This window comes from Phyllobates terribilis, unplaced genomic scaffold (genome assembly GCF_046119375.1).
Source record: "Phyllobates terribilis strain yellow unplaced genomic scaffold, ASM4611937v1 Scaffold_99__1_contigs__length_5935540, whole genome shotgun sequence".
Taxonomy (NCBI): domain Eukaryota; kingdom Metazoa; phylum Chordata; class Amphibia; order Anura; family Dendrobatidae; genus Phyllobates; species Phyllobates terribilis.
The window spans coordinates 4,420,952-4,485,287 of NW_027362859.1; the positions used below are offsets into that span (position 1 = coordinate 4,420,952).

Here is a 64,336-nt window from a genome sequence, read left to right on the forward strand (position 1 = left end):
GAGGCCAGCACTGTGTCTTCGCCCCTGCACCCGATGTCTGATGTAACATACCTGGTGGCGGGCTTGCATGGTGCACCATCTCTCACTATGCAAGATCGCAAACTTGATCTTCAGTCCAGTCTGCTAGCCTGGCTTCTATTCATGCTGTTTGTTTGTTTCTGTTCTGACTGCTTAAGGCGGCGGCCCGGTTACTTCCTGTTTCTTGTAGCTGTTGTGGTCACACCCCTAATGCGTCTCCAGCCTATTGCTGTCTGTCACTGGATATTTAAACCAGCTCCACCTGGAAGCTGGTGCCCGAGCAATGCTAACATTCAGTGTGTGCTTTTCTCTGTATGTGCCAGGTCCTGTTCTGCTTTTCCTGCCTGTCCGCCTTCCTGGAGGCTGTATTCCCAGGCCTGTCTGAACACGCTTCTAGCCTGTTTGTTTCTGCCTCTGGGGGCCGTATACCTAGGCACATTCCTGTATTTTGTTGCAGTAACAGTTCCTGTCTGAACTGTCTACTAACCTGTTACTTGTTTTGTCTCTATGTCCGTTTCCTCCCTTTTGCTGCAGTGTCTGAACCAGCACTTGGCTATACCTAGGTTCGTTCCTGTATTTCGTTGCAGTACAGTTCCTGTCTGAACTGTCTCCTAACCTGTTACCTGTTTTGTCTCTATGTCCGTTTCCTCTCTTTTTTTGCAGAGTCTGAACCTGCACCTAACTCCTACTCGTTGTCGCTGTACTTCCGTTTGTGAGTTTGGAGTCCACTCGCTACTTCTTTGCAAGTACCTTGTGCGTATCTGGTTCTGCCTTTCCCTTCCAGTCTGTTCATTGTGAACAGAGCCCTGTCCCCTCTGCTCTGTCTTTGCTCACCGCTTTGGCGGTTTATCTCTGCTCTGCCTTTCTTACCACTCCGGCGGTTCCTGCCCGCTCTGCCTTGTCCACCGCATCTGCGGTTTCGCTCTGCCTTGTCCACCGCATCTGCGGTTTTGCTCTGCTCTGCCTTGTCCACCGCATCTGCGGTTTCGCTCTGCTCTGCCTTGTCCACCGCATCTGCGGTTTCGCTCTGCTCTGCCTTGTCCACCGCATCTGTGGTTTCGCTCTGCTCTGGCTTGTCCACCGCATCTGCGGTTTCGCTTTGCTCAGCCTTGTCCACCACACCTGCGGTCTCGCTCTGCTCAGCCTTGTCCACCACACCTGCGGTTTCACTTTACTCTGCTTGATTACCGCATCTGCATCTTTGAACCCGTCTCCCAGTCTGTACTGGACCCTACCCAGCCTGTGCTCTAACCTGCCTGTTCCTGTATTCCCCGGTGTGGGTCAACAGCCGTGTCCGGGGTCTGACCTGGAGTGGCACCTGGTCCCTCTGCTCGGTTCCTCCCTGGTGCACGGCGTCGTTGCCGGCGTGCGACCTGGGTCGGATCGGGTTAATACTTAGTTACGCCCCTCCAGGCACTCTCCGGTTCATGGCACAGTGGGATCACTAATCACGCACACGCCAGTCAGTCCGGGCGTGTGCATAACATCTGACATTGTCTGCAGTACTGACATCACGTCAACCATGCTGCATCTGATCAGTGATCTCAGTGGCTCTGATTGGCTTATGCCGTCTACGCAAGCAGAAAAGCTGAGCTCACTGATTGGCTGCAGCGTTGATGTCAATATAAAGGTATGTGCATTCAAAGTTTTTTCCAAGCGTTTTTCCGCCTGAAAAAGCGCTGCAAGAAATATTGTAAAAACGACAATGCTGTGCACATATGCAGTCTTTTGTCGCTTCCTTTCACTTCTTCTGGATTAGGAAACTGTGAGGAGGCTAAATGAAGTAGTGTGTTAATACCTCAGAAGAAAAAAAGACGCCAGCGGCACAACTGTCACAAATTAAAATAATGGTGAATCCACTTCAGAAAAAAGATTGACGGCTTTTTCCTTAAGTGGCTATGCCTAGGAAAACCTCAGCCAGTGCAGTGGCCCCTTAAAGCACCACTCCAGACAAACACAAATTGAGGAATATTCTACATTTTCCCAATTCTTTATTTTAAATTTAGAATCAAAGAAGAAATACTATGTAACTCAGCGACACATATTGGTTCCACTAGCAGAGAAAACATAATCACTGAGTCACACAGTTATGATACAGTAAATACAGAATTTAACAATTGTCTCTTAACAAACAGAGAGATAATGCAAAACGAAACAAGTCAAAACATTCCCAATTACAGGAGAGTATCAGTAATGTATTAGCGTATTCTTGAAATTAAACCATTTCTTGAGGTGTACCTATTTTGAGTATACATAAGAGAGATCCGAAATACCCGCCCCCCACCAAGCTAACACTCTATAGGGTAGTGTGCCCCCGGGTCACCTTACAAGATTTGGCAATATATATGAGAAGTTAGTATTGCCACCCACAACACCCAGTGGTGGTTGGCCACTCAGTCGACCACCGTGGCGTCCCCCACACACCCAGGGACCAGGAGGCGATGTCACCCCGTATATTGTGTCCACGGGGCCCAGATCTTCCTAAACTTATTATGGGTCAGAGAGTCCCAACTCGTCAGTTCTTCTAACCTGAATAGATCTCTCATTTTACATTTCCATTCTTCTAGCGTCGGTGGGGTTTGCTGTTTCCACTTAAGGGCTATCAGATGTTTTGCCGCCCCTAGCATCAGTGGGGCCAATTCATGCTTTTTTGGGTGAAAGTTATCTGTGGGGAGGGATAAGAGCACCTCCGCAGCCATCAGATCTGTCTCAAATAGTTTGAGAGATCGCATAACCCCCATAACCCCATACCAAAATTGTCGGAGGGCTGGGCAATACCAGAAGATATGGGACAAAGTGCCTCGCGCTCCCTCACACCTCCAGCATTGAGGGGAGTTAATTAGCCCCAAATGGTGAAGTTTATCTGGCGTGCAGTACCATCGCGAGAGCAATTTGTACGCCAATTCCTGTGATAACACACATCGTGAAAAACCATGTGAATTGAGGCATATCTTTTGTTTATCCTGTGGAGAGAGATGAATATTCAGTTCAGTCTCCCAGGAGTGTAAAAATAACGGTAAGGCATTGTCTGCCATATTTGTGAGATTAGAGTAAAGTTTAGATACAATTTTGGGGACAGGATGATTAACTTTTGTTAGAATCTCCAGCCAGAGCCATTTGGTGCGGGTTTGAGGTAGTTTTGAGGTCAAATTCATATAATGGGCAACATGTAGATGTTGTAGATGATTGAGGGGGCGTTTCCCAGCCGCCAATGGCCAACCGTTAACACATGGAATTTTCCCTTGTAGCAAATGTGAAATGGGTTTTTGTGGTAGGGAAGGACCACAGTCCGTAGGGATCTATGAAGTCGGGCGAGAAGAGGTAGGGAATAAGTCCTATTGGTATTTTATCTATAAAATTACAAGTTGGTGCTCGGATTGAAATCAGTGCACGTCTGGTTTGTAGAGTGGCTAGAAGAATGTCTCCCAATCCCTCTCTTGGAAGGGGGCAGTCTGTCCATAAATAATTCAAAGCATGTTTTCCCAGAAGTTGCATTTCAACGTGCGAGTCATGACCCTTCTCCGCCCATCTTATTAATTTTAGCCAATTTGCCAGAAGGATGGCTTGGTGATAGAAGGTTAGGTTAGGTAGACCCGCTCCTCCCCCGCATTTTAAGCGCATCAGAAGTTTCAAAGGTAGTCTGGCTTTTTTGTATTTCCAAACAAATTTGGCTATTAAGTGGTTGAGAGAGCGTATGAAGGAAACGGGGAGTTGGATTGGGATCATGCTCATCACATAGAAAATTTTGGGGAAAACATAGGACTTAAACACATTTACCCTGCCGAGCCAGGACAGGAGAGGGGTATCATAGGAGCGCAGGAGAGTTTCAGTTTGACTTACCAGTGGGGAGAAGTTGTGTTGGAAAAGCGTACTAGGGTCGTCCGTTATATATATCCCCAGGTATTTAAGTTTGTGTTGTTGCCATTTAAAGGGGGCAAGGCTCTTTAGAATTTGTACGTCCACTCTAGGCACCGATATATTCAAGCCCTCCGATTTGTCCAGATTAATCTTGAAATTGGAAAGTTCTCCAAATAAGGAGAAGAGTTCCAAAATCTTTGGGACTGCCATTTTGGGATTGGATAAGAGAAGCAAGAGATCATCCGCAAAGGCAGCCGCTCTCAACTCCAAATGATTAATCCTCAACCCCTCAATCTCAGGCTGTTGCCTGATTGCTTGGATAAATGATTCCATCACTAGGACGAATAAAGAAGGGGAGAGAGGGCAACCCTGCCTTGTGTCATTAGTGATATTAAAGGGCGCTGACAGAGTCCCATTCACCTTAACCCGGGCCGTAGGAAAGGTATACAGTGACATGATTGCGTCTATGAAAGGAGGGGGGAAGGCGAACCTATGTAGAACACACGCCATATAGCGCCAACTGATGCGATTGAATGCCTTTTCTGCATCCGTGGAAAGTAATATAAGCGGCTGACGATTGTGCCTAGCACAAGAAATCGCCTGTAAAACTTTAGTAGTATTATCCCTTCCCTCTCTTCCACGAACGAAACCAGCCTGATCAGGATGAACTAGGTCGGCCAACGCTAGATGTATTCTATTAGCTAAAATTTTAGGAATATTCTACATTTTGTAGATTTATTTCATCGTCTTGTGCTTGAGAAGTCTAAGCAGGACAATAGTGTAGAAGTAGTGTCAAATGGTGATACTGATTCTGACTGTAATGTGGAAATTGAGCAAGAAGACACATGTCTGTAACTGAAGGTGACCTTGGGTCTGACGAAGAGATGGACATACAAATACCTGACATGGGAGGAGACATGATTGACATACGAGAAATTGACATATTAGGTGATTTGGGAGGAGACATGAGTGACGTAGGAGGAGCAGACATAAAAGGGCCACTAAAAATAGCAGAAAACTTAGGAGCGACCGAGGCCCAGCTCCAAATTAAACTGAAAAATTTGCTAAAATTATACAAAATCATGCCAAAATATGATGTTAAAATCCATGCCTGTAGAAATTCAGAGATTTGAGAGCTTTTCTGATAAGTTTGATATATCCAATGAGGAGAGGAATCAATTTTTTAAAATGTGGATTCCTGTGACATTTTCCCGACGTTTAAATTTAATGCCTTGTGAAAATGACTCTCCTAATGAATGGAAAAATTATTTGGACAGATTAAAATATTTGATTTATTGTGCCACAAAGTATTTCCTCAACGTAGATGATCTACAAAAATTAAGGATTGGTAGGAAAGAATGTACATATACATTCATGTCCATATTTGAACGGTTGTACAAAGCTCTCATCAAAAATGGAAAATTACAACAAATGATAACAACTTTTGTACAAAAATTCAAATTCTTAAATCCAGTATCTCGAGGTTTTGTGTCACAAAAGGTTTCTTCATTTGAATGTGCGCAGTTGCTTGATTTTGTTAGAAAGCACGAAAATCGTGAAAAGAAAATAAATCAAGCTAAATTTATAAAACCAGAAAAGGTAAAATCTTCTCAAAAGCCAATATCAAACTCTCCTAGACTGAGTCATCCCCATAATGAAATCTATGAAATACGCAGAAGATTTCATATATGTTATAAGCCATATCAGATGATGCAAAAGTCAATTTCTTCACAGTTTCAAAGCTCTGGCCGTCTTCCCCTAAAAATAAAAATGGCTGAAATTGACAGACAGGGACAGGTGGGACCGGCTCAGAATGACATAATAGAATATAAGCTAAAGACTCTCTTTAAGGGTGAAAAAATGTCTTTTCTAAACAGAGCTTTTCTAGACATTTTTGACAGAGAAAGAAGATTTGGTTTAGGGAATGGTTAAGGAAAAAACTAATTATATGTTGTATCAAAGTATATATATATATCATTAGTTATTTATTATTTTATACAGTAAAATTGTATCGTTACATAGTATCTGATAGTTCATATATATATATATATATATATATATACATACACACACACTTGTATACAGTAGACATTGTGTATAATTGTATTTATAGATATATTTATAGTAATAATCAAAAATTAATAAATTAGAACCTCATATATAAATTAAAGTAGCAATATTTTGAATTACATTAGAACCAACCAATATATGTATAAGATATTTAAATAATTCTGTTTCTTTATGAATTTGATATTTAATTTTATTTCTTATGTTTCCTTAGAGTTTTCATTCCAAAGCAGGATTTGATCAAACTCTAAATGGATTTTTCTTTATTCACACAGGAAGTTGGAAAAAATTGCATGATTTTATGTGTATAACATTTTAAAATAACAATATAACTAGTTGAACTATATTATGTGTACCACTTATTAATTAATATTTTCTGTGCATGAAGTGTTTGCTTTACAGCATGACGTGTAACAGCTGTGGCCTTTGAACTTTGAGCAAATAGTATAGAATCCCATTCATTCTATTTTCAGCTGATGTAACTTAAAACCTGGTAGCCAGTAAAAAAGGAATCTAAGACATTTCTATTTTTGCAAGTCAAGAGTATTTTTTTTCCAAGTGTCTTAAATTTCAGTGAATTACTCTCATATTATATTATATGTACTGTAGCATCGGCGTCTCTGCCCCGTTCTAGGCAGAGACGCCGTCCCTCTCACCTCCCCGCTCCTGGCACGACGTCCTCCAGCGCCGCTCTCCCCGCTGCTTCCGGCGCGCGCTCCTTCCCCGGCAGTGTGCTTAGGGAGCGCGCGCGCGCTCCCCCTCTCTTAAAGGGACCGCGCGCGCCGTCCTAAGGAGTCCCCGGCCAATTGCCGGAGGACCTCCCATATAAAAGGCACCTCCTCCAAAATGGAGGTGCCCGAGCAATGTTGTTTGCACTGTGTCTCACCTGTGCTTCAGCCCTCAGGTCCCGTTGCCAGTTACCTGCCAGATTCCTGCCAGCTTGCTGTCTTTGTCCTGCCTGATATCCAGTCACCTGCCTGCCAGCCTGAGGTCCGACGGTCTGCCTTCCAACTCCAGTCAGTCTGTCTAAGGACCAGCTTGCCCGCTCACCCGGGAGCGCACGTCTGCTACCTGCCTGCTAGCCTGAGGTCCGACGGTCTGCCTTCCAACTCCTGTCAGTCTGTCTATGGACCAGCTTGCCCGCTCACCTGGGAGCGCACATCAGTTACCTGCCTGCTTGCCTACCTGGAGGCTCCGCCGTCACGTGCTGTGACCATCTGCCTTTCCAGAGACTCCTGCCCGCTCACCTGGGAGCGCCCACCTGTTACCTGCCTGCTAGCCTACCTGGAGGCTTCGCCGTCACGTGTTGTGACCACCTACCATTCCAGAGACTCTCGCTTGCTCACCTGGGAGCACACATCTACCACCTGCCTGCTAGCCTACCCGGAGGCTCTGCCATCACAGGTCGTACCTACCCTTTACCCAGAGACTGCCCCGGTCGCTTGCCGTAACTCCCTGCCCGTTCTTCCAGAGACTGCCCCGATCACTTGCCGTGACCCCCTGCCCGTTCATCTAGAGACTGCCCGGTCACTTGCCGTGACCTCCAGCCCGTTCTCTCAGAGACTGTCCCGGTCACCTGCTGTGACTGCCTGCCCGTCATCCCTGGTTGCCACCCGCTCCCTTACAAGGTCCGCCCCCTTGTATAGTAGCTCAGAGGTTCCTCCTCCCAGACCCGTTACATGTACTTGGGAATATTCAAAGAAATATTAAGACATTAAATTTAATAGTTTACTATGCGCATTGATAAATTATACAAAAATTTGGGGTATAAATATATCTATAACGTCATATGTGGAATATTTGACAGATGAGTAAATGAGCAGCTGCTAAGTATGATTTTTGTGACAGGCCTCACCTCGTGTGCAAGGAAAAAAAAACGTTTCTTTATGTGAAGGTACAAATATATATTTAATTCTGAAAAATTATAATACATAATTAATTATTATCTACATAATATATTTCTATATTTCTTTAGAAATTATTATTTCTTGATTTAGTTAATAGTGGATAAGGGTAACCACACATCAATATGGTTTACAAAGCAAATTTACATTTAGAATAATTTTCCACATGATAATTTTATAATATTCAAGGTTGTTTTTTTAATGGTTACCTAAATAGGTACACACCACTTCAGACAAATCTATGCTACACATTGATATGAAATTTATGCAAAATATTTATAGAAGAATAATTATTTTTAATTTGGTTCTGATACATAAATTATTTTATAAAATAATAATTTTTGGTATTAAGGGGAAAATGTGTTTTTTGATCCTGATTACATAATCACTTTTGGTCAATACTTTTTTTTTCCACACATTTTAATGAAGAAGAAATATTAATAAGGTACAATGGTAAAATTAAGAAGGGTATTACATGCAAAGTTGCATAATTGAATCATTTTTGGTAATACAAGGTTATGACAAATATGAAATCATCCAGATAATGGAAATAAGGGTATTTTTCATGGAGAATATAATTACTCTGCATTTGTCATTAACATATAAAGGCCTTATTTTTATTATTATTATTAATTTTATTTTTCATTTTTAAACTTTATTCTTACTTATTTTTTTTTTTTTCCATTTTTCATTTTTAATTCTCATTTTTTTGATTTTATTATTTCAGTTCAATATCTCAATTGAGAAAACACATTAATATTTAATAAAGTAATGTCTAGTACAAGAATATTGCCTCATTAAATTTAATGAGGGGGTTCGAATATAAGAAGAAAAAATGTTTACATTTTCTGAGTAAACACAACAAGTCATTCATTCATATATTTATTCATTTTGGTTCAGGAGTATACATTCTTTGGTATTATTGGTTTAATAAAGATAAAAACATTTGTTTCAAAACACACTGACATCTATGGGTTGGAAAAGGTAATTACACCCATGACACAAAAATATTCCATCACATGAAGAACTTGATTAATAATGAATTATTATCTATTATTGGTTATTATTCCAAACATAATTTATTTGATATTTTGATAATAATTAGATGGATATTATTGATTGCTATGGTACGCTGTGATATTATAGGTTAGGAAAATTGCCAGATTTGGTATCAGATTAGGGAATAAAGACTTCAATGAAGACATCGCAATTATGAATTCTATCTTAATAAAGACTTTTAATATTTATAAATCAAAGAGACTCTCAAAAGTTATAAGAAGAAACAACCGATATCCGGAAGTCTCAGAAGGTAACAGGTGTGAATGCTGAGTGTTATAATAGACTGTGTCAGATACAATTCACACCACTGATCACCAGGACGGCAGAGGACGATGATCCTATATGTACTGGGTTGTGTTCAAGTTTCATCACGTTCCAGTGGTTTCCTATCACCTGCAACGCTTCAATGAAAGCTGGTGAACAGGTAATTGTCAGAAAGCTGCCAGCCTGACATATATCCTGTACATTAAGGACTGAGTACTGGTTATGGTGCTATATAAAGCAGGGAAGTGTCAAGTTAACCCTTGCTTTGCTGACCAAAGACGTCACATCTGTTCCAAAAGTGACACGAGACCAGTGTGGATGACACGGAGGATTCCAGAATTATCCAAAGACGATCCAACGTAAGTCCAGGTGACACTACACGAATATCAATTGACACACATGATCTTTCTAATAAAGAGAACAGTTTATGGATTGAACAATAATGAATACAATTATGAACTGTACAATAGCTACACGCTATATTTTATTTCAAAGGAGTTTTCATCTAAAGACTGTGTTTGAAAAGAACCAAGAAGAAGACGAGACGACGACCCGATGACATCAGATGATCACAGTGATTGCTTCAATTTAGATATAGGGAAGTATAATTATACATGTTAAATGAATATTAGTCACGGCTTACCATAACATGAATTCACATCATTATCTAACAATAATCCGATAGTGATATTATTATTATTATGGACATTAAATGATATTGCCAAGGAAGAAGAAGAAAAAAATGATCCTGTTATCCTAATGATGAACCTATCTTTTTTGAGGATTTCAAGTGTCTTTCATCCTCAAAAGGGGGAATTGTTAAATATTAATTACAGATATTCATTTTATTCTTAACTATTGTTAAATATTAATTATGGATATTCATTTTATTCTTAATTCTGAGTTCTATACAAGATTGCATCAGCCTCATGCTAAGGGTGTCTAGATGACATGCGCTATTTGTGTGTGTATTTTTAGTTCACTACCATATACAAAATAACAGGTGCTATAAAAGCCCATGCTAGAGAAAGGGAGGTGGCTTGCCATTCCACAGGACACAAGACAAGGATCCGTGTGTAAACCAGCAACTAATGTAGGCCCAGGAAACACGTTCTTTACCCGGACACATGTGCAGGATCCAAGGGAAAGATGGGTGAATCTCAACAATTAAGCTAATTATGGACAATCACTCTGTAACTATCTAATTATTGGATGTACCTGCTGCAATCTGATTATTTTTAATGGACAATCCAAGAATAAATCAATACTTTTTTTATAAGAAAATCTTGATATTGATACTTTGCGAAGTCCTCGATAGAGAAAAATAATACAGAAAGAAGTATTATTTAACACCGCCACATCCACATCCTCGTTCCTTAACGTCACCCTTTCCCATATTGAATGCTTTATGAAAAAAAAATCCCTGGCTTTATTTTTCACAAGTACCCTCACAGATGTGTTATGTATAAAGTCCCTGTATGTAACAATGTGTGGGTAATTTTTTTTAGCTTTATTAGACACGGCAACAGCAGACTCAGGAAAATAGCGATGTTTGCGCATCTCAGCAGGCTTTGCGCTAGTTGCACAACTACTAGATAAATATACGCTATTTATTTAACCAATAGCACAGTAATTTTTTTGTTATTTTTTTTTATGATACACGCAAACAGCAGACTCAGGAAAATTACTGGTAAATTGTTTCGTTTGCATAGCTCAGCAGGCTTTGCGCCAGTCGAAAAACTGCTAGATAAATATACGCTATTTCAGCAATAGGCCAGGAATATTAATAAGCTGAAAAAATTGTTTAGTACATGCTGGTATATTATGGTACTGGATATGAAACCCTGCCTCTCTCCCTACTCCCATAATCTGTTCCTACATTATACACAATGCACAACCTACAAAAAAGAGTGGAGTGACAGAGCCCAAAAAAGAGTCAGGTCAACATCATAATGATTCCAGATAAAAAAATCAGTTTTATTGTGTATCAAAGATATAAAAAGGAGGTCCCACAGACACTCCTAAATAGAGCACAACCAATAAAATAGTAGGTCATAAGTGAAAACTACACAAAGGACAGAGAGACAACCATGTGAGTCCACAAATATGGGTACATGAAAAGAAGTGACAATATTATCAATCCAAGTATCAATAAATCAAGTTACCAAGTAATTGGACAACGTAACTTACAAGCACAGTATACAATCATGCTTATGTGTTATCCTGGCATCATAACAGTAAAGGTGCCCATAAGACATGTGTAACCTTCTATGATGTCCAGAAATATACTAACCTTGCCTGGGAAGAGAAATTGACACTGACATAAAGATGAGTCATAACATACCCATAGTGCTGTATGGACCGGTGTCTCGTTGGGGTCCCGACGCGCGTTTCGCGTGAGGCTCTTCGGGGGGCGTTGTCCACAACGTTGTGCCAGGATAACACATATGCATGATTGTATACCGTGCTTGTAAGTTACGTTAAACAACCAAAATATCCAGATCAATATATACTAAACGTCTGGACAAAGAAGAGATATCAGCTGCATATAAAAGGTAGGTGGTGACAGATAAGGTAATTATTTATCTACCCATACCTTATCCACAACTCAACTAACACTCTTAGAGAAGGGCCCTACCTATTCTCCTTCTCATCACCTAGACCAGTTCACGACGGTGAAAGATACAAATCTAATTGCAAGGAAACTCATTTACAAAAAATTACTTTACAAAACAGCGTTACATGACCTATTTCCTACCAGAGAAGAAAGGGAAGCATTGGAAACCCTGGAATCTCTGGAGGCAGAAAGTAATTCAGAGGTTAGTGACTTTCTCCGTAATCTATGTAAGAAATCTAAGAAATTTCCAGCCCTCAGCCTATGTCATGCCATTGAGGTATTCACTAAGTTGGACACTTTGGACATTGAGAATCTTTCCCAATGTATGCCTTGGAAATCTAACATAAGTAAAATGGAAAAAATGGCGCTAAAATATTTACAAAAATTGAAAGATGTTATTTTTAAAACTGCGGACAAGGGGGGAAACCTCGTCTGGCCAGTCAGCCTTTACAAAAAGCAGGCATATAAACTTCTGAATACCCCCCATTGTTATAAAAAACTTTCTCATAATCCCCTATCCTCTTTCCAGGATGAATTGGTGTCTATCCTCGAAGGGGCATTCAAACAGAGTGTGATACCAAAAGAGCTGTTGGATATGGTGCGCAAACTACAGCCCCGTTTGGCCACCTTTTACTTAATTCCAAAACATCACAAAAATCTGATTGATCCGCCAGGTAGGCCAATTGTTGCCGGTATCGGCAGTTTGTGTGAAATTATATCTAGTGTAATTGATCACTACTTGAAGCCCTTGGTCTCTGGCCTGCCCTCCTGCAAGATAACACGGCCACCCTACAAAGATTGGATCACCTGTGCTCGGTGACCATATAGTCATGGTCACTGCAGACGTAGAGACACTTTATACGTCCATCAAACATGAAGATGGTATTAGAGTGGTATCTGAGGTCAAGTGGTCTCAAGCTGTCCCTGGCCGAGCTGCTCGTGGTCCTCCTGGAATTTGTCCTTCGACATGTGTTTATTTTCAAAAAGAACATCTACTTACAACAACAGGGCTCCGATATGGGGGCCTTCTGTGCCCCCTCCTATGCCAACCTTTTTTGGGGGGCGTGGGAGCGGGATATATTCCAGGGGGATACCACTGTTGAGATGGACTTGGTCCAGGGAAGGATGAGATACATTGATGATATATGGTTTGTCTAGGAGGCTACGGCCAGAGATTTGGAGAGGCTTATGACCAAGCTGAATGATAACAATTTGAATACTTATAAATATATAAATTCGGAAGAAGTCTGGACTTCTTGGATTTAAAAATCGTGGGTATCTGAGAATGGTATTATAACTACTGACATATTTAGGAAACCAACTGCGACAAACTCATTGTTACAGGCAGAATTGGCACACCCACCCTCCACCATAAGAGGAATTCCAATAAGTCAGTTCCTTAGGGCCAAGAGGATATGCTCTAATGAGAAAACATTTGAGGAACAAGCGATAGAACTGGCTAATCGGTTTGAAGAGGGGATATAGCCGCAGGTTAATCAGACGGGGTTACAGGATAGCAGCATGAACCCCAAGAGATCAATTAATTTATGGCAATAAAAAAAACATCAACATATCGGAGGAGGTACGATTTATTTTCGTATATAACAATCAGTGGCCTGAAGTGAGATCAATTTTACAGAAGCACTGGCAAGTTCTATTAACAGATCCTATTCTCTGTCAAATCCTCCCCCCAGCACCCTCAATGGTGGCAAAGCGAAGTCCAAACTTAAAAGATCTGTTGGTTCACAGTCACTATGATCTGGAGAGATGTAGAGATAAACAGGATAACAGGAAAGAGATTAATGCGGGCTTCGTAAGGCGTGTGGTTATTTGAAGAAGGCAAAGAAGTTTGATAATTTTGGTGGCTCGAAAACATTTAAAATAAGGGCACATTTAAATTGTACCTCGAAGGGCGTAATTTATTATGCCCAATGTTCTTGTAAAAAGATATATGTCGGACTTACTACTAAAGAATTAAAAATTTGAGTAAGAGAGCATGTTAGGGACATTATCAAAGTCAAAATGGTGGAAGACCCTAACACTCTCAAAACTTTACCACGCCATTTTTTACATCACCATCAATGCAGCCCAAGAGAATTCCGCATCATAGATATTGATCAAGTCATCATGGGAGCAAGAGGAGGGGACCTGGGGAGGATTTTATCACAATTGGAGAGTAAGTGGATCTATCGACGGGGTACCCTAGCACCGGCAGGACTTAATGAAAGCTTTGGGTTCAGTTCCTTCCTATAATAGAGGCTAATGAGTAGATGGGGGTTTCTTTTAATATCTTATGGTTTTATTGTATATGTATTGGTGCTTGTTTTTAATTGTTTTTATTCATCCTTAGGAAAGCTTTTGCCTGGGTTGATGGGTCGTGCGGGATGTCCGTTTCCAGTTGCTGGGGGACCAGCTCAACTGTACGAGCAAGGCAGTTGCGCGTCTATCCTCGCGGATGACCCTATACCTGTGAGATAGAAGACTACAGTGACAATATAGTCGTCTATGTGAATTATTGTATCACTATGTTAGATGTGGGTTTTAAATGTATAGGGGTTATTTTATACTAATATATACACTGGGTACGGAAAGTATTCAGACCCCTTTAAATTTTTCACTCTGTTTCATTGCAGCCATTTAGTAAATTCTAAAAAATTCATTTTTTTCTCATTAAAGTACACTCTGCCCCCCATCTTGACTGGAAAAAAACAGAAATATAGACATTTTTGCAAATTTATTAAAAAAGAAAAACTGAAATATCACAGTCTGCAGTTTACCTGTATTCATTGGCCTGTTTTACATCATGACATACCTATCTATTACCTGTATGACCATCATAGTCACTGAAGCACTGCCACCTTAAACTTTGGCATTTTAGGCTGTATTTTTTCATTAGGATAGTCTCTTCAGTATTGATTTAAATAAATCTATGTTACCATCATGTGTATGATTCATGTCACTTAGTAATAAGTACATTGTATGTATACGTATATGGCTTTATATTAATTAATTTGTTGTTTACTAGTGAAGTTCACATTTTTGGCCTTTTTTGGGGGGTTAATTTTTCCTCCCAGCTCATGTATGTGTCACTCCCTTATAGAGGTTGTTGCCCTTTCTTGTTAATTGGTTTTATCAATTTGATTAAATAAAATCTATACCTTTTATATGCAGCTGGTATCTCTTCATTGTCCAGACGTTTAGTATATATTGATCTGGATATTTTGGTTGTTTATTCATGTTGAAGTGTCCAGGAATGGATTAACATAGGACATTTAATGTAATTAATTGTAAGTTACGTTGTCCATTTACTTGGTAACTGGAATAATTGATACTTGGATTGATAATATTGTCACTTCTTTTCGTGTACCTATATTTGTGGACTCACATGGTTGTCTCTGTCCTTTTTGTAGTTTTCACCCATGACATACTATTCTATTGGTTGTGCTCTATTTAGGAGTGTCCGTGGGCCCTTCTTTTATATGTTTGATACACAATCAAACTGATTTTTTATCTGGACTCATTATGATGGTGACCTGACTCTTTTTGGGGCTCTGTCACTCCACTCTTTTTGTAGGTTGTACTTTATTGGGAGTGCCCACATATGAACTATGGTTTATCTATACCGCCATGTTCTTTGGTTTATATGCTTCTGACTATACACAATGCAACCTAGCAGAGATCTGCAGCATGTACTTGCAATGCTAACACCCTGCCTCCGTTTTCCTCTCCTCGTATTAAATCTCACCCTGAGCTATCTCAACCTAACAGAGAACTAATCTTCACTCTAAATAGCTCTTAAAGGAGCTTTTTGGACTCAGAAACACTCCCTATACGCTGCTTCCACTCTCCCTATGCTCACACTACGTTGATTCCGCATGTGACATGCGCAAGATTGCGCCGGCAGGGCTTAAATATCCCCCTACGATACTGTAAGGCCAGCCAATCACAGTAATGCCACAACAAAGATGGCAACGGCATTACTGTGATTGGCAAGCAAGCCCAGCATGTTCATTGGCTACACATAAAGCGCCAAACATACTGGGCGGGTCACTCGAATATACCGAGGTGAATAGCTAATTACTCGCCGAATAGCCTGAATTGTGTACTATTCGTGCGAGTAACAAATAGTGCCGAATGTATTCGCTCATCACTAGTAAAAAGGCATAAATCCATGTGACACATTCATTCCTGCTCCAAGTGTGTCAAAGGTTGTCATAACTATTTGTCTCTGAGATTTGAAGTTACCTTTCAATACAAGTAATTTCATGTCCATGATGCTGTGATCAGGGATACAAAAATGTTTGGTCACAAGTAGATCTAATCTTTTTTTCTTTTATTGTGTGGCGATGAGAATTCATCCTTGTTCTAAGTTTTTGCCTTGTCTCCCCTACATACAGACCCCCAGTTGGACATTTGGTACATATAATTAAGTACACTACATTAGATGTGATGCAGCTGAAAGTACCTGGGATCTTGTGGTCCTGATGTGAGTTTGGAATCTTTATCTTGTCTGTGGTCATTATAAATGGACGGGTTTTACATATACAGTTGGTGAGGATGATTTTTGTAAGTTTCACCACAAAGGTGAAACTATCCTCCCGGTCAGTTTGCTTTCCCTCCCAGTACCTTTTCATTCTAACAATGTTAGGTTTCTGGGAGATTATACTTGTTCCTTTTATTTTTGGTTCTCCTTAGCTTGCCTACTTTGCCCTATATGAATGTATTTTAGTTTCTCACTCAGGGTTTTCATATTTTATTTCATACTTTCCTTTCCCCTGGTTGACAGTGTGCTGTGGCCTCCCCTCTGATTCCTCCGGAGGTACGAGAAACTCCTCAATGGCCTAATAGAGAGTTAGGTCCGTGGCGTTTTTAGTTGTGCAGCTAGGGCCTTTCTAGTCTGTACAGAGACTAGTTGGGTTTAGCTGCGGCATTCTCCTCTGTGTGGGTTCTCCAGTGGCTATCAAGATGCGCTTTCTGGTTAAAACATTTCCCACATTTTGAACATGAAAAATGCTTCTCCCCTGGGTGAGTTCTCTGATGTTTGATAAGATTTGATTTCTTTGCAAAATATTTCCCACATTCTGAACATGAAAATGGCTTCTCCCCTGTGTGAATTCTCTGATGTTTGATAAGATTCGACTTCTTTGCAAAATATTTCCCACATTCTGAACAAGAAAATGGCTTCTCCCCTGTGTGAGTTCTCTGATGTTCGATAAGAGTTGATTGCAATGTAAAAAAGTTCCCACATTCTGAACATGAAAAAGGCTTCTCCCCTGTGTGAATTCTCTGATGTCTAATAAGATTTGATTCCTGTACAAAACATTTCCCACATTCTGAACACGAAAATGGCTTCTCCCCTGTGTGAATTCTCTGATGTTTAATAAGATTTGATTTCTTTATAAAACATTTCCCACATTCTGAACATGAAAATGGCTTCAGCCCTGTGTGAATTCTCTGATGTGTAATAAGCTTTGATTTCTCTTTAAAGCAGTTCCCACATTCGGAACATGAAAATGGCTTCTCCCCTAAGTGAGTTCTCTGATGGCTGATAAGATTTGATCGATTTGCAAAACATTTCCCGCATTCTGAACATGAAAATGGCTTCTCCCCTGTGTGAATTTTCTGATGTGCAATAAGATTTGATTTCTTTATAAAACATTTCCCACATTCTGAACATGAAAATGGCTTCTCCCCTGTGTGGGTTCTCTGATGTGCAATAAGACTTGATTTCACTGTAAAGCAGTTTCCACATTCTGAACATGAAAATGGCTTCTCCCCTGTGTGGGTTCTCTGATGTGCAATAAGACTTGATTTCACTGTAAAGCAGTTTCCACATTCTGAACATGAAAATGGCTTCTCCCCTGTGTGAGTTCTCTGATGTTTGATAAGATTTGATTTCTTTGTAAAACATTTCCCACATTCTGAACAGGAAAATGGCTTCTCCCCTGTGTGAGTTCTCTGGTGCCTAACAAAATCTGATTTCTGATTAAAACATCTCCCACACTTGGAGCAAGAAAATCTATTCTCTGCTGTGTGAATTTTTTCATGTTTAAGAAAAGACTTTTTGAGGAGAAAACTATTTCCATATTCTGAACGTGAAAATGGCTTCTTTGCTTTAGGAGCAATTTGTTTTTTAATGCTTATTTTGTGACTTTGATTTTCCTTAGTAGTTGGTAATAAATCAGAAGACAGGACCTGTTTCAAATGATCAGATGACAGATCTTTGCTGTGAAGGGATGATGGGATATCTGGAGAAATGGCATTCACTTCAATTGTATCCTGTGGGATCTCAAGATCAACTGATTTAAAAATTGAAGATGTCAGCTGTCCCTCTGATCTCCTGGTACAGACATCTGCCAATAATAAAACCAATTATTATTTTTTAATAAAAAATCCTTGTAATTATGTATTTTTGAACATTTCTACTTAAACTGTCCGTAAAAATGGCAAGTTATGCAAAAAAATTGAATTATTCACCAAGACAATGACAGTTCACAGTCTAATAGAAAACCTCATAGCATGAAGCAGTAGACCGTGGTGTTCAATTGTTTGTTCATTCTGCCTCCCAAATATGGAATAAAAAGCCACCAAACAATGTTATGTAGGCAAAAATAATACCAAGAAAAACTTCTATTAATCTCACAAAAAAACAAAGTCCCCACTCAGGCCCATCATCTGAAAAACAGAGGTTTCCATATTATTAGTGGCTCAAAGGCTTTTGAAAAGCAACATGGCTTCCATAAACGAATCCAGCAATATCTTATCTCTCAAAGTCAGATCTCCCCCTTGCTTCTGAGCCTTGCAGTGTGCCCAAACCACATTTACCATCCATGTATTCGGCATTACTATAGTGAGAAGAACCCACTTAATTTATGGTGTGTCTCCTGGAGCACAATCTGGGCACTATGTGTTGGGTAATAAAATAGCATATTTGCAATTTTCAATCTACAACATCCACTGTGTGTTAATTTCAGGAAAGTGCCTGTGGAGTCAAAATAGTCACTTCTCCTATAGATTAATTCACTGAGAGTTATAATTTCCAAAATGTAGTCACTTTATGGGGATTTCTCCTGCTCTGGTTTTCTGCCATTGTGTCATATAAGGGCTTCTGCAAATGGTGGGTCCCATCTCCTCTGGGATCTCCTACTGTGACATCTGCTTCTGTCACCAGGAGCCACCTTTTTCCCTTCCCCCATGAGAGCACCATACGAGAGAGAGTAGGATCTGCCCCTATTACCGGACAGGAAGCCCTGAGCACAAAATAAAAAGGCAACTCCCACTTCCTCCTTCAATGTGTTTCCTGTCCTCAAGGATGTAGAAGCCTGGAGCTCACGGCTGGAGCAGCCATAAATCATGGAACACCAGTGAATCATGGAACACCATGCTGAGTTCTATAGCTACCTCTAGTGAGTGGCAATGAGCAGGGGCCCAGTTGGGCGCTGAAATGATAACATCAGTCTGGAAGAAACTAAATTTAATGATTCCGTACCTACCTACGTTTGTTTGGCCTAGGCCTCATGGCTTGTGTATAAAGCCTCACAGCTAGGCCTCATGGCTTGTGTATTGAGCCTCATGGCTAGGCCTCGTGACTTGTGCATTGAGCCTCACGGCTAGGACTCATGGCTTGCGTATTGAGCCTCACGGATAGGCCTCATGGCTTGCGTATGGAGCATCATGGCTTGCATATTGAGCCTCATGGCTAGGCCTCATGGCTTGCATATTGAGCATCACAGTTAGACCTCATGGCTTGCGTATTGAGCCTCACGGCTAGGCCTCATGGCTTGCGTATTGAGCTCATGGCTTGCGTATGGAGTCTCACGGCTATGCCTCATGGCTTGCATATTGAACCCCACGGCTAGGCCTCATGGCTTGCGTAATGAGTCTCATGGCTAGTCCTCATGGCTTGCGTATTGTGCCTCATGGCTTGCGTATTAAGCCTCATAGCTTGCGCATGGAGCCTCACGGCTTGCGTATTGAGCCTCACAGCTAAGCCTCATGGCTTGCATATTGAGCCTCACGGTTAGGCCTCATGGCTTGCATATTGAGCCTCATGGCTAGGCCTCATGGGTTGCGTATTGAGCCTCATGGCCAGGCCTCATGGCTTGCGTATTGAGCCTCACGGCTAGGCCTCATGCCAGTTCAGGTGTAGGTTTATGACTCACGTTGGCCTGTCTGAAGGTTTTTTTCAGACCGCTTCATAGTTGCGGAAAAACCTGCCACGTTAGGTCTAGGATTTTCCTCAGCTGTCTGCCTTACGGGGGGTTGCCTGGTTAGCCAGACAACTTGGGGCTTGTAGATCTGTTTCACTAAGGTCTCAAAACTTCACTACCCTTTACTAGCAATATTACCGATATTGGTAAGGAAGGTCTCTGGACGATGCCCTCGGTCTGGGGTGATTCTATTAAATACAGTCCAAAGGATAGCTGCTGAGTAACAGGTCCAGTCAATCCCTCATACTTGGATAGAATATTGAACTAGTCTGCATTTAACATCTATGTCCCAGTGGTCTTCTTGGTGAATGGGGGCGCTAAAAGAATAATACCAATTTAAGTCCAGTTGATCTTCACAATCTGGGATCATTAGTAATGTAACATAGATTGAATAAAGACCTAGGTCCATCAAGTTCAACCTTTCAACCCCCAATTGTACTCTGACACTAACTTACTGGAACTAGGCCTCACAAATGTATTATTACCGTTTTTATTATAACTTCACTATTACAATTATAATGAACCAGTTTATAATTTTTAATTAGTTTTATTTTTTTGTATTTCTAATAATGGTTTTACTAAAATCCCTATACCTAAAAACTGTTGATCTAGAAGAAGGCAAAACCCAGGACACATTCAGCAATTTGCATCAAGGGGGGAAAAAAAAATTCCCTCTTGACCCCAAGAAAAGGCGATCAGTCCTAGAACCCTGGATCAAATGTACTACTATAGGTGTAATATTTTATCTAATTTAACTGTAACCCACAATGTTATGTGTATCGAGGAAATCATCCAGCCTTTTCTTTTTTGAAAGCTGTTAGTGTCTGCCCTTACTACCTCTTGTGGTTGGCATTCCATAGTCTGACAGTAAAGGACCCTTTCATATTTTAGGTGCTGGAATCGCCTTTCTTCCACCCGTAATGAGTGCCCCTGGTCCTTAGTATGGTCTTTGGAGGGAATAAGTCATGTGCTAGTCCTTAGTACTGACCACACATATATTTATAGATGTAAATGAGATCCCCCTCTGAGGAGTCATTTTTCTAAGCTAAACAAGCTCAACTTTTTCAACCTCTCATCATATGAGAGGCCTCCATCTCTTTAGATGAACTGGCTGATAAACATCTGCAGCTCAGTTCCCCCCACCCCCTCCTAGTTGAAGGTGCAAGAGGAACATGGCTACGCTAAGCTTAAAAGAAACCACTTCGAATGACCTTTTGGACCTCAAGTGATTAAACTCTCTATACCCCATATCCCCCTGATAGGAAATGGTAGGAGGAGCTGCGAGTTGTACTCACCGGTGGGGGGCTGAAAATCCAACATTTGCTCCAATCTACCCTTCTGGCTTACAGTGATAAGAAACTTGATCGTGCCAAGAGGGCAGCACTATACTGGTCTGACCTCTTAAGGGAGGTATGAGTTGGTTGATAGACCACCAATTGCCCCAATCTACCCTCCTGGTATGGAATGGTAAGATAAACTTGATTGTGCCAAGTAAGGCAGCACTATACCGGTCGGCCTTCCTAAGGGAAGTGCAAGCTGGACTCACTGCTAACTATGGTTGATAGTCCAAAAATTGCCTCAATCTACCCTCCTGATTCGGAATGACAAGATAAACTTGATTGTACTGAGTCGGGCAGCACTACCGGCCTGCCCTACTAAGGAAGGTACGAGTTGGACTCGCTGGTATGGGACTGACGAACCAGTAAATATCCCAGTCCATTTTCCTAATGGAGTTGCCCGACAGACATGATTATACCAGATCTGGTAAAATTATTTCAAGACCAGTGTATCCTCCCAGTTAGAAGTGCAGATGGACAAATTGGAAATTAAGTCAATGGAACCATATTACACTATGTATTCTTGCGATTAAAGTCATAAACTGGTAGACTCAACTAAGTGGCGAGTTGGTTAAATATCCAGTCAGTGCGCTCTTGGAGTGATAAGATGGCAGCGCTGCAATAAACCTATAAAAGGAGGAATCAGTGGATGAGTTAAAATGTCCCCGTACCCGTGAGACTCCTGTGGTGAAGGAGAAGCATCTTTGCTAGTTAAGACGAATGCCTTCACACTGAGGTAAGACTGTTCTGATTATTACTCAAGCACAGGATGATATGTACTTAAGGTACATGTTTAACGGGATGGGATGTTAATACCTTAGCTTAAGACCATCTGAGATTTGACCAATGCCATAAGAGATCTAGATCTCTTTCTGAATGAGTTGCTTTGGAAAAAAAAAAAGTGTATCAGAGGAGATGGTTATCACTTGGTTTACTTAGTTTCTTTGCTTGAAAACTAATCTATTTTTCATTTGAACTATTTTCATCTAGCAATCTCCATGGTTGGATTATAAAGTTGCAGAATTGATGCTATTATAGGGGAATAGCGTAAATACGATCATTCCTGAATGAACGGTGGATTGTGACTTTTCTTTTGGAATAGCTCAGATCTGTATCTTACCCTTTCTAGTTGTATTAGCTCTTGGTACTTGGCTAGATTGTGGTAGCCAGAAACTCCCCAGGATGGAAATCTCAAACTATAAGGATCCGTTCGGCTTAAATACATTTCTTGGGGGGACTTAACATTACATCTTAAGGGATATAAAGTACTAAATATTTCTGCTGGTTTTGAGATCCCCATTTTGGCAATCTGGGATGCTCTATCTACTCTTGGTAGCATAGAGTTGGGTAGTTTTGAATAATTATGTGATCATTGACCCTAGAAAGGGTTTATGGCCCAGATCTTGGGCTTAAGTGGGGCCTTCAATTGAAAATGCCAACAATATTAAAGTAGAAACCCTAGTCAAAGCCTGGTTAAGGTTACCAGGTTCCCTGAATCGATTAACTTCTGCTTCTATTACACGCTGTGTCCTAGTACCAGTTCTTATATACTTCAGTTGTTGGTTAGTTGATTTAATGAAAACAGAATATCTAATCAAATCTGTGAAAGATATTCAACCATGTATATAAGTGAAGTCTCTAAATATAGACCTTTCTCTGGGAGATAAAGAGGAAAGAGTGTTGTAAAAATCCTTTTTACTCTTGTTGGTGCTTTTGGTTTAAGCTCCAAATCGATAGAGATTATGTTGATAGTGCTTCAAGAAGGAAGACTGAATGATATCTAAAAAAATCAATCTGTTGAACTAGGATATTTCGGGGATCTTTCTTCAGGTGTAAGATCCTATATGGGTGCTCCCTCCCTATTGAAGGGCTCCATTGCTATTGTCTCTCGTATGGTGCTGTCATGGGGGAAGGGAAAAACGATAATCACTTACCGGTAATTTGATTTTCCTGAAACCCATGACAGCACCCTAATTTTCCCTCCCTCTGGCTTTTGGTTGATGGTTCTTAGTCTTCTCTTCTCCCAATGAAGAATGTGCTTGAGTGAATGTATAAATAAAAATGATGATGAATTGGGCGACTCTTACTTGACTCATGGAAACCACATTGAAGGAGAAAGTGGGAGTTGCCTTTTTATTTTGTGCTCAGGGCTTCCTGTCCGGTAATGGGCGGATCCTACTCTCTCGTATGGTACTGTCATGGGTTTCAGGAAAATCAAATTACCGGTAAGTAATTACCGTTTTTACATTCTGCAGGTAGTGCTAGTGATGGAAGAGACGTCGGAAGAAGAAGCTCTGGGCGGCGCAGGCTCTGTCCAGCCACTAATAGCCCCAGCCCCCTGAGGAAGCCAAACATGGCGAAAATTGTTGGGGTGGCTATGCATATATTTTCGGTAGCACTAGGGAAACTGTGTATGTCCTAATAAATAAAGTGATCAACTAATCTATGAACTGCAGACATAGAGGAAAACTATAATGAATTTAATGAGCTCATGATATCAGATGTATCCTAATACTATACAGTTTCTAGAGACTTAATATCATAGTAAGTGCACAGACAAAACTAGTGTAGTTTTAATTTACTTCTTTACCACATTTTAGTAAAACAGTAATAAGACATTTTTTATACACCCCTCAACCAGGTTTTTTTTTACCCTCTCGGTAATTTGTCAATACGCATATGACAGAAAATACCCAAAAGTGACACCATTCTAAAAACTGCACCCATTAAGGGGCTCAAAACCACATTCAAGAAGTTTAGCAACCCTTCAGGTGTTTCACAGGAATTAATGGAATGTGGAAGGAAATTTTTAGTTTCACAAAGTGTAACAGGAGAAAATGGATCCCAAAATGTGTTGTGCATTTTCTCTTGAGCATGCTGATACCCCACGTGGGGGAAAACAACTGTTTGGGCGCATGGCAGGGCTCAGAAGAAAAGGATCGCCATTTGACTTTTTAAATGTAAAATTTGCTGGAATAATTAGTGGACGCCATGTCGCGATTGGAGAGCCCCTGATGTGCCTAAACAGTGGAAACACCCCACAAGTGACACCATTTTGGAACCTAGACCCCTCAAGGAACTTATCTAGAAGTATGGTGAGCACCTTGAACCCCCATGTTCTTCACAGAAGTTTATAATGTTGAGCCGTGAAAATACAGAAAATCAAATTTTTCCCACAAAAATGTTTTTTTGCCCCACATTTTACTTCTTCACAAGGGTAACAAGAAAAATTGCACCACACAATTTGTTGTGCAATTTTTCCTGAGTATGCAGATACTCCATATGTGGAGGAAACTACTGTTTAGGCGTACGACACGGCTCAAAAAGGAAGGAATGACATTTCTTTGATGGAATGGTCTGCGGGTGTCATGTCGTGTTTGGAGAGCCCCTGATGTGCCTGAATAGAGGAAAAACCTCCACAAGTCAACCCATTTTGGAAACTAGATCCCTTAAGGAATTTATCTACCATATTATTTGGACTATAAAATGCATTTTTTAACAAGAAAAACTCTTGTTAAAAAGTGTGTGTGTCTTATAGTCCGAAGGTAGCTTCCTGTGATGGAGGAGAAAGCTGATACTGCATCCTCCCCAATCACAGAAAGAGCTGCTGTCTATTCTTCTGCTCTGCACTGATCTATGTGACCGGTGAAGAGCAGGAGAGGAAGTTTACCGACAGAACGGAGGCTGCAGGAGCTAAGCAACTGAAGGAACTTCTGCAACAGTAATTTCAAGACCTTTCAGGTCTGCGAGTGTCATGTCGCATTTGGAGATCCCTTGATTTGCCTAAACAGTGAAAAACTACCACAAGTGACCTCTTTTTGAAAACCTGACCCCTCAAGGAACTTATCTAGATGTGTGGTGAGCACATTGAAACCACAAGTGCTTCACAGAATTTTACAACGTTGATCTGTGAAAATGAAAAATATATATTTTTCCCACAAAAATGTTGTTTTAGCCCTAATTTTTTTCATTTTCACAAGGATAGCAGGATAAAATGGACCCCAAAATTTGTTGCGTAATTTCTCCCGAGTATGCCGATGCCCCATATGTGGAAGAAAACTACTTTTGAGGCACAGTGCAAAGCTCAGAAGGGAAAAAGTGCCATATTGGAGGTCAGATTTTGCTGGGCTGGCTTGAGGGTGCCATATCCCATTGGCAGAGCCCCTGAGGTGCCAGAACAATAGAACCTCTCCCGTAAGAGACCCTATTTTACAAACTAAACCTCTCAATGAATTCATCTAGGGGTGCAGTGATCATATTGACACCACAGGGGGGGGTTACAGAATTTTATACTATTGGGCAGTGAAGAAAAAATAATATAATTTTTCCCACTAAAATTTTGTTTTAGCCCTTGATTTTACATTTTTCACACTGGGAAATGGATAAAAATGGCACCAAAATTAATTCCACAAATTCTGCTCAATGTAGAAATACCCCACATGTGGCTGTACAGTACTGCTTAGCCACACAGTGAGACTCGGGAAGGACAGAGCACTATTTGCCTCCTAGAGCGCAGGACTCCATATACAAAGCCCCTAAGTGCTAGAAGAGCAGAATCCCCCCTCAAGTGACCCCATTTTGGAAAATATACCCCCTTTGGGATTTTATCTACAGGCGTAGTGTAGATTTTCACTCCATGTTTTTCTTTTCCAGAAACAAGCAGCAGTGGATGTTGCCGAGTGAAAATTGCAAACTACCTTTGTAGTGCCCAGTACGTTGTAGTGACCAGTAGGTTGTAGTGCCTGTACATCGTGCCTAGCTCATGCTTCTGGAGACATGCACCCGTTAATTAGGCTGACTCTCATCGCTACAGAAATGCCAAGCATATGGACGCTAACTGCGGTTTGGGCTCACTGTGGTGCTCAGAAGGGAGGGCAGCATTTGCATTTGGGAGAGCAGAATTTGCTACATTTCTTTTGGGGAGCGAGGAGACATTTTCACTATTCCAGAGCCTCTGTGCTACCAGTAACGTGGTTAGTCCCTCATTATAACTATTAGCAGTGAGACAACGTCGAACTAGTAGGAGACGCCCTCTAGTGAACGTGCTCATTATCAATGACTATAGGTGATACCATGGAAAAGAGAATATAGTTTCTCTTACTGGTGACAAATTAATAAATTAGAACTAGTGATGAGTGAGTATGTTCTGTTAACCCTTTCAGTGAGCATGCTTGGGCAAGCACCGAGTATCTTTAGTGTGCTCGGTGTTATGTTTAAATCACTCCTGTGTGCATGATTTGCAACTGTTTAACAGCTTTAATACATGTGAGAAATGCCTGCTTCTTAAGCATTCCTCACATGTATTAAAGCTGTCAAACAGTCGCAAATCATGCACACAGGATTGAATCGAACATAACTCCGAGCATGCTGAAAATACTAGGTGCTCGCCCGAGCATGCTCGTAAATCTTGAGTATGCTCGCTCATTACTAATTAGAACATGTCAGTAAGAAGATAGAGAGCACTCATCTTGAGACCCGTAGAAGCGCAAGGAAGTGCGAAATAGCCGTCGTCCACGATATGTTCCACTTACTCCCCCGCTCTTAGGTTTTAAAGTGATGAAATAAAGACTGGTATTTTTACAGTCGGTGAGTGCTATCTATCCTCTTACTGACACAGAGGATTGCTCACTGTTTCCATTGAGATATGCACCCGGCTTGTGTGGGATGAGGTGTCCTGACTGTTGTAACATTGCTGCTTAAGGAGGCTCTGAAATACACAGGTGCCGGCTTTACGTCTTTATCTCCGCTAATAAATTAGAACACTTTACATCAAGACCATATAAAGACCACACATTCATTGTAATTTTAAAATTGCACAAATTTTCTTTTATTGCTATTGGTAAATATATATATTAATAGAGAATCTTGAGTTAGGGATTATTTGCCTTATGGCAATTAGTTAATAAGTTACTAATACCCTACGCTGATTCCAAGAACAGGTGAGGTGTAGCTGTCAGATCAGCTGACACCCGGCGGCCATCAACTGGGCATATCTATACATCCAAGGTCGGTAAGTACTTACTGACCTGGATGTATTGATAAGTCCAATGTCATGAATAGTGTTGAGCCACCCCCGTAGTGTTCGAGTTCGGTTCGTCGAACACCCGTGTGTTCGCCGAACTGTTCGTCGAACACCTTCGAACACCGTTAAAACCAATGGCAGGCAAACAAAAACACATAGAAAACACCTTCAAAGGTGTCCAAAAGCTGACAAACTGCTCAGAAGACACAACTAACATGGAAAAGTGACAAGTACATATAGTCATGCGAAAAGAAAAGAGGTGGAGGAGTAAAAGGAGGGGGAGACACAAATATAGGCATGTCATGCCCTTCTAAAATCCAAAAAGTGAGAAGCCGACACGTTCAGTCGGCTCCTGCTCGTGCCACCTCCGTGTCGCCGGGTTTGTGCCAGAGCCGCGGTGAACCCTGACGGCCAGCCCCCCTCTCCCAATACTGGTGCCTGTCCGCTGGTGGGTCGAGCGAGCCCCCCTGTGGTGGAGGCAGCTCTAAGCTTTTTAATTTAAATTGTCTCTCTAATTTGAATGAATACACTTTAAATCCATTTACAAGGATCTATTGGAGGGCAAGTCTCATGCCAGCAGCCGCGTAATTCCAGCTCCAGTAGCGTCCACTAAAGCTGCTGCAGTTAAAAAGCTTTTATAAGGATCAAAGCTCGGCTGTCCACCGCAAGGCATCCTACTGCCAGTCCCAGCCCCTATGCCTTGGGGTGCCTCCTGATGCTCTTCACTGAGTATCCCGTGGTCCCGAAGCATTTCCTTTGAAAAAATTAAGTGTCCAAACTACAGGTGGTGTAGCTTGCTTAACAGCCGGGATAATCCGCTGACTAGCAGACACTGCTACTAGGCACAAAGTATTTCCTGGGCTAGATGCAGTTAAAAATTTGTAATTAGATACTCTCGTTGGATGCTGAGAAAGCATTCCATAGAGTCTCCTGGCACGCCATATATGATTCTCTTAAAAAGCTTGGGGTAGGGGTCTAGGGGACCCTTTTATAGCCAAAATCACGGCCCTGTATCACAATACGTCACCTAGGCTGAAGATAAATGGAACTGTAGCACCCTAAGGGCTCGGTTGCTACAGAGGTATTGCACCTCACCCAGAGGTGTGATATCTCACTCTCAGGTAAGGATGGAGTGTGGATCAGGACCCGACACCTGCATGCATTACACCACATTGCCGTGGGGCAGGGCGACCAATATGCCTCTGAGATGGGCACGACAGTCCCTGTCCCTGGCTGGAGTGGGGGGAGGGAACACTGAGGAAGGGGAACACTGTAGTGCAGGAGCAGGGAGGAAGCAGTTCCTGGGTGCATTGAGAAGGGAGTATAAAAGGTGGGCACCATCTTAGTTCAGTGCAGAGAAGTCTGAGCAGAAGTGGCAGGGAGCAGGGGCTCTGCAAGAGCTCTGCTCCGGAGGCGGGCCTAGTAACAGAGGCCCAGGCCTGGAAGAGGGAGAAGGAAGGAAGAGGAGCGGAGAAGGCTCCAGGAACGAGGAATGAAGGGATCCCAGGGGTGCGGACGGGCGAGTCGCCACCGCACGCCCAAATCCACCTGCGTGGAGGGGTCAGGCCAAAGGGGGAGACCGGTCCCCGAAACTAGTGGAGGCAGGAAACGACCCTCAGCTAGAAACCGGAGGCTCTGACATTTTATGTGGCGCAGCCCCTCGCTACACCCGCTAGGAAGGCACCACATAGGGTCAGGGAAACTGGCGCCAAGTTTACCAAGAGGAGGCCCGAGGCAGCCGGACAGAAGGGTTGGTAAGAAAGGCCAGACAAAGGACACACAAAGGGGGTCCTGTGAAGCGCTCCAAAGTTATCTGGGAGTTGTCTGAGCCCCTCACCTGGTGAGCACAGTACGACGTGGGCAGCCGTTACCTGCAGACGTGGTCTGGATAATAAGAACTGTGAGTAAAGGCGCTGGACTGCATCACTGACTCCGTGTCGTTACTGCTGCTGCCCTGCACCATCACCCCCATCCTCCGCATACACTGCCCTGAGGCTATACTCCTCCCGTGGGGAGTTATGCTACGCTCTGCTGCACCCACAACACCAGCCTCAGCGGTCTGCCCTGCAGCGGCGGTTCACTCTGACCGCAATCCACGGGTGGCGTAGTCGGACATTTAAACATCAAAACCACATAAATAGTTCCGCCACTGGTTTGACCACCCTGAGCCACGGAACCGGGTCGCCGCCACGAAGACTACAACCACCAGCATCCACCAAAAAGGGTCCGGCTCCGGGTGTCCCAAGGCCCAGGGGGTGCATCAGAACATTTTCATCACCTTTCACAATCACCAATGGGACAAGGCAGGGATGTCCTCTGTCCCCTCTCTTATACATCCTAGTGACGGAGCACCTGCTCTCATCAATTCGCCATAACCCCAATATTAGGTGGATTGAGGTGGGAGGCACCGAGTACAAGTGCTCTCTATTTGCTGATGATGTCCTAGTATATATCACTCAATCACATATATCCATCCATGCTGTTATGGCTGAAATAGATCACTTTGTTACATGGTCAAATTTTAAAATCAATGCAGCGAAGTCTGAGGCCCTCGATGTCTCCCTCCCCAAATCCATATAGGATTCCATCCAGTCCAACTTTCCCTTTGCCTGGCCCTCACAGGGTATCAAATACTTAGGAATTCCTATTCATAGAGACCTCTCCCATCTATGTTATCTTAATTTTGGGCCCTTTATTGAACAACTCCATACAGACCACGGTTGGCAAGTTAGAACTGTAAGATTCACTACGTGAACCACTGGTGTTTTGTGGAAAAGCACATGTACACTGTGTTCCAAATTATTATGCAAAAAGTGTTTAGGAGTGATAAGGGAAGAATTTGTTTGTTTGTCAGTTAAACTCATTGATGGTGATGTGTGTCAGGGCTCTTTATATCACTGTAAGCAATTGCAGACACCTGTGCTAATTAGTTTGGCAGGTGTGTCCAATGAAAGGCAAGACTACTTAAGAAGGCTGTCTCACATTATTAAGCAGCCTACATTTTCTGCCAAAATGGGAAAGAAAAAGGATGTGTCGGCTGCTGTTTTGTTCACGGATGAGTGCCGTGCAGCGCTCGATGGTCCAGATGGATGGAGTGGAGGATGGCTGGTTGATGGACACCCCACGCAAACACGGCTACAACGCCAACAAGGAGGAGGTGGAGTAATGTTTTGGGCTGGAATCATGGGGAGAGAGATTGTCGGCCCCTTTAGGATCCCTGAAGGCGCTAAAGATGAACTCCATAATGTATGTGGATTTTCTCAAACAGCACTTCCTGCCATGGTTCAAGAAGAAGAACCGAGTATTTCACAGCAAGATCATTTTTTTGCATGATAATGCACCATCTCATGCTGCACATAAAACATCTGCATCTCTGGCTGATATGGGCATAAAAGGGGACAAACTTATGGTGTGACCCCCATGCTCCCCTGACCTCTACCCCATTCAGAACCTCTGGAGCATCATCAAAAGGAGTGTCTATGATGGCGGGAGGCAGTTCACATCTAAGCAACACCTCTGGGAGGGTATTCTGTCCTCATGCAAAACAATTGAAGCAGAAACCATCCAAAACCTGACAAATTCAATGGACGAGAGAGTTCAGAAGCTCCTTTCGAACAAGGGGTCCTATGTGAAAATGTAACATCACCTAGAATAAAGTTTTGAGTTGAAAACTGTTTGATTTCAGTTTCTAATAACCTGCTAATGCTTATAATTTCAAAAATGACCATTTTTTTGGTCTTTATTAAAATGAAAAGGTTGATCGAAAAGTTTGGGGGATCTAAGAGTGTGGCAACCCAGTAGTGATGATTACTTCGAATTCTGACAATATGAGGGTCATGTTGCAGGTAGTGCAGCAAGAAGGCACTTATGTGTCTTGCGCATCTCGGAGCCCCAAAATTATTTTCCGGGCTAGATGCAGCTAAAAATTATTATTAATTTTAAATCTGGTGGAGCTTAGTATAGATGTCCTAATAGAATCAGTGCTGCACACTGCTACAAAGCCCAAATTATTTTCCAGCCAAGATACAGATAAACACGATTAGTAATTTGAAAGCTTAAAACGGTTGGTAGGGTGATTTTAACCAATCATCAAGCTTTTACTCTCCCCAGGATGACACAGGGGTAGAAAAGTCGTTTCGGATCCATGATTTGTTCATCTTTATGAACGTGAGTCTGTCTACATTATCAGTGGAGAGCCGCGTGCGCTTATCTGTCAGCACACCACCAGCAGCGCTGAACACACGTTCAGACAGAACGCTGGCTGCGGGGCATGACAAGATCTCCAAGGCGTAAGTGGCTAGCTCCGGCCATTTATCCAGATTGGAAGCCCAAAAAGAGCAAGGGTCCAGTGACACAGTCATGGCTTCAATGTTTACTTGGAGATACTCCTGTACCATCGTCTCTAGGCGTTGACTATGTGTCAGACTTCTTGTCTCCTGTGGGCTTGCAAAGGATGGGCTATAAAAGTGGTGAAATGATTCCGCAAAATTGATGTTACCAGCAGATACTGTGGTTCTGTTACGGTTTGAGTGCTGAACACTTGACGGTCCCACGGTTGGCAAGTTGGAACTGTGAGATTCACTACGTGCACCACTGGTGTTTTGTGGAAAAGCACATGTAAGATTCTGCAACAGTCTCTGCTGATACTCCTGCATGCGTGCATCCCTTTCTATGGCAGGAATAATTTCGGCAAATTTACTTTTGTACCGGGGATCTAACAGTGTGGCAACCCAGTAGTCAGGATTATTTCTAATTCTCACAATTCGAGGGTCATGTTGCAGGTAGTGCAGCAAGAAGGCACTCATGTGTGTTGCGCATCCAGGAGCACCAAGTCCCTGTTGTGTTGGTGGCGAGGTAACAATCATGCTTCCTTCCTCTGTCCTCTCCCCCCAACCTCGCACAACAGAAATGTGATCAAGGTCTCCCTCATCTGATGAGTCTTCCATCAGTTCGTCCTCCACTTCTTCCTGGGCTCCTGCACCTTCCTCACTAGTTTGGCTGCTACCATGCGCCCTGGTAAAACCATCTCCCCCACCCTCACATGCCTGCCGCCTTGGTGCTGCCGACCGTCTGGACCTTGCAGATGTTAGCCCTTCCGCATACAACTCCTCCTCCTCTACTTCCTCCACCTCCTCTTGTGCCACCACCTGACTCCGAATTCTGTTTAACATGTGCTCCAGCATGTAAATCACCGGAATAGTCATGCTGATAATGGCATCGTCAGCACTAAACATCTTCGTCGCCATTTCAAAACTGTGCAGAAGGGTGCATAGGTCCCTGATCTGAGACCACTCCTCCAGCGTGATTTGCCCCACCTCTGGATCTCGTTGGCCCAGGCTATACGTCAGAACGTATTGCACCAGGGCTTGTCGGTGCTGCCACAGTCGCTGCAACATGTGCAGAGTTGAATTCCACCGGGTAGGCACATCGCATTTTAGCCGGTGAAGTGGCAGGCCCAACGACTTCTGTAGAGATGTAAGTCGCTGAGCTGCGGGATGCGAACGGCGGAAGTGAGCACACAGCGACCGTGCCCTCTGCAGAAGGCCATCTAGTCAGGGATAGTGGGCTAAAAATTGCTGGACAACCAGGTTCAACACGTGAGCCATACAAGGCACGTGTGTGACATTGCCCCGGCGAAGGGCCGCACCCAGGTTTGCAGCATTGTCGCACATGGCCTTCCCTGGTTTCAGGTCCAGTGGAGACAACCATTCATGAAATTGGTTCTCCAGAGCTGACCACAACTCCTCAGCTGTGTGACTCACATTTCCCAGACATTTCAAAGTAAAAACCGCCTGATGACGTTGAGCCCTACTGCCAGCATAGTAATGAGGTGTGCAGGATCCCTTCTGCGCAGTTAGAAAGCTTGTGGCATGACCAGACAGGCTTTGGGTGCAGGTGGAAGACCGAGAGGAGGTTGAGGACGCAGAAGCAGTGGAGGAACTTTGACATAAAGAGGATTGACGCACAACTCGTGGGGACGGCAAGACTTGGACAGCAGCCCCTTGTCCTGCTGTCACCATAGTTACCCAGTGCCCAGTCAGCGACATGTAACGCCCCTGTCCATGCCTACTCGTCCAAGTGTCTGTGGTGAAATGCACCCTGTCACACACAGAGTTTCTCAAAGAAGCGGTGATGTTGTGTGCGACATGCTGGTGGAGCGCAGGCACACCTTTGAGAAGTAGTGCCGACTGGGCATCTGGTACTGGGGCACTGTGACGGACATAAGGTCTCGAAAATCCTCTGTGTCCACCAGGCGGAAAGGCAGCATTTCTGTAGCCAAGAGCTTGCAGATGGTGAAATTCAACCTCTTAGCTTTCTCATGGCTAGGAGGAAACGGTCTTTTACTTGTCCACATCTGAGGGACCGAGGGCTGGCTATTGTGCTTAGACGGGGTTGATAAGGGTGTCCCCGGCAAACTGCCGGTCTGTGAGGAAGATGCAGGCGGACATGTTAGGTTGCCTTGATCCAAAGGTGGTGCTATCGATGTCAGACAGCGCTCAACACCAGCTGGTGTTACCACCTCCAAAGAAAATGATGACCTGCCAATCACGCTGGCTGTTGCAGGTAAAGAGGTGGCAGGTCTGCGCCCCAAAACAGGTGTGACTGCTGTCCCCCCAGTCACAGAGGATGAAGAGGCCGCGGATGCACAAGATATGGCAGACGGTGGTTGGCCCGGCCGGCTAGGCCGCATTGTAGCACACTGAGCTTCCCACTGCAACTTATGCTTCATGTCCATGTGCCGATTCATGCATGAAGTACTCAAACTATGTATTTTTTGTCCTCTACTTAGCTTTTGCTGACAAATGTTACAGATAACACGAGTTGGGTCATCTTTATCGATCTGAAAAAATGCCCAGGCTATGCAAGGCTTAGCACCCATGCGACCTGAAGAGCCACCACGACTTGTGGTGAGAGGCAGAGTTGTGTTTGAGGATGCAGTTGTTGACGTGCTTCCAGTACTACGTCTCTGTCCAGGAAGGCGCAACCTGACCTCGTCGTCACTAGCATCTTCCTCCACCTCCTCTGCTGACCTCATCTCTTGGCTGACTGTGGGTTGACAGTAAGTGGGATCTCCAACCTCATCATCATCACCCTGTGCGTTATCACACCCGTCGTCCTCAGAGCCAACCTGTTCCTGCCCTGACAAAAAACTAAAGTTGTCGCTCCAATCAGGTATTTGAGTCTTATCATCGTCTTCCTCATTGTCTCCACCAACAGGAGTTACAGTTTGGGAATGAGGGTCTACATTATGGTCAGAACCTTCTGCGTCTGGTCCTGGATCCGACTCATAAAGATTATGGGCATCAGTGCAGATCATTTCCTCGTCTGGATTCACAGAAGCGCTGGAGTCGACCTCTGATTCCCAGGCTATAGTATGAGTAAACAGCTCTGCAGACTCAACCATCTGTTCTACCTCATACTCAGACGGGCAGCTGGAGATTTGGGAGCTGTGAGGAAGCAAGTGCGATTGGGGTGACACCTTTGAGGACTGGAGTATTTGTGATGTTGAAGTTGATGTGGAGGAGAGCCCACTTAAAGGAGCACTTGATATCTGTTGAAGCACCTGCTGTTTTTGTGCCTCATCTGGAATTTGTAGCGATTGGCGTGGCCGTAAGAAAGGGATCTTATCACATTGTCCGCTAAAAGAAGTAGACATTTTAGTTTGGCTGGAAGATGGTCTTTCTTCTGCAGATGTTACTGTTGCTTTAACACCTACCCCACGGACACAACCTTTTTTCCCCTTCCCAACACGCCTATTCCCCTTTCCACCAGCAGCAGGCCTTTTTCCACTCATTTTGGTGGTTAACTAATTCACAACTCTGGAGTTGCTTGCACAAAAAAACAATGGATGGGAACCGAGCAGAGCTGAGTGGCCAAACTGTGGTATTAGGCCAAAACTATTGGCTGGGTTAGATGGAGAAAAAAATTATATTCGATTTGCAACCTGATGGAGGTCAGTATAGATGGACTAATAGAGAAAGTCCCACACACTGCTAGAAGGCCAAATATTTTTTCAGAGCTAGATGCAGACAAAAAATTATTTTGAATTTGCAACCTGATGGAGGTCAGTATAGGTGGACTAATAGAACAAGTCCCACACACTGCTAGAAGGCCAAATATTTTTTCAGAGCTAGATGCAGAAAAAAATTATATTCAGTTTGCAACCTGATGGAGGTCTGTATAGATGGATTAATAGAACAAGTCCCACACACAGCTAGAAGCCCAAATATTTTTTCAGAGGTAGATGCAGATAAAAATTATTTTTAATTTGCAACCTGATGGAGGTCAGTATAGATGGACTAATAGAGAAAGTCCCACACACTGCTAGAAGGCCAAATATTTTTTCAGAGCTAGATGCAGAAAAAAATTATTTTTAATTTGCAACCTGATGGAGGTCAGTATAGATGGACTAATAGAGAAAGTTCCACACACTGCTAGAAGGCCAACTATTTTTTCAGAGCTAGATGCAGAAAAAAATTATATTCAGTTTGCAACCTGATGGAGGTCAGTATAGATGGACTAATAGAACAAGTCCCACACACAGCTAGAAGCCCAAATATTTTTTCAGAGGTAGATGCAGAAAAAAATTATATTCAATTTGCAACCTGATGGAGGTCAGTATAGATGGACTAATAGAATGATGCTATGCCCAAAAGATTTTACTTCACTAGGTGCAGTAAAAAAATTGGTATTCTATACACAGGTGGTATATCTTGCAACACAGATAGGCTACTCCACTGACTAACACACTCTGCAATAGGCCAAAAAGGATTAGCTTTGCTAGATTCAGCCAAATGCTGTGAAAAAAACTTGCACAGCACTGGCACAGACCTGCCTGGCAAAAACTGATAGGAACTGATGTAACCTAGTCCTGAAAAGGACTGCAATTACAATTAGTCTTTACTCCCACAATCTATCTATTTAAGAGCACAGACCTGCCTGATAAAAGTCGTAGGAAATGCTGTAACCTAGTCCTTAAAAGGACTGCAATCACAACTATTCCCTACTCCCAAGCTATCTGTAGATTTGTGCGAAAATTGGCTTGAAATTAACAAGGTATAGCGCACACAGCAACAGCGGTGCCGTCTAACACGCAGCTGCAGCAGTGAGAAAATGGTGGCGACGGGGAAAATGGCTTGGTCTTATAGGGCAAGGACATGTGACATACACTGCCAATGACACATGCCCTTGCTTGTGTGAAAAACAGCAGTTCGCTCCGTGTGTGCGCTGCTGATAGGCTGACAGACTGCACCTCCCCACTGCAAATGCGGGAAAGAGAAAAAAAAATGGAGATCTTCATTATTCCTGCAGAGATCCATCCCCTGCCCCTCCCCCCACCCCGCTGTACACTCAAACTGCGTATTAACATTAATTTTCATCATTACTGAGAAAAAATCCAGTTATGATTTTGGTGCACGAACAGTTATCGAACATAACCTCGAACAGCCGAATTTTTCTCAAATCGTTCGTGTTTGCCGAACGTCTCGAACACCGCCCAAAACAGCTCGAATTTGAGATTGGCGAACAGTTCGAGTAGAACAACGCTCATCTCTAGTCATGAAGGGGATAAAGGGTGATGAGCAAGACAATCCCTCGGATCTGGAAAATGGAGTAGATAGCGCCATTCCTGTTTATGGTGGCCATCTTTTGAGCTGCCAGGTGACCATGAACAGTGCCCCCAATACATTGTGTCTGCAAAATTTTCCAGCAAGATCTGCATTCAAATAGCTAAATGGCGCATCTTCCTTTCTTAACCTGCCATGTGCCCAGATAATAGTGTACAGCCGTATATTGTGTATTGTCTGATTTGGCTGTGTAATGCGTTCCAACTGCAGGAAGACTGTGTACTGAGTGGGTGGAGTGCGTTCTAGAACAGGGGAGTTTGCGTTCCACTGTGGGATGAGGGATGGAGGCCATGCAGGACTATAGGACAAAAGAATAATAAGCCTGGAAATGTGACAGGGGGTGAACAGGTGTAAGTGGATCAGCCTGTGGGCCGTGGAGGATGATGATCAGTGATTAAAATAAGGAGAAGCCGTTCTGCAACATAAAGAATACAAAATAAATACCATGATAATGAAAGAAAATTAATCTCTCTAAAATGACATGCAAATACTGCATCTCAAAACACATATATGTACACTCCCAACAGTGAAAAACTCAAGGTTAACAAGAACAATGTGGTACATCTTATGCAGTGCTTCCTAAAATTATCACAGGAATGACAATAAATCATAATCCCTATTGAGCACCCTGGGGGTAAGAGTTTGTAGTTCATGGATCCAGAAGGCCTCCCTTATCTTCAGTAGGCGTACACAGTCACCTCCACATGTAGGGGGAAGCACCTGTTCAATGACCTGGAACTTGAGTTGAGATACTTATTATACCGCTATTATGTGCTCTCTATTGTAATTTTTTGCATTTTCAGATGATTATGAATTTCAGAATTACCTTATGACAGTTTGTTTCTAGTACTTTTTATGTTTTTGTCTGATATTTGTAGTTTTTATTTTTTTGTGTTTAAGCTGCAGCTTACTCTGATGAAGGTCTTGAGGACCGAAACGTTTGTACCTGTGTTGGACTGCAATTAATTACTTTAAAATTATGCCTGTTTGAGTGCCAAGTTTCATTTGCTATTTGAATGGTTTTGGACCCTACTTGCACACCTATTCCACCAGTGCTGCGGTTTTCTACACTATTATCTACTCCAGTACGTAAGCACACTGAAGTGTCATGTCCTCTTCCACGTTCTCGTATAATGCTGGGGAAACATCCAATATCATTGCACAATCTAACCTATCATGTGATTTCTTAAAAGTCCCTTCGAAGGAGACGTGAGGACGGAACTTAGAGCGAGAATTTCGCCACCTCACCAGCATCGAGTTGCATTGTGCCACATTGACAGAATATTTCAGAGTACAAAGGATCCCAAGGGGATTGAGGGTCCCAATTCGTCCAACCCTGTTTAGCAATCAGTCTGAGTACTGCATGAAATGTTAACATATCCTTAATAAATGCTCTTTCGATCTTATGACCCTAACAGTTGACTACTTACAGAAGGCTATTCTATCTATCAAGGAACAGGTAAAAAATATTAAGACTCAACTTGCTGCTACTATCTCTACAGAAGAACTCAGCACTAGTGATGAGCGAGTATGTTCTGTTAACCCTTTCGCCGAGTATGCTCGGGCCGAGCTCTGAGTATTTACAGCTGCTCGGTGATATGTTTGAATCGCTCCCGTGTGCATGATTTGCGACTGTTTGACAGTTTTAATACATGGGAGGAATGTCTATTTCTTACACATTCCTCACATGTAATAAAGCTGTCAAACAGTTGCAAATCATGCATACAGGAGTGATTCAAACATATCACCGAGCAGCAGTAAATACTCGGAGCTCAGCCCGAGCATACTCGGCGAAAGGGTTAACAGAACATACTCGCTCATCACTACTCAGCACTCTACAAAACAAAATCAAGACGAGCATCGACCAGTGTCAACGAGATACGGAGAGCAAGAAAAGGAATAAGTTTGCGAGAGATACCGAAGATTACGAGCAAGACTGGGTCTATAGATGGCAAAACAGATAGACCTCAAGAAATTATGCTCCCAGATTTACCAAATCCACTACATATTCTTCTACCTCCAGTTCGGACACGGACAGGAGGGACCTTTTTACCACTTCTGCTCCTTTTTTAGGTCAACGAAAAAGATATTCCCGATGCAGAAGACCAGAAGAGGTGGCCAACACAAGAGGAAACATGGACTTCATCCGAGTGATCCGCTCCCAGGCACAGCATGGTTGGTGGTAAATATCTCCTCTAGGACTTTGAGCATTGCACAACTTTCTGTACTACAGAAGGGGTTATCTTTTTGTCCCACAAACAAGTACAACACATTAAATATTGATATGCAGTTACAGTGTTTTTATCTCTCACTACGCCTTAGGACACACTTTGCCAATGACACACTAGGCAATACCTTTTCTATTCCCTCTACCCTCTCTGATATTAATACCTCCATCACGGCTGCTAGTCTCGGCCTACGTCCCAAAAGTTCATACAGACCTCCACATCACTTATATGCGCTCGAGACTTTCATTGGTTTCATGGATAGTGCCTTTCAGGACTTGCATTCCAAGGTAGACAAAGGGCTGCTTTATTATCAGTCCAATATTTCTCCCCTTAACAGTCAGACCCGCAGAAGCCTTCAGGAAGAGAGCAATCTTATCATCAAAGCAGCAGACTAAGGCAGCGTCATAGTAGTGATGTATAAAGGGGATAATCTCCTGGAAGTCAATAGACAACTTAACGATAACTCTACATACCAACGACTACCCCATCAAGTCAGGACTGCAATAGCATCTGTGTTGGAACATTTTCTCTCCAGAGGAGTGATTGATAGTAAGGCACGTCATTTTCTCACTAAGCAACATCCCATCACACTTGTCTTTTATGTGCTCCCCAAAATTCACAAAAGCCTTGACCATCCTCACGGTCGTCCTATAGTAACCTCAACAGATTTGCTTCTTTCACCTTTATCAATTTTCTTAGACAAAATATTGACACCTTTGATTAAAAAAAGTCCCTCCTTTTTACTAGATACAGGAGCTTTTCTCAGTTTTATCACTGACCTAAAATGTGTCCCCCCTAAATGCATCTTGGTTTCTTTTGATGTCAACAGCCTCTGTACGGGCATTCCACACTCCGAAGGTATACGTGCTTTATACAGTCTGTTGCTTGAGTCACAGACAGATCCCCTTATCATTGAACTTTGCATTGAACTCCTGATCTTAGTTCTTAACAAAAATGATTTCTTGTTTAAGATACTTACTTCCTGCAGACTAAAGGGACAGCGATGGGCTCTGACATGACCCCCCTTATGCCAACTCTCATATGGCCACCTTCAAGGCCCAAATATTTTACTCCAATCCATTCTTCCATACTCACTCCATCGCATGGAAAAGTTACATCGATGACATTTTTTGCATATCGGGGGGGGGGGTGTCCACAGGAATCTCTAAATGAGTTCTATGACCTTTTGAACTCCTCCTGGACAGACCTGGGCTTTACCATGACTCACAGTTCTCATCAAATCAGTTTCCTGGATACCATGGTCCTCAAGGACCAACAAGGATTACTAACCACTGACATACACAAAACCTACCGATCAAAACGGTCTCTTACACTTTACGAGTAATCACTCTTTACAAATGAAATGGTCAATTCCAAAATCCCAGTTCCAGCAGGTAAATAGGATAGTGAATAATGATCAATTACACTCACAGACGCTACCGGAGATGAGCCACAAATTTGAGGAAAGGGGTTATCCCCCTGAAATCCTACACCAACATAACACACCTTCAGCTCACACCCATCCTAAAACCATGAACCAGATTCTGTTTGTCCACACTTACCATCCGTTCGCATACATCTTGCACAAAACCATCCTGAGACATTGAAACATTCTACAATCTGCTTATCCCCACATCCCAGAGTTCCAACAACCATTTTTCCATGTTTCAAACAGGCACCCAATCTCAAGGATTCACTAGTTCGTGCCGACGTGGGCCTCACACATACCTGGGTTAAACAACGTTTTTTACAGATTCCTAAGAGGTGGACCTTCCCCTACTTGCAGTGCCACCAATGCAACAACGTCCTACATGGGAACACCATTTACCATCCCCATACTGGTAAACAATACCCGGTCAAAGGGTATTTTACCTGTTACATCAACTTCATATTATACTTCATTAAATGCCCTTGTGGTCTGGCATACATTGGTGAGAAGACACAACCACAAGCATAAGTCCACAATTAGATGTAAGAATCTACTACTACTCTTGCTACAACATTTTGTTACATTAGGCCATAACATATCTCAACTCAAGTTCCAGATTATTGACCAGGTGCTTTCCCCTAGACGCGGAGGTGACCGTGCACGCCTACTGAAGATAAGGGAGGCCTTTTAGATTCATGAACTTCAAACTCTTACCCCCAGGGGGCTCAATAGGAATTATGTTTAATTGTCATTCCTGTGATAATTTTAGAGAGAACTGCATAAGTTGTACCACATTGTTGTCAGCCTTGAGTTTTTCACTGTTGGGAGTGTACATATATGTGTTTTGAGATACAGTATTTGCATGTCATTTTAGAGACTAATTTTCTTTCATTATCATGGTATTTATTTTGTATTCTTTATGTTGCAGAACGGCTTCTCCTTATTTTAATCACTGATCATCATCCTCCACGGCCCACAGGCTGATCCACTTACACCTGTTCACCTCCTGTCATATTTCCAGGCTTATTATTCTTTTGTCCTATAGTCCTGCACGGCGTCCATCCCTCATCACACAGTAAAACGCAAACTCCCCTGTTCTGTAACGCACTCCACCCACTCAGAACACAGTCTTCCTGCTGTTGGAACGCAGGACGCAGCCTCTGACATGCACGTCCTGCACCGTGGAACGCACGTTTGCCCTCAGTTTCTCCAGTCACACCTCCTATGCCTTCAGGCAATTGATAGCAGCGCTTGACACGGCGTCACTTCCGGTGACGTCACTGCTATCCAGACACCGCCTCCTAACGCTTCAGTCCACTTCCAGGAACGTTACACCAGCGGCTCACCCTGATTGGTCTCCTGGGACATTAGTTCCCGCCACATATACTAGGCTTTCTCCTCCCTTAACATGGCGACCTTAGGAACCAGCGGCGGATACCATGTTCCACGCCTGTCATACTTCCTGCTCTCACTACTGGGTATGTTTCTACATATATCTTCTGGTACCGATTGGATAATTCCCTATGAGGCTGGTGTTCTTATGGCTGTTTGTCTCCCTAGATCCTGTCTTTCCACTGAGACACTGTGTCCTTCCTGCTTTCACCTTTAACTATATTCCTAGCAGTCTGGTAGGTCACACTTATTATACAACCATTATGTGCTCTCTATTGCAATGATTTTGATTTTCAGATGATTATGAATTTCAGAAATACCTTATGACAGTTTGTTTCTAGTACCGTATTTTTCGGACTATAAGACGCACTTTTTTCCTCCAAAATTTTGGAGGAAAGTGGGGGGGTGCGTCTTATAGTCCGATATACATAAAATACTGTGGCTGTGGGTGGTGGGGGATGTGGGGGAAGCGACAGTGGCGGAGTAGCAGTGCACAGGAGCCGCCTGCTGCAGCCTACACTGTGCCCACTACTAAAGAAAATTAATATTCACTGCTCCCCACGCCCATGGCAGTGAATATTAATTTTCCTTAATAACCGGCACACTCTGCCTGCAGCGCAGCTCCTGGTAAGTATGGCACCCTGTATGTATGCCCCCCCTCATCCTGGTATGCATGGCCCCCTTCATCCCTGTATGTATGCCCCCCTCATCCCTGTATGCATGGCCCCCTTCTTTCCTGTATGTATGGCCCCCCTCATTCCTGTATGTATGGCCCCCCTCATAGAATCATAGAATGGTTGAGTTGGAAGGGACCTCCTGGGTCATCTGGTCCAACCCCCTGCTCAAAGCAGTATTCACTAGATTATCTCAGACAGATGTCTGTCCAGCCTCTGTTTGAAGACGTCCATTGAAGGGGAACTCACCACCTCTGGTGGCAGCCTGTTCCACTCATTAATCACCCTAACTGTCAAAAAGTTTTTTCTAATATCTAATCTGTGTCTCCTCCCATTTAGTTTCATCCCATTGCTTCTAGTCTTTCCTTCTGCAAATGAGAATAAAGATGATCCTTCTACAATGTGACAGCCCTTGACATATTTGTAGACAGCTATTAAGTCTCCTCTCAGTCTTCTTTTTTGCAAGCTAAACATTCCCAAATCCTGCAACCGTTCCTCATAGGACATGGTTTGCAGACCAGTCACCATTCTGGTCGCTCTTCTCTGAACTTGCTCCAGTTTGTCTATGTCTTTTTTAAAATGTGGTGCCCAAAACTGTACACGGTATTCCAGATGAGGTCTGACCAAAGAGGAGTAAAGACCGATAATGACTTCACGTGATCTAGACTGTATGCTTCTGTTAATACATCCCAGAATTGTATTTGCCTTTTTTGCTGCTGCATCACACTGTTGACTCATGTTCAGTCTATGATCTATTAGTATACCTAAGTCTTTTTCACATGTACTGTTGCTTAGCTCTATTCCTCCCATTCTGTATATGCTTTTTTCATTTTTATTGCCCAAATGTAGTACTTTGCATTTTTCCCTGTTAAAAAACATTCTGTTGGTTGCTGCCCACTGCTCCAGTTTATTTAGGTCTTTTTGAATCTTCTCTCTCTCTTCTCTAGTATTAGCTATCCCTCCTAGCTTTGTGTCATCAGCAAATTTAATCAGTTTACCCTCAATTCCTTCATCTAAATCATTGATAAAGATGTTGAACAATACAGGTCCCAGGACGGAGCCCTGTGGTACCCCACTTGAGACATTCATCCAGCTGGATGTGAAGCCATTTACAACCACCCTTTGAGTCCGATCACTAAGCCAGTTATGAATCCACCTAACAGTTGCCTGGTCCATTGCATACTTGGTCATTTTTTCAATAAGGATGGTGTGAGATACTTTGTCAAATGCTTTGCTGAAGTCAAGATATACTATATCTACAGCATTTCCCTGATCCACCCAGTCAGTGATTCTGTCATAGAAGGAAATTAAGTTAGTCTGACATGACTTGTTAGTTACAAACCCATGCTGACTCTAGTTAATCACTTCATTCTTATCCATGTACTTACATACATGTTGTTTAATAATTTGTTCAAAGATCTTTCCTGGTATAGAAGTCAGACTCACCGGCCTATAGTTCCCTGGGTCCACCTTCTTCCCCTTTTTGAAGATAGGAACAACATTTGCTCTTCTCCAGTCTTCTGGGACTTCTCCTGTTCTCCAAGAATTTTCAAAGATTATGGAGAGTGGTTCTAAAATTTCTTCTACGATCTCCTTCAGTACTCTGGGGTGTAATTCATCTGGACCTGGAGACTTGAACTCATTTATGTTAGCTAAATATTCCCTCACAATCTTTCTGTTTACAGATAACTTGGATTCCTCTATTCCTTTAAAAGGACAGTGAAGATCAGTTGATGTTACATTTTCTTTCTGAGAGAAAACAGATGCAAAATAGGAATTAAAAAGTTCGGCCTTCTCAACATCCTCTCTTACCATTTCTCCATTTTCATCCTGTAAAAATCCTATAGCATCTTTGACTTTTCTTTTACTTTTGACATACCCCCAAAATCCTTTTTTATTGCTTTTGACATCTCTTGCAAGCCTTAATTCATTGTCAGCTTTAGCTAACCTGATACGTGCCCTGCAGGATCTGCAGACTGCATTATAATCTTCTTTAGATATGCCTCCCTCTTTCCATTTAATAAACATTTCTTTCTTTCTTTTTAGCATGTGTTTAAGTTCTGTGTTCATCCATCCTGGTTTCCTTAAATGCTTCCCATTCTTCCTACTTTTCGGGATTGTTAACGATTGTGCTTTGAGAATCTCATTTTTAAAAATTTCCCATCCTTCGTGGACATTTTTGTCCTTAAGGACATCCAGCCATTGGATCCCTCCTATTCTCTTTCTGAGTCTCTTAAAATCTGCCTTTCTAAAATCTAACCTTGAAGTTTGAGTCTTCACATGTCTTCCTCCTCTAGTTATCCAAAATTCTATAATAGCATGATCACTGCCTCCTAGGGTCCCAGCCACCTTTACCTCCTCAACCATTTCCTCCCTGTTTATAAGGATTAGATCCAAAGTAGCAGATCCCCTTGTTTTCTCCCCTACCTTTAGGAAGATAAAGTTGTCAGCAAGAGAGGATAAGAATTTGCTTGACCTGTTAGTTTTACTTGAGAGAGATTCCCAACAAATGTCTGGATAGTTGAAATCTCCCATGACCACTACGTCATATTTTTTGGAGAACTTGGTCATTTGATACATAAAGAGTTCATCCATATCTTCAGCTTGCCCAGGTGGCCTGTGGTAAATGCCTACAATGGTGTCCTTTCCGTTGTTCTCTCCTTGTATTCTTACCCAAACAGTTTCCACAGAACTCCCAGTCTCTGAAGCTTCAATCTCTGTGCAGATATACGCTTTTCTAACATACAATGCAACACCTCCTCCTCGTTTATCAAGTCTGTTTCTTGCAAATAAGTTGTATCCTTTTAGCCTTTTATTCCAATCATGTGTATCGTCCCACCAAGTTTCAGTGATTCCAATGACATCATATTCCTTTTCCTGCATTAGTAGTTCCAATTCTCCTTGTTTGTTGCCCATGCTTTGTGCATTTGCATAAAAACATTTTAGTTTGTGATTGGTTTCTCTTCCTCCCATATTTTTATTATTTAAATTGTTTTGTCTTTGTTCTTCCTTTCCACTTCCAGTAGCAGAGATCTCAATAGTATTTGTCAGCTGTATGGCTTTTTCTGGCCTTTTGCTTCCCTTCCCACATTGTTCTAGTTTAAAGCTCTTCTGATGAGTGTAGCAAGGCGACTTCCAAATACATGTTTTCCAGTCTTCGTAAGGTGCACCCCATCTCTAGCAAGTAGTCCATCGTATAGGTAATTCATTCCGTGATCCAGAAATCCAAATCCTTGTTGACGGCACCATCGACGTAGCCAGTATGTATCCCTGTATGTATGGCCCCCTCATCCAGGTATGCTTGGCATCCCCTGATCCCCTTCAAGCTGCACAGAAAAAAAATAAACTTTCATACTCACCTTCTCTCTCCTCCAGTGCTGTGTCCAGCTCTGTGCCGGAATAGTCACTGCTCCTCACACTGGGACTCTGTGCGTGGGGAGCAGTGAGCATTCATTCTCCCTAATAGCGCGCACACTGTAGCCGCAGCGCGGCTCCTGCTGCGCTCGGCTGTCAGCGTCCCCGCTATTAAAGGCCATGAATATTCACAACTTAACAGGGCATCATGACCACATTTTTTGCTTACTTTTTTTTTTCTATTTTCCTCCTCTAAAACCTAGGTGAGTCTTATAGTCCAAAAAATAAGGTACTTTTTATGCTTTTGTCTGATATATGTAGTTTTTAATTTTTTTGTCTTTATGCTGCAGTACACACTGATGAAGGTCTTGAGGACCAAAACAATTGTACCTGTGTTGGACTGCAATTAAATACATTACAATTATGCCTGTTTGAGTGCCAAGTTTCATTTGCTATTTGAATGGACCCTACTTGTTCACCTATTCCAGCAGTGCTATATTATCTGAGAAGAATCTGTGACTTCTCTGCATTTAGTGGTTACTACTCACCTGGACGGTTATCTGTAGGAATCTCCTCTTTACACCGCTCATCACCCCTTACATATGTCTCTGTAGTATTAATATGGGACAGATCTTCACCCTGAAACAAATATTGTAGAAGTCACAAACAGATGAGAAGTCCCATCTATGATCAGCTCTAATCCTGCCATCTCCACCGTTCTCATTACACAAGTATAAAACATATAATACTGGTGGATAAAACAAGACTGAACACAAGACCTTCAAAGCCTTCTACACATCATAGGGGAGATCTCATGACACCTTCTCTCCATCTACCTGATGATTCTGAGGAACATTGAGATCTTCTTGTTTACAGTCCTGTGGAAGAAGAGGACGGGGACATCTCTCTGGTGTTGTCCTCTTACTGGACAGATCTGGAGGAAACACATACAGGGACTGAATTCATTCATTACATACAGATAATTATAGGCTGTGTGTATTTAGTCCTGTCTATTACCTGGTGATGTGAGGGGCTGGGGAACCTCCATCATGACGTCCTTGTACAGATCTTTGTGTCCTTCTAAATACTCCCACTCCTCCATGGAGAAATAGACGGCGACATCCTGACACCTTATAGGAACCTGACACATACAATGATACCATCATCCCCCCGATCACTCCATAGCGTTACTGTATAATGTCCCAGCATTCCCAGCAGTGTCACCTCTCCAGTCAGCAGCTCAATCATCTTGTAGGTGAGTTCTAGGATCTTCTGGTCATTGATGTCCTCATGTATCAGGGGGTGAGATGGAAGCTCCGTGATTGGGTTCAGGGTTCTTCCCCATCCCTCAGACACAGGGTCCTGACAGCGCTCACTAGAGGTCTTCTTCACTACTGTGTAATCCTGGTTATGGAGAGACACATTAATAAATCTCACTCCAGACATTTCCAGAGTCCTCACCTCTCCAGTTCTGTCCATCTGTTATTCCCATAGATAAGAATGATGTAATGTGACGTCATCAGAATCTCTCACCTCTCCAGTAAGCCGGAAGAGGATCTCTAGGGTGAGGTGTAATATCCTCTCCACCATCTTGTCCCTGTCCAAATCCATGTTTAATGGATGAATCAGAAAAATTTTCTTATTTAAAGGATCCGATATTGTAGAGACCTGAATGAGAAGATGATGAGCCGATGTAAATTCATAAAAATCCTGTGTAATAATACAATTACTGGAGATAATTAGGGGAAACAAAGGAGATTTACTATTTTATACTATTTAGTTTTCTTCTTTACATCTAGTAATAAAACCTATATATTTTAGGCCACAGATAACAAGCAGTTTCTTCCTTGGAGTCTGCAGCTGAACACGTTTCTCATAGACTCATCTTCCGTATTGCTAATTCTTGTCTTATTTACTGACACTGGAATCGGCATTAGCAAAACTGCAGGAGATATTAATAACACGTGACATGAGGAATAACTACTTCATGATGAGGACAAAATCTTCATCTTCTACGGCTCTAGAAACATATTTGGCCAGAGTCCTGTCACCCACTAGATCACCACCGGCCGTCTATATGAATGTTTCCGGACTGTAATCTTCTATCCCGTTAGATCTCAGGTCTGATTCACACACAGAAGTTTGAGACATTTATAAAAGCTTGTTTGTAAGAACACCAACACAAGAGGTATTTGATGCCAAATTCTCCATATACAATGTATTTTTTTTCTCTGGATATGATAGGAGTTTTTTAGCATTTTCATGTACCGTATTGGCGTATAAGACGACTTTTTAACCCCTGAAAATCTTCTCAAAAGTCAGGAGTAGTCTTATACGCCGGGTGTCATCTTATAGGACGTATACCCTTATACTCCGAATGCTGTGGGAGGAGGGGGTATATAAATATGATGTGTGGGGTGTGGGGGGAGCGGGGCACAGGAGGCTGCAGCCTACACTGTCCCCGCTACTAAAGAAAATGAATATTCAGTGCTCCCCATGCTCATGGAGCGTGGGGAGCACTGAATATTCATGCTCTTTAATAGTGGTACACAGTGTAGCCACGTTGCTGGCTCCTGCTGCTGCCGGAATTGCCTGTGCCAGCTGTTAAAGGACATGAATATTCAACCTCTCTCTACGTCCATGGGTGTGGGGAGGGGGTGAATATTCATGCCCTTTAATGAGCGGGCCAGGAGATAGCCGGCAGCAGCAGGTGCCGCAGCGCGGCTCTGCTGTGTGCCGGCTATGAAGGAGAGTGAAGTCACTGCTCCCCGCGCACACAGTCCTGGCATGGGGAGCAGTGACTTCCGGCAGCTGAGCTCTCCTTGTGAGCCGCGAATGGCAGTGACGTCATGCGCGGCTCACATGGAGAGATCAGTGCAGGCAGACAGGATGCAGTTCTGGAGGAGAGAGAAGAAAGGTGAGTAGGAGTGTTTATTTTTTTTTTATGTGCAGCATGATGGGGATTAGGGGGACCATGCATACCAGGACAGGGATGAGGGGTGCCATGCATACCGGGACAGGGATGAGGGGTGCCATGCATACCGGGACAGGGATGAGGGGTGCCTTGCATACCGGGACAGGGATGAGGGGTGCCTTGCATAGAGGGACAGGGATGAGGGGTGCCTTGCATAGAGGGACAGGGATGAGGGGTGCCATGCATACCAGGATGGACGGGTTCCAGGCATACCAGGATGGAGGGATGCACGTATAAAAGGAAGGGGGGGGGCATATATACCAGGATGGGGGATATTGTCAGAATTGGGGGACATTACCCCTATACTAGTGTCAGCAGAAGACCCCCTCCCCCTTAAAAGTACATCGTGAACATATTTTTTGCTTACATTTTTTTCTATTTTCCTCCTCTAAAACCTAAGTGAGTCTTATGGTCCGGTGCGTCTTATAGTCCGAAAAATAAGGTATTTATGGTAATTTATAAGCCCTCCCTGTCTCCAAGACTATCAGGGCAGTAGCACATCCCTCTGGACCGCCCTTGTATCCTATTACTGGTACCTCCTTCTCCGCCTCTCTGATCTCGCTCCTGAGGACTGCAGTGACGAGGTGAGGGGGCGCCTCACCGGGAAAGTTTAAGTGAAGCAAGCTGCAGGCATCCCCCTCACCTTGTCACTGTAGTCCTCAGGAGCAAGATCAGAGAGGCAGAGAAGGAGGTACCAGTAATGATACAAGGGCCAGAGGGATGCGCTACCGCTCTGATAGTCTTGGAGACAGGGAGGGCTGGGCAGGCAGGGAGAGCTGACCAATCCAAGCAGGATTTGTATACAACTACCAGCCAATCGTCGGTAAGGTTCATCACTTTAAAATTACCATATTGAAATCAAATAGATTTTTTTTTAATTTTTACCGTATTTGCGTTAGAAGAGGGGTAGTCTTATACGGCGAGTATATCCCAAACTCTATATTTTAACTGGAAAAGTTGGGGGTCGTCTTATACTCCGGCAAATACGGTAGGTTTCCATATATTACATGAAAAACACCCCCAAAAAATACAATTGGGGATGGAGGTAGTGTGCGGACATTATACAGTGTGTGGGTGGATGGCGGTACTAGAGGGAACAGTATACTGTGTGTGGGGACCATGAAAGGGGCACTGTACTATGGGAGCAATACATGATTCCTTCACAAAATCACTATAAATATAACATTTTTAAAGCAACCCCATAATTTGTGAATCTTCAGGGTAAATCGCTTTCTAACCATTTGATTAGAGCTGATACTATTACGCTAAAGTGTCTAAACAGACTTTCTTTCAAATCCATAAAGGGGCACTTTTACGTGTTTGTCATTCCAGAACTGTGTGAGGATTATTAGAGGTGATAGTTTTCCCACCAATTAGAAGGGACACCTGTGGTTTTTACTGGCTATATTTCTGGTGTGAATTACTCGGTAAAGTGCCCTTATGTTAAAGGGGTTGTCCACTACTTTATATGATCCCTCAATGTATTCCCCCAGGGCCCATAAGTGTTTCTCTAAATACTCTGTGGTGCCTTTTCTGCCTGTGAGCGGCGCTATCACTGGCCGCTCACAGGCATCACGTGACCTACAGGTTCAGCCGGCTCTGACATCTGATGTCACGTCATGTTCCAGCTGCAGCAGGGGGTACTCACTTCTGAGTTCCACGGTGGATGCTGGGCTGTGGGTGGGGTTACCCTGCGCATCACACCCGGTATCCACCGCGCACTCTCCCTCTCCTCATTCACTGGGAAAGCACGCGGTGGATCCTGGGTGTGATGCACGGGGTAACCCCGCCCACAGCCCAGCATCCACTGCAGGGAGCGCGTCACTGATGTCACGCCTCACTTGACGTGACATCAGTGACGGGTCACGTGATGCCGCTGAGCGGCCAGCGATAGCGCCGCTCAGAGGCAGAAAAGGCACAGCAAGGTATTTTCAAAAACATTTCTGGGCCCCGGGGGGGGATACGTTGGGGGGGTTCATATAAAGTAGTGAACAACTTCTTTAAAGTGGACATTGGACAAACACCATGATCAATTACAATCAGACTGAAGGAACATCGCTCCTCTATTCGGCTCTAATGAGTCTAGGATGAAATCCACTGCGGCTGCTGCAAAAAAAAGAATGAAGAAGAGCAGAAGTTTGGTGAGACCACCGTGGCCAGACATTTCTCAGAGTTGGTGATAAAAGTTCTGAACTCCGACGGTCAGTGTTAGAAGAGACGACCGCAGCGGATTCACAATCACAACGCAGTAAACTTCTACAGAGACATGTTCTGGATTTACTCCCTGGAATCACTTTCTCCCAAAGTGTTAAATGACGTCTGTAACTTCAATGTTTTTCTATGAAGCTTCTTCTCTGAACTTTATTCTTCTGTTGTCTGTCGGGGAGTTGTTTTCTAAAAAAATATTTTTGTGTGGTTTTTTTTCTTTTAGTTTACTGGGTTAGTAATGGGGGTGTCTGATAGACGCTTCTCCAATACTAACTGTTAGGATTGATAACAGTTGACAAGACACAGCTGACGTAAACTCAAAAAATATTACCCTGGTTGCCAACATACCAGGGCAATTGGGAAGAGGCAGGCAAAGTGCCAAAATTTGTCGCATCAAATTGGATTTTCCAATTCTGGGGCTGCTGCGGACTGGTATTTTTAGGCTGGAAGGGGCCAATATCCATGGACCTTCCCAGCTGGATAATATCAGCCCCAAGCTGTTTTCTTTACCTTAGGTGGTTATCAAAAATAGGGAGGGGGACTCCACATCATTTTTTTAAATTCATTATTTATTTAATAGGTTTAAAAAAGGTGAAATACATCCTTTACTGCCAGATGGAAGGAACTAAAGGGTGCAACTTTATAATATTTAGGGGGAGGGAGAGGACATTAATCTAAGCACTCCCTCCTATAACAACTCTCCTTGAACTACCGTACTTTCTGAGGACAGTGGGCCGAGCATCGCATTGCGGGGTCTTCTGTAAGACCCAAGAACTAGTGATCAGCGAATGGTCTTTAGATAAGGGGTTAACCGAGCACGCCCGAGCATAACTGAGTGTCATCGGAGTGCTCGTATATCATGTTCGAGTCCCTGTGTCTGCATGATTTGCGGATGTTAGACAGCCTCAACACATGCAGGGATTGCCTGTTTGTTAGGGAATCCTCACATGTTGAAGCTGTTTAACAGCCGCAAATCATGCAGACACAGGGACTCGAACATGATATACGAGCGCTCCTATGATACTCAGTTATGCTCGAGCGTGCTCGGTTAACCCCTTATCGGAGCACGTTCCCTCATCACTACCAATAACAAGATGCGGCCGGCCAATCGCAGTAATGCTAGTAGAAAACATGGCTACAGCACTACAGTGTATGGCAGGCAATGCCCAAATGTACATTGTCTGAATAACAGACACAAGACATACGGGGCGCGGTCTAGAACTCCCCCGATACTCGATCCAGTAATGGAGAGAAATCACCAGTATCTACATTACTGTGCTGGAGCTAGGAGAGGAATAATGGCGTTGTGTGAGGACTTCTCTGGGCTTCTGTCCTTCATCCTGCAGTCGTCTGAATGGATCTAATGTGGACGGGAACCAGCTAAGCCGCATTCTGCCCACAGCTGTTACCTCACTGTTCACACCACACAGAGACCCCAAAAGAGTCTCGGTGCTGAAGGGGTTAATGCCCCCTGCGCCCAGTAATGGGGGTCTCCACATACCTCCACCTGCAGAGCCGCCACCACATATATGGCAGTTCTGTGCGCACAGGACCTGTGATGAGGTCACAGGAGGGGAGGAGTCAGGGGTCACATGATCAGGGGCCTCAGTGGATGCAGGACTCTGCTGTGCTGGTTGTCATGGTGCTGGATGAGGTGAAGTTTATGTGTGGGGTCAGGAGGGGTTTACAGTGTGGATGTAGCAGAGCCGCGTGTGTACGAGGTGTACGGAGCGGAGCCGTGTGTGTACGAGGTGTACGGAGCAGAGCCGTGTGTGTACGAGGTGTACGGAGCGGAGCCGCGTGTGTACGAGGTGTACGGAGCAGAGCCGTGTGTGTACGAGGTGTACGGAGCAGAGCCGTGTGTGTACGAGGTGTACGGAGCGGAGCCGCGTGTGTACGAGGTGTACGGAGCGGAGCCGCGTGTGTACGAGGTGTACGGAGCAGAGCCGCGTGTGTACGAGGTGTACGGAGCAGAGCCGCGTGTGTACGAGGTGTACGGAGCAGAGCCGTGTGTGTACGAGGTGTACGGAGCAGAGCCGTGTGTGTGCGAGGTGTACGGAGCAGAGCCGTGTGTGTACGAGGTGTACGGAGCAGAGCCGCACGTTTACGAGGTGTACGGAGCAGAGCCGCGCGTGTACGAGGTGTACGGAGCAGAGCCGTGTGTGTACGAGGTGTACGGAGCAGAGCCGCGTGTGTACGAGGTGTACGGAGCGGAGCCGTGTGTGTACGAGGTGTACGGAGCAGAGCCGTGTGTGTACGAGGTGTACGGAGCAGAGCCGCGCGTGTACGAGGTGTACGGAGCAGAGCCGCGCGTGTACGAGGTGTACGGAGCAGAGCCGCGCGTGTACGAGGTGTACGGAGCAGAGCCGCGTGTGTACGAGGTGTACGGAGCAGAGCCGTGTGTGTACGAGGTGTACGGAGCAGAGCCGTGTGTGTACGAGGTGTACGGAGCGGAGCCTCTCGTGTACGGAGCGGAGCCGCACGTGTACGAGGTGTACGGAGCGGAGCCGCGTGTGTACGAGGTGTACAGAGCGGAGCCATGTGTGTACAGAGCCATGTGTGTACGAGGTGTGCGGAGCTGTGTGTGTATGAGGTGTACGGAGCGGAGCCGTGTGTGTATGAGGTGTACACAGCGGAGCCATGTGTGTATGGAGCCGCGTGTGTACGGAGCCGGGTATGTACGCTGTATACAGCTGTATACTCCCAGGTTCGGACGGAGACACCGCGGCTCTTTATCAGACTGTAGAAGAACTGACTCTGGACACTCGGTAAAACTGCGCTCGGACGTCTCTTGTTTCTCGCACAGATATTGATAACATAAGATGGAGTCAGACGAACCCTCCTACAAAACCTGATAACAAAGTCATTACTACAGGACTGGATGAGAAAGGGATTTATTCTACAAGAAACGCTGTGGCCACAAATGAGAGAATCCGGGCCCCGTGGCTGGATACTCCGGGCCCCCAGCGTGTTAGGACCAGACGGGGTCTTTGTCCCTGGAGCTTCTCTGCTCGGTATAATGAGACTCTGATCTTGTTCTTATAAAGAGGGTTGGAGTAAAATAGAAGCTGCCTGAATATGAGGACCTTGTCTGATCTCTATGTCCTTGTGTACAGAGCTATGGAGATAGTGCTATTCTCTGTATAATAGATGTGATGTCGCTGGAGCCCTAATATTTATGTACAGGGGTCTCTGTAGTACAGTGTCCATTTTAGGATATGATCAGATATCAAAAATCAGAATGATGTCAGTTTGAGGTTAAATACCATGACTGACAAGTGATCCTGACAAGTGATTCTGAAAAGTGATTTTGACAAGTGACTTTTACAACTGTAATAATAATGAAACTCATTGGGACTTATGCACAGACTGCAAGCAAGCCAAATTCAAATGATGTTTGATTTTGATGTGTGAGTCTGATGTGTGACTTTCTTCAAACTTCAGAATGAGAATCACAATGACTTTTTGTCACCGTGAGTATTTTCATGGTGAATCTCATAAGACAAGAAAAGCTGCCAGTTCCTAGAATCATAGAATCATAGAATGGTAGAGTTGGAAGGGACCTCCTGGGTCATCTGGTCCAACCCCCTGCTCAAAGCAGGATTCACTAAATCATCTCAGACAGATGTCTGTCCAGCCTCTGTTTGAAGACGTCCCTTGAAGGGGAACTCACCACCTCTCGTGGCAGCCTGTTCCACTCATTAATCACCCTAACTGTCAAAAAGTTTTTTCTAATATCTAATCTGTGTCTCCTCCCATTTAGTTTCATCCCATTGCTTCTAGTCTTTCCTTGTGCAAATGAGAATAAAGATGATCCTTCTACAATGTGACAGCCCTTGACATATTTGTAGACAGCTATTAAGTCTCCTCTCAGTCTTCTTTTTTGCAAGCTAAACATTCCCAAATCCTGCAACCGTTTCTCATAGGACATGGTTTGCAGACCAGTCACCATTCTGGTCGCTCTTCTCTGAACTTGCTCCAGTTTGTCTATGTCTTTTTTAAACTGTGGTGCCCAAAACTGTACACAGTATTCCAGATGAGGTCTGACCAAAGAGGAGTAAAGACCGATAATGACTTCACGTGATCTAGACTGTATGCTTCTGTTAATACATCCCAGAATTGTATTTGCCTTTTTTGCTGCTGCATCACACTGTTGACTCATGTTCAGTCTATGATCTATTAGTATACCTAAGTCTTTTTCACATGTACTGTTGCTTAGCTCTATTCCTCCCATTCTGTATATGCTTTTTTCATTTTTATTGCCCAAATGTAGTACTTTGCATTTTTCCCTGTTAAAAACCATTCTGTTGGTTGCTGCCCACTGCTCCAGTTTATTTAGGTCTTTTTGAATCCTCTCTCTCTCTTCTCTAGTATTAGCTATCCCTCCTAGCTTTGTGTCATCAGCAAATTTAATCAGTTTACCCTCAATTCCTTCATCTAAATCATTGATAAAGATGTTGAACAATACAGGTCCCAGGACGGAGCCCTGTGGTACCCCACTTGAGACAATCATCCAGCTGGATGTGAAGCCATTTACAACCACCCTTTGAGTCCGATCACTAAGCCAGTTATGAATCCACCTAACAGTTGCCTGGTCCATTGCATACTTGGTCATTTTTTCAATAAGGATGGTGTGAGATACTTTGTCAAATGCTTTGCTGAAGTCAAGATATACTATATCTACAGCATTTCCCTGATCCACCCAGTCAGTGATTCTGTCATAGAAGGAAATTAAGTTAGTCTGACATGACTTGTTAGTTACAAACCCATGCTGACTCTGGTTAATCACTTCATTCTTATCCATGTACTTACATACATGTTGTTTAATAATTTGTTCAAAGATCTTTCCTGGTATAGAAGTCAGACTCACCGGCCTATAGTTCCCTGGGTCCACCTTCTTCCCCTTTTTGAAGATAGGAACAACATTTGCTCTTCTCCAGTCTTCTGGGACTTCTCCTGTTCTCCAAGAATTTTCAAAGATTATGGAGAGTGGTTCTAAAATTTCTTCTACGATCTCCTTCAGTACTCTGGGGTGTAATTCACCTGGACCTGGAGACTTGAACTCATTTATGTTAGCTAAATATTCCCTCACAATCTTTCTGTTTACAGATAACTTGGATTCCTCTATTCCTTTAAAAGGACAGTGAAGATCAGTTCGGCCTTCTCAACATCCTCTCTTACCATTTCTCCATTTTCATCCTGTAAAAATCCTATAGCATCTTTGACTTTTCTTTTACTTTTGACATACCCCCAAAATCCTTTTTTATTGCTTTTGACATCTCTTGCAAGCCTTAATTCATTGTCAGCTTTAGCTAACCTGATACGTGCCCTACAGGATCTGCAGACTGCATTATAATCTTCTTTAGATATGCCTCCCTCTTTCCATTTAATAAACATTTCTTTCTTTCTTTTTAGCATGTGTTTAAGTTCTGTGTTCATCCATCCTGGTTTCCTTAAATGCTTCCCATTCTTCCTACTTTTCGGGATTGTTAACGATTGTGCTTTGAGAATTTCATTTTTAAAAATTTCCCATCCTTCCTGGACATTTTTGTCCTTAAGGACATCCAGCCATTGGATCCCTCCTATTCTCTTTCTGAGTCTCTTAAAATCTGCCTTTCTAAAATCTAACCTTGAAGTTTGAGTCTTCACATGTCTTCCTCCTCTAGTTATCCAAAATTCTATAATAGCATGATCGCTGCCTCCTAGGGTCCCAGCCACCTTTACCTCCTCAACCATTTCCTCCCTGTTTATAAGGATTAGATCCAAAGTAGCAGATCCCCTTGTTTTCTCCCCTACCTTTTGGAAGATAAAGTTGTCAGCAAGAGAGGATAAGAATTTGCTTGACCTGTTAGTTTTACTTGAGAGAGATTCCCAACAAATGTCTGGATAGTTGAAATCTCCCATGACCACTACGTCATATTTTTTGGAGAACTTGGTCATTTGATACATAAAGAGTTCATCCATATCTTCAGCTTGCCCAGGTAGCCTGTAGTAAATGCCTACAATGGTGTCCTTTCTGTTGTTCTCTCCTTGTATTCTTACCCAAACAGTTTCCACAGAACTCCCAGTCTCTGAAGCTTCAATCTCTGTGCAGATATACACTTTTCTAACATACAATGCAACACCTCCTCCTCGTTTATCAAGTCTGTTTCTTGCAAATAAGTTGTATCCTTTTAGCCTTTTATTCCAATCATGTGTATCGTCCCACCAAGTTTCAGTGATTCCAATGACATCATATTCCTTTTCCTGCATTAGTAGTTCCAATTCTCCTTGTTTGTTGCCCATGCTTTGTGCATTTGTATAAAAACATTTTAGTTTGTGATTGGTTTCTCTTCCTCCCATATTTTTATTATTTAAATTGTTTTGTCTTTGTTCTTCCTTTCCACTTCCAGTAGCAGAGATCTCAATAGTATTTGTCAGCTGTATGGCTTTTTCTGGCCTTTTGCTTCCCTTCCCACATTGTTCTAGTTTAAAGCTTTTCTGATGAGTGTAGCAAGGCGACTTCCAAATACATGTTTTCCAGTCTTCGTAAGGTGCACCCCATCTCTAGCAAGTAGTCCATCGTATAGGTAATTCATTCCGTGATCCAGAAATCCAAATCCTTGTTGACGGCACCATCGACGTAGCCAGTTGTTCACCTGTAGAATCTTATTCCACCTCATTGTTCCATGGCCATCCACTGGGAGGATGGATGAGAAGACCACCTGCGCTCCCAATTCTTTCACTTTCTTGCCTAAGTCTTCAAAGTCACTGCAGATGGTTTCCAGGTCCTTTCTTGCGGTGTCATTTGTCCCCACATGTATTAGCAGGAATGGGTAGTGATCTGTAGGTCTGAAGAGTCTTGATATCCTGTCAGACACATCTTTAATTTTTGCTCCTGGAAGACAGCACATTTCTCTTGAGGTTATGTCTGGTCTGCAGATAGCGGCCTCTGTTCCTCTTAACAGGGAATCCCCCATGACCACCACTCTCCGTTTTTTCTTCACAACATTCTTCTTTCTCCATCCAGGAGGATTCTGAGGGCTTACAAGGTTATTCATTGCCGGCAAAGTCTTATTTTGCTGTATTTCTTCATGGTTCTCCTGAGTGAGAGCCTGGTACTGGTTCCTGAGCAGTATGGGTGCTGACTGCCTCTCGATCCTCCTGCTTCTGTGGGTCACATGCTTCCATTCCTCTGTTTCGTCAGGTGCAGTTCGAATTTCTTCTCTTTCTGAATCATGAAGAGATAATTCTGCTCTGTCTAAGAACTCTTCACCTTCCTTAATGATTTTCAAGGTAGTTAACCTCTCTTCTAGATTTCGCAACTTTTCCTCCAACAGGGACACAAGCTTGCATTTCTGGCATGTGAAGTTTGGCTTTTCCACTGGCAAGTCTGTGAACATGTAGCAGGATATGCAGCTCACCAAATGGCTCCTGGACTCTTCCATGTTCTTATTGTTAATGTTCTGAAAACAGTGAAAAAAGCTTAAAAAAAAAGCGGTTTACCGATGTCCTCTTTTCAGCTCCAACAGCCAAAATCCAGTGTTCTTTGAGCTCGCGGAGACTCTTCACTTACCCCAAAATGCAGTGGGAATATGCAAATTATCTCCTCAGGACTCCTCCCCTGGTTTGCCGATGTCCTCTTTTCAGCTCCAACAGCCAAAATCCAGTGTTCTTTGAGCTCGCGGAGACTCTTCACTTACCCCAAAATGCAGTGGGAATATGCAAATTATCTCCTCAGGACTCCTCCCTCCTATCACTTTCCTGGATAGCTCAATGGTAAGGCATCAGCCTCTGAAACTAAAGTGTCATTGTTCAAATCCCATTAGGAATATTATTATTTTTAAATTATGCCTGTTTAGCACACAAACTACAGGGCTGTTTTACTTTTAATATCTGACATTTTGATTGTCATCCTGACGTGTTAAGAGTTTCAGACAAGCTGTCTATTTGCATGGTAAATTACATAGCCAAACTAAATTGGGAGGCACTAATTTACTACATATCTATTTCCAAGTGACTGTACATTTACATAATTTCTTAAAGGGGTCTAATGATAACATTTCTTTATTGTCAATTTTTCTTTCCATCCACCCAAGAACTGGCTGCAAACTCCCAATTTACTTTTGCTATGTAATTATTATTATATATCACTACCTAAATAATCAAATAATGAACCTACAGTGTAATGGTAAGGCATATGTGTCACATAGTTTTGGTTTGAAAGGATAATAATAATAGTCATAGTAATAATAATAATACATTATTAGTAATAATAATAAAAAGTTGAGTGTCCCTACTGGGACTTGAACCACCCAAAAGCATATTTTTCCCAGTCAACACACTTACCAGTGAGCTATACACTTATTAAAGAGAATTAGGCTGTGTGCCCACGTAGCATTTTTCAAGCGTATATGCTGCGGAATTTCCGCAGCGTAAACGCTTGAAAAACGCATGTATATCCGCACCCCATGGTCCCCAATGGGATTCCGCAAGTTCTATGCACATGCTGCGGATTTTTCCGCAGCGTTTATGCCGCGTTCAAAAATCCACAGCATGTCATTTAATTTTGCGTTTCCGCAAGCGGAATTGCCTTTGTCCAATGCATAAAAAACACAAGGCAATTCCGCATGTGGAAAACGCGTGATAAACGCGCGAAAAATGCGCGATAAACGCGTGCGGAATTCCGCATGCGTTTTTCCGGGAGAGGACTTGCATTTATGCAGCAGAAATTTTCTGCTTCATAAATGCAACGTGGGCACATAGCCTTAAGCATTTTACTTGGGTATGTTATTTCAAGTGTAATCAGGACTTTCACACAGTCATTGTCCAAACCAAATTCAAATGATGTATGAGTTTGATGAATGAGTTTGATACCTGACTTTCATCACACATCAAAATCAGAAGGACTTCCAGACACCATGAATATTTGCATAGTAAATATCATAAACCAAGAAAAAACATCTGGCAGCATCATTTGAGCTTATGGCAGAATGGTAACTCTCTAGCCTCACAGAGTGGGCGTTCTGAGTTTACATCGCTGGTGCAGAAAAAATAAACTATTGCTTTTTAAATGATGCTGGCGAGCACACAAACTTCACTGATGCTTGGCTTTGATATCTGACTTTTCTCACACATCAGAATAAGAATCACAATTACTTTTAGACCCCCTGAGTATTATCATGGTTAATCTCATAAGCCAAGAAAAACCTGTAGGGACACTGAACTTTTTATTATTAATTATTATTATTACTACTATTATTATTATTACTATTATTATCCTTTCAAACCAAAACTATGTGACACAGATTCCTTACCATTAAACTATAGGTTCATTATTTGATTATTTAGGTAGTGATATATAATAATAATTACATAGCAAAAGTAAATTGGGAGTTTGCAGACAGTTCTTGGGTGGATGGAAAGAAAAATTGACAATAAACAAATTTTATCATTAGACCCCTTTAAGAAATTATGCAAATGTACAGTCACTTGGAAATAGATATGTAGTAAATTAGTGCCTCCCAATTTACTTTGGCTATGTAATTTACCATGCAAATAGACAGCGTGTCTGAAACTCTTAACACGTCAGGATGACAATCAAAATGTCAGATATTAAAAGTAAAACACCCCTGTAGTTTGTGTGCTAAACAGGCATAATTAAAAAAATAATAATAATATTTCTATAGGAAACTGTGACGTGGTGGCTTCAGAAGCTGATGCCTTACCATTGAGCTATCCAGTCAAGTGATAGTAGCTAGAAGCTTTTTTTGTCTTATGAGATCAACCATGAAAATAGTCCGGGTGACTAAAAGTCATTGTGATTCTGATGTTTGAAGAAAGTCACACATCAGACTCACACATCAAAATCAAACATCATTTGAATTTGGCTTGCTTGCATTTTGTTCATAAGTCCCAATGAGTTTCAATCAGGTTTGCACTGAAAATCATATAACCAAATATAACTCTTAGGTTATTTTAACTGAGTTAATAGCTCAGTGCTTAGTGCGCTGGTTTTTAGAAACAGAATTTTGGGTTCAAGCCCCATCAGCGAACCGTGACTTTTTTTTTTTTTAATTATTATTATTATAGTTGTAAAAGTCACTTAAAGTCACTTGTCAGAAACACCTGTCAGACAGGGTATTTAGCCTCAAACTGACATCATTCTGATGTTTGATTTTGATATCTGATCATGTCCTTAAATGGACACTGTACTTGTGTGTGATGTCGCTCCTCTCTTCCCTTTCTGGGTGTTTGTAACAGGATAAGAGAGGATGAAATTTAGGATCACAGTGTGGAGCCATTTTGTTGGTGACTGCCAGTGATACTGACAAGTACAGTGTCACCGAGGACTGCCGGCAGCCCCACTTCTGTTAGTGCTGCTCTCTGTGTCATAAGCTGGGGTTAGATACTGTTGTGGTAGCCCTTCCAAGAATTTGGATTGAGATAATTATCTCCAAATCTGCCATTTTTGGTTCAAAATAAATAAATACGATGCATCGGAGAAATAAAATAACATACAGCCAGTGTCTGAGTGTATAATTCTTGTCTGCCCTCAGAACCCAGGCAACAAGTACTTTATTACATCCCCAGAAGAAAGCGGATGGCTAACATTATCTAAGAAAGAAAGTATTTTAATTGGAAATAACAGTCCTTGAAAGCAGCTCTGTCTAATTTACTATACTTTTAAAAACAAAGAAGGAAAGCTTAACACGAAGACAGCTCTATATTTCATACAATGCCGTGTTATCGCTTTTATGAGTAACACTTATAAGACTAATATTAAAATATTAAATTATCAAAAATATATAGGTAGATTTAATTGTCTAAAATAATAATCAAAGTAAAGTATAAATATTTACCATAATAATACGCGGAGTGTTACACACACTGGGATTATTCACAGCACATGATACACTACACATATCTAGATATAGGGCTCAGTGTAGTGTGTCACATGATGGGATTAGATACACCAGTCCAGGGCGTATCGCACACGATGACGGGATTAGATACACCGGTCCGGGGCATATCTCACACGACGACGGGATTAAATACACCGGCCTGGGGAGTATCGCACATTTTGTTGGTGACCGCCAGCGATACTGACAAGTACAGTGTCACTGAGGACAGCCGGCAGAGCTGATCCTGATAGATGGTGCTGCTTGCTGTATCATAAACTGGGGTTAGATATGTGGAATGTATCACATGCGCGATTAGATACGCTTAGAGTAACACATGCTGCTATTAGATACAGGACTAAGTGTAGTGTATCACATTATGGGATTAGATATTGAGCTCAGCAGAGTGTATCATACAGGATGGGATTAGATACACAGTTTCTAATGTATGGAGCAGGGTCACACATTACACCACTGCTCCCATAGAAGTGGACGGAGAGGGGTCACACCTTACACCACTGCTCCCATCGATGTGGACGGAGAGGGGTCACACATTGCACCACTGCTCCCATAGAAGTGGACGGAGCGGGGTCACATGACACCACTGCTCCCATAGAAGTGGACGGAGCGGGGGTCACACATGACACCACTGCTCAAATAGAAGTGGACGGAGCGGGGTCACACATGACACCACTGCTCCCATAGAAGTGGACTGAGCGGGGTCACACCTTACACCACTGCTCCCATAGAAGTGGACTGAGCGGGGTCACTTTTATGGGGGGAGGAGAGTTTTTGCTAAAAAAAACAAACAAAAACCTGTTGTCCAAGTATCAGGACACCACTGCTCCCATAGAAGTGGACTGAGCGGGGTCACACATGACACCACTGCTCCCATAGAAGTGGACTCAGTGGGGTCACACATGACACCACTGCTCCCATAGAAGTGGATGGAGTGGAGTCACACATGACATCACTGCTCAAATAGAAGTGGACCGAGCGGGGTCACACATGACACCACTGCTCCCATAGAAGTGGACTGAGCGGGGTCACACCTTACACCACTGCTCCCATAGAAGTGGACTGAGCGGGGTCACTTTTATGGGGGGAGGAGAGTTTTTGCTAAAAAAAACAAACAAAAACCTGTTGTCCAAGTATCAGGAATTCCACATATTCACAAGGATCAAATGGAATCTACAGGACGGTGAGGAGTGTGCTTCCAAAGCATACAACCACGTGGAGGTCTGCGGAACACAGAAAAGCCACAAAGGACCATCCATTGACGGTTGAATCAATCCAGGAGGGGAAAAGCCATTCCATAGGTGAGAAATGGATTTGTTCATAGTCATACAGATGCACAATTATGGTCTATTAGTATAGCCAATGTGAAGCAGAGAATCTTAGTATTGATAAAAGGTTTCTCTCTGTAAAAAAGTTAGAGAAAACTTCAAAATGTGATGCATATGGTCCGTGTGTACAATAATTTAGTCTTCGAAAAAACAGGTGGACACACAAGAGACCAGTCATACTGAGACACAAGACACTGACGGGGATTACTTTGATTGTCCAAATTGTTTGATTTTGGCAGAACATATTGAACAATTGGAGGATCAAATTGATACTCAGACAGAGTTATTGTCCAAATTACACCAAGACATAAAAAAGGTTTCTGTTCATACAAGATCCAATAGTAAAAGTGAAGATAATGCCTCCACATCATTCGTACCAGACACACAAAGTCCAGATGTTTCAGGAGAAGCTTTACAGGGAAATGAATTACTAAAGAAAAAATTACATGACAGAGTAGCACGAATCAATCTTAAAATACACGATCAATTAATGAAAATTGTAAAAGACATTCCAAAGTACAATGAGAAGATGGATGATTTTGATAATGCCGACATTTTTGAATCTAATAAAGATAAATTCAATTTTAATGATGAACAGAAAAACAAGACATTTAGAGTTTGGTTACCCTCACATATGGCAAAAAGATTTCAGACCACACCCAGACTAAATGAGGATAATGAGCTGACACATACTACAAAAGAAGACAGACTTAGACAATTGCTATTATTTACCACAGGAGACATGCCCTCTCTTGACACTTTGCATCAATTGAGTGCGAGTGTCCATGATGACCCGTTTGCTTTTTTGGTCAAATTTGAACAGGTCTATAGAATGGTGATGCCTATTGTGGGGCCTAATGAGGAACCAA

The 64,336-nt window shown here is 42.9% G+C and overlaps 1 protein-coding gene across 1 annotated transcript; it reads right to left on the minus strand.

Moving 5' to 3' along the window:
- Positions 1-9,566: 9,566 nt before the first annotated feature.
- Positions 9,567-52,835, minus strand: LOC141198710 (uncharacterized). The gene is made up of 7 exons (XM_073663127.1): positions 52,743-52,835; positions 47,593-47,727; positions 47,284-47,463; positions 47,077-47,200; positions 46,896-46,993; positions 46,608-46,698; positions 9,567-18,140 (listed from the first exon to the last, which is right to left on the minus strand). The coding sequence occupies exons 2-7, from the start codon at positions 47,668-47,670 to the stop codon at positions 16,696-16,698; spliced, it is 2,016 nt and encodes a 671-aa protein (XP_073519228.1). The 5' UTR covers positions 47,671-47,727; positions 52,743-52,835; the 3' UTR covers positions 9,567-16,695.
- Positions 52,836-64,336: the final 11,501 nt, after the last annotated feature.

Bases quoted from the DNA above. Each gene is read 5' to 3' on its own strand.
- LOC141198710 (XM_073663127.1), bottom strand. From the start codon at position 47,670: ATGGATTTGGACAGGGACAAGATGGTGGAGAGGATATTACACCTCACC. The intron at 46,994-47,076 runs GTAATAGACAGG...TGTTTCCTCCAG, and splicing joins CCAGCCCCTCACATCACCAG to ATCTGTCCAGTAAGAGGACA. The intron at 46,699-46,895 runs GTAGATGGAGAG...TATTTGTTTCAG, and splicing joins ATGTTCCTCAGAATCATCAG to GGTGAAGATCTGTCCCATAT.